The following is a 72089-nucleotide window of genomic DNA, read 5'->3' as shown; positions in this document are numbered from 1 at the left end:
AGTTACTCCATTAATTTAAGGCTAATTATTTCTTTTCTTTTTTTCTTTCTTTCTTCTTCTTTTTTTTGGTTTTTTGAGGAATTATTTCTTTCATCAAGATCAAAATAAGAGAAATTCTTCTAAAATACAGACTTTTTTTTAAAGTACCTTTTTGCAACCTTCAGAATTGTGTTGTTAGTATTGCTGACTTACAGCTCTAGTGAGCTTAGTCTAGGGGACAGTTGGAAGTGATGTGTGGTGTGCCTATGGGCATAGATTTGGGAAAGCTAGTTTGGAGGTCTGCCTTGAGTTCAAGGCTCACCTGATCTATCTAGCAGTACTCTAATGAGGCTAACTCACACACTATAAAACATCTAGTATCTTCCCTGTTCTTTTATTATATATTTGTTAATTAATTATTTTGTGGCCTCACTAGGTAGCCCTGTCTGTCCTAAAACTCATTAGGTAGACCAGGCTGGCTTTAAATTCAGAGAGCTACCAGGCTTTCCCCTCCCGGTGGTAAGATTAAAGGCACCTACCACCATGCTTGGTGTCTTCCCCACTCTTTATGCCAATGGTAAATGGTGTTACCAACCAAAACCCATACCTGCCAACTTCCAAAATGTGGCCTCTGGGCCACCACAGCTCTTGTATGACCACATCCTACCCATGACCAACCACATTGTCAGTCTTTTGGGGACACAGATTGAGGTCGTCATGCAGGCTGAGGTTTGGAGCATAGCAGAGGGATTCTAGTACCTCAACTGCTACTCTTCTATGTCTGACCTTTCTGTGCAATTCTGGTTTAGCAAAATTTAGTGACCTCATCAGAGTGCAGTACTGACAGCTAGCTATTGAGTTCCCAGTGTGTCAGCCCTGGGGGAATAGGACTATTATTTCCCTCAGACTTCACGGTTACTCTGTGAGGCAGAAACTAGTATTAGACCCACATATATATGAGCAAACTGGGCTGCATCTGGGGATGTTGCCTAGAAAAGTTGCTTAGCATCAGGATGGCCTAGGGTTCCAACCCCAGCACTTGCCTAACATGTACAAGGCTGCTAGGCAAGTGATCTAACACTTAAGATACTCAGCCCCTAACATTCTCACATTCTCTCTCTCTCTCTCTCTCTCTCTCTCTCTCTCTCTCTCTCTCTCACACACACACACACACACACACACACACACACACACACACACACACACGGAGGAGGGAGGGGAGGGAGGGAGAGCAAGGGAGAGACAGAGACAGAGACACAGACAGGCAGAGGCGAGGGGCACGTTTTATAATATGTTAGGGGCTGAGTAGCTTATCTTCGTGTTAGTACACTAACACGCACAAGGCTCTCTGTTCAATCTCCAGCACTGCAGATGTTACTTAGATCAGAGTCCATCCAGATAGTCCTTGCACATCTGCCCCTCAGCCCGGAGTATTTGGAGCAAATAAACGGTTGTTTAGAAATTTGTTTTAAAGGCTGTGAAACACCCAACTATGAAAGAAAGATTGGGGTAAACTTGCCGTGCACAGACCAGCAAACAGGTCTCATCTAGTGTTACCTTCAGCTGACTGGCAGTGACTGCCTCAGGTAAAGACTTTTAAAGCAAATCCATGACAATCGGGGGCTCACTGATGAATCATTTTTGCCCTTTCTGGAAAGAGAACATGAGATGGTCCCATGTTATAAATTTATTGTCCCTAGACCTTAAATGAAAGTTGTACACTTAAAAAGAAGATTTCAAAAAATGGAAATAAAAGCAGAAAGAAATTCTCAGTGGTGCTAATATACAGCTAGTACATGCCCGTGATCCTCGAACTGGGACGACTGAGATACAAGAATCTGGAGTTCAAGGTCACCCTCAGCTACACAGTGAGGTGAGAGGCTGCCTGGGCTAGACAAAAACATACAGCAGGGATGGCTCAGCAGTTAAGAGCACTGACTGCTCTTCCAGAGGTCCTGAGTTCAATTCCAAGCAACCACATGCTGGCTCACAACCAACTGTAATGGGATCTGATGCCCTCTTCTGGTGTGTCTGAAAACAGCTACAGTGTACTCATATACGTAAAATGAATCTTAAAAACAACAAAAAACAGCAATGTAACCAGTCTGTGAGTCCTAAATTTACAGAAAACTCACCTCCTCAGAACACCCTTCTCATGTGACCATAGAAAGTCTGAGGTGGGAAGGACTCTGGAAATGATTTGTATGTTCACTTTAGAAAAAAACGGGAACAGAAACAAAAAGGAATTTCTGGCGGTGAATTCTAAGTTCACCAAAAAAGCTAATTCTTCAGAATATTCCATCCTCAGACTCATAGGAGCCCAGAAGGACATTTAAATTATTCGGGCTGTGGCTTTCACATTTGGCTTGCAGAAGAATCATCTGGGGAACTTTAGAAAATTCCGAATGTCACTATCTGGGTTATGATTCAAGTGATCTGGGGTAGGCCCAGAAAATGTGGTATTGTACCCCTCTCCAATTACCCTACGGATTCTGATACATAGATTAAATTGAGAGCTACAGATTTGGTCAAAGCGTGTCATTTAACAGATTTCAAAAAATGAAGGCTTAGAGCAGACAGATGTTTTCCCAGAGACATAGTTCCTTGGCACACTCTGTCTCACACCAGGCGATGCCAAACCCCTGTATCCATGGGAGTGGCAGCACTGGAGTCCTGGCCCCACTTCAGTAGTCTGTTTCTGTCCCTGTGGCCTCATCTTGATGAGACTACCTTTCTGCTTCACCCCTGGCATTTCCAAAGGGCCCTGACTGACATCTTTGGGACCACTAGTACATTATACGGTTTTTGTACCCCATGTCATGAGTTCTATGATCTGCTTGTCTGCGCTGGCCCTCCACGGCACTGCAAGCGACAGTGGGAGATTAACAACCGTGTCTTCAACATCAGCTATAAAGCAACCTGACAGAGGAGGAGACTGTGACACTCTCTCACTTGGGGAATGCCATGCACTGTCCTCTCAGCAAGTGAAAGCCCAACTTATTCACAGATGAGGACAGATGCCCTGAGAGGTTGGTAGCTTGCGTGAGGCCCTCAGCTAGGTAACGGCTACGTGAGGAATGTTCAAGCCAGTTCCTGTCCCCGTCCTCTGCAGCAACTCCATTAAGATGTGATGCTCAGTCTCTTAAAGAACAAGTCAGCCCCAGAGATGGCTGGCTAGTGGCCAGAAAAAAGCAGCGGTCACGCAGCAGGGACACCTGAGCCCACCTTGAACATTACCAGATGCCTGTCCAGATCTCTGGTGTGGTCTTCCGGTCAGGGGTGCTGACTCAAGTCTACTCGCCGAGAAACCTGAGGCATCCAAACAGAAGACAGTGCCTTGTTCTCCAATTCTTCAGTATGACACAAGACATAGAAAGAAGCAGTGATGTCACTTTGGGGAGTGCACGTGTCACTGGTCACCATGCTTGAGGCATGTGCTCTATGCCCAGTGCAAAACAGCTGTAGCACTTGTGTGTACAGGAAATGCACATACGTGAAGATAATGATTTTGTTGTTTGGTTTTTGAGTCGGGGTTTCTCTGTGTAATAGCCCTGGCCTCAAACCACCTGCCCTTGCCTCCTGAGTGCTGGGATTAAAGGCTTGCGCCGCCCTGCCCAGCTGTTTTGGTTTTATGGACTGGGTCACACTATGTAGAGTTGCCTGATACTCACTATGCAGACAGAGATCCACCTGCCTCTGGCCCCCAAGTGCTGGGATTAAAGGTGTGTGACTCTGACCAGCCGCTCCTAGTCCTAGAATTAACCTTTAAAAACGTGTGTGTAGTTTTTCAAGGCACCCTGGTCTTCAAAGCCAGTTCTAGGCTGGTCAGGACTACACAGTGAGATCCTGAATGGGAGCTTTGGGGGGGGGTAGAGTGAATGGTAAAAGTGGCAACTGTTGTAAGCATTGGCAAACCTATTGATCCAGAAGAAGAAAGCTCAGGAATGTGGGTCAATGCCATAGCTAGAATGTGGGTCAATGCCATAGCTAGAATGTGGGTCAATGGCTGTGGATGCCATTTCCCAGCAGGTGCTCTTCGTAGCAGTGGTGGCAGAGCAGGAGGAATGGGCACACAGTGGGGAGATCTCCTTCCTTCTCATTTTTAGAAGTCTAGGCTGCAGTTCCCATATGTGGGCCACAGAGCACACCAGGACATGGCATCTTGCTGAGACTCATGGGAAATCCTGTGCAGTCAAAGCTGCCTAATGCCCTCAGACCCCAGCAGGGCACTTCTCCACACCTAGTAACTTGTGTGTAAAAGCAGATTTTAAGTGTCCCTGGCTGAGAGCTCTGCTGAGGGAAGAAGGCAGAGAATTCAGGGAATTCAGGCTCTGAGAATGAGGTCTTACATCTCTACCACTGCATCTACCTCAGGAAGTGCAGCCCAGAGCTTTACACAACCTGGCTTTCAGGCAAGCTTAGAAAACTACCACAGGGCAAGATAAAGTATCTAGAAGGAAAACAAACAAACAAACAAACAAACAAACAAAAAATAAATGACGCCTTTTCTTCCTAAGTCTATTTAACTAAGATACAGGAAATTTCAAATGGGTTTACTTTGTACGAAATGAAACTAACATTACCAGGAACTGATTCTTTCTTTCTTTCTTTCTTTTTGCTACTATCACACTCAGTTTGATATATCAAATTTAAAATGTACAAATGTAACCACTTGAGCCCCTCACCGGGCAGCTGCACCAAAGCAAACACTTCCAACAACAGCATGTGAGCCATCTCAGTTTGTGACTCTTTGCCTGTCTGACTTGAGGTTTGCAGACTATTGAAATGTCTCTATCCTACTTTTGTTTCGTCTTTTTTTTTTTTTTTTTTTAAATTGGAACAGGGTTTCTCTATGTAGCTTTGGCTATCCTGGAACTCATTCATATCCTGGCCCAAACTCACAGAGACCACCTGTTTTGGCTTCCCAAGTGGGAAACTAAAGGTGTGCACCAACACCGTCCACCCTGCTCCATCACTCCTGCTTTTAAAGATGTGTGTTTCAGTCACCCAAATGATGTCACCTATGGTCAAAAACATCTTAGGGTATGGTGGCGCATGCCTGCAATCTCAGCACTTGGGAGGTAGAGGCATAGAGGCATAGAGGCAGGAAGATCAGGAGTTCAACATCTGTCTGAGCTAATAAGCCATGCCTCAAACGAACAAATATAGGGGTGGTGATACAGCTCAGCAAGGTAAAGCATCTGTCACACAAGCTTGAGGACCCAAGTTCAATTCACAGTCTCACCCAAAAGTGAAAAGACCGACTTCACAAAACTGTCCTGTAACCTCCATATGCACATAGTGACACAAGTGTATCACCACCCTGTATCACAGATGCTCAAAATAATGCTTTTAGATGTCGGAAAGGTTCATCTTCTTAAAATTTGGTTTTTATTTATTGAAACAAGGTCTCATTATGTAGCCATAGCTGGCCTCAGTGTTAGAGTGATCTACCTGCCTCTGCCTGAGTGCTGTGAAGCACCTATCTTTTGAGTTTGGCAATCCAAGCCCTAGTGAATGTCATATTACAAAAGCAGATGCCAAATATGGTTTCACAAACATGTGATACCCATACCCATATCCAGGGGCCAAGAAATGGGAGAGAGAGAGGGTGGAAGGCTATAGCTCAAATAGTACAGAGCCCTGAGTTCAATTCCCAGAAACACAAAAATAAATACTAGGGCAAAGGTGATAGCTCAGTGGGAAAAGGCACCTGTTGCCTAACCTAAGGACCAGAGTTTGATCCCAGGGACCAACATGGTGGGAGAAGAGAAGCACCCTTTGTCAGGTGCATGACGGAGTCTAAACATATTCAAAATGAATAAATAAGTGTACCAAATGTTTAAAAAAAAAAACGTGTTGAGGGCTGGGGAGAGATGGCTCAGTGGTTAAGAGCAGTGACTGCTCTTCCAAAGGTCCTGAGTTCAACTCCCAGCAACCACATGCTGGTTCACAACCATCTGCAATGGGGTCTGATGCCCTCTTCTGGTGTGTCTGAAGACAGTGACAGTGTACTCACATAAAATAATCTTTAAAAAAAAAAAAAACCACAACAGCAACAACAAAAACGTGTTGAAATGAGAAAGTCACTGTGTGGTAACTAGTCCAGTTATTCTAAACTAGCGCCTTGCTCAAGAGATCGCACCTTTGCACTTCTCAAAAATCAGTCCGTTCAGGACAGCCAGGGCTACAAGAAAAACCCTGTCTCGAAAAACCTAAAAAAAAAAAAATAATAAGTTAGTTCACTGGTTTAGACCTGACAGTTCGTGTTAGCACACGCGTTGGAGCTGGCATTTTACAGATGAGAGAGGATGGAAAGGCTCCGAGCCAGGGCTCTCCTACTCCACCCAGTTAGTCTTTGGAGCTCTCCTCTTACCAAGTCTGCGTCCGTCCGTCCTGGAGCCAATCTTGAGCCTGCCTCTCATCAGGGGCCCCAGGAACAGCTCTTTTCTTCTGTGTCCCTTAACTTGACTCAGTGTTTACTGAGCTCAGGCCTGAAGTCATTAGTGCCTCTAAGGCCAGCTGAAGGGCACTTTTCTGTGAAGAGCCCCACAAGAGCTTGCTCTTCCATTTTTAGTAAGCCCAGCCCATGGAGAACTCGAAGTGGAGTCCCTGAAAACAAGCAGGCGGCCTCCTGGCTATAGGCATGGAGAGAGAGCCAGGATGCCACATTCAGAGTCCTTAGAATTCATGGGCTCGTCTTGTGAATTTTCATCCTGTCTGAGGCCCTGGATTTGTATGAGAACATGACATGAGTCCCAGGTTTCTGTAAACTCTCCACTCACAACAGAAAGGTAAGTTAGAGAAAGCATAGTGTCTAAGTAAGCAGTGGTCACTGGAATCCTGATGGTCCCTGAGAAGAACATTTGAGGAGAAACATTTGAAGTGCCTGAACCAAGAACTTGCCTGTGTTTGTGGAACTCACTGAGGTTGGTGTCTTAGTTAAGGATACTGTTCCTGTGATCAAAGATCATGATCAAAAGCAATTAGGGAAGGAAAGGGTTTCTTTCACTCACAGTTCCACTTCAAAAGCAGTGAGGGCAGGAACCTGGAGGCAGGGGCTGACGAAGAAGCTGCAGAAGTCGCGCGGAGGGATACTGCTTCATGGCTTGCTCAGCCTGCTTGCTGGCTTTCTCTTTTTGTTGTTGGTTTTGTTGTTTTGAGTCAGGGTTTCTTTATGTAACAGAGCCCTGGCTGTTCTAGACTCATTTTATAACCAGGCTGTCCTCGAACTCACAGATATGCTTGTGTCTGCCTCCTGAGTGCTGGGATTAAAGACATGCACCATCACATCTGGCTTCAGTTTGCTTTCTATAGAACCCAGAACTACCTGCCCAGGGATGGCTCCACCCAGAATGGGCTGGACCCTCCTCCACTGATGAGTAATTAAGAAAATGCCTTAAGCTGGATCTAATGGAGGCATTTCCTTAACTGAGGCTCCCTCCTCTCTGATGACTAGCTTGTGCCAAGTTGACATAAAACTAACCAGTACAGTTAGCCTAGCAGTAAGAAAGCTCTCTGTGATGCCTTCAGTGGGAACATCCCATTAGAAGGCATCTACAGAGGCCTAATCGTGCGAGAGAACACTGCCCCGTGGGAAACGGTAACTGCTTCCATGCAGAGTGGCTGTGTTACTTACTGCACAGCTGATTTCAAGCTCCAGGACATTTCCCCTCATCTCTATGCTGTGAAGAGAGATGCTGTTTTAAATAGTTGTGTTACTTACAGGAGCCCAGACCTGGGTCTGCTGTCCCTGCAGCAGAAGGACATGATTAGTGGTTGGCCTATCTCTAAAAGCCCTGAGGAGCAGAGGGCAGGAAGGAAGGATGTGTAGAATAAACAGAATAAAGCAAAACCAAAAATAAGCAGTGAGAGAGCTCTTCAGATGTACAAGAGTCTGTACGGCCTCAGCTCCTGGGAGAGCTGGGGGTTACTACCTGGATTAAATGTTTTCTTTTTTTTTTTTTTTTTTTTGGTTTTTTGAGACATGGTTTCCCTGTGTATTGCTGGGAATTGAACTTAGGACCTCTGGAAGAGAAGTCGGTGCTCTTAACTGCTGAACCATCTCTCTAGCCACACCCTCTGCCCCCCACCCCCCATTTTTTTATAAAGCTCCCAATTAAGCAAAACCATTGGCTGGCTACAATAAACCAAAATGCTATCACGGAGGCAGCAGCTAAATTCTTACAAAGTCGCCCTCATTTCTGATCCATGGTCTTCTAACTACAAAGCCCCCTTCTGAGGCTGCTGCCTGTTTCTGAAAGTGAAGACAGTTGCTTGTGTTGTAATGAACACCCCAAGAGATTCTCAGGCACCTCCGAATGAGGAGTGCGCTGGCCTGAATCCCACTGGAAGTGTGAGAGAGGATGGCGTCTGGGGGAGATCTTTGTCTACGTGGAAATTCTTTATGGCAACACCGTCAGAAACCCAAGATAGCTGGGGTAGACGGTTTCCTCATTTCTCCTCCATAGATGAGTGGATCTTCTTGGCAGGCTCTGCTCCTCTGCAGGAGCAGGGGGTGCAGCTGTGAGTCCTGGGGAGTCAGTCAGTCTCTCTCTCTCTCTCTCTCTCTCTCTCTCTCTCTCTCTCTCTCTCTCTCTCTCTCTCTCTCTGTCTCTCTCTCTCTCTCTCTCTCTCTCTCTCTCTCTCTCTCTCTCTCTCTCTCTCTCTCTCTCTCTCTCCCCCTTCTCTCATACTGCCTGCTTTCCTGCCTTGCACAGATGTAGCTCATCCCTGTCGGCCTCACAGCTAATTCTTTTACCAGATGGCTCCTGATCTGAAGGAATCGGTGTATCCTGGAGAATAGTAATAATGGAAAGTGGTAGGGAAAATCCCACCTCCTGATGTAAAGGCACGCCGTGCGGTAAACTGAGCGTTTGAGATGCCGCTTAGTGCTGCATTTTAACCAGTCCAGGGACTGGAGAACGGTTGAGGTTTTGCCATCTGGGCCACATTTAACTTTTTCAGTCACTGACTTGGTGGTGGAAGTGACCAGGAAAGCACATGAATTCAAACCTCTCTGGACTCTTCAATCATGGTGACTTCACTGAATGAACCATTCCTTTCAGTTATTCCAAAGCCACAATGAAAGGAGGCAAAGAAAACTTCCATTCCCAAGGCTCACACTACAACCCTGATGTTTGTGTGAGTGGTATAAACAAATAAAAATATTGAAGGCATAAGAAAATGCTATATTAAACAAAAGAGAAGGATTTAAAAAAAAAATCAACTCCTCTAAGACAGTAGTAGTAAACCTAAAGAAACATGGTATTGTCACACCCTTTGATGAAATAGTAACAGCCAGACATGTGACCATCTGTAATCCCAGGATTCAGGAGCTGAGGCAGGAGGGTCACCATGAGTCAGAGGCCAACCAAGGCTAAATAGAGACATGCTGTCTCAACAGAAAAAAAGAAAGGGTTGGCGAGATGGCTCAGTGGTAAACGGAGTTCTTTAAGGACTCAAGTTCAGTTTCCAGCACTCATAATGGGCAGCTCACAACTGTCAGACAAGTTTTCCTTTACACCAGTACCTTATATATTTCAGTTATGAGTGAATGCTGTCACCCAAATGTGCACTATGACCCATGTTATTTCCTTGACTTTGTAGCTGTCACTAAATGCATAAGACCTTAGGTTTGATCTCTAGTATAATTACTTAAACAAAATCAACACTTGGATTATTGTTAGGAACAAATAAACACTCACTTTGGACAGATTTCAGGACATAGGAACTTTTTTGTTTCATTTACTTATTATGTATATAGTGCTCAGCCTGCATGTACACCTGCATGCCAGAAGAGGGCACAGATTCCAGTAGAGATGGTTGTGAGCCACCATGTGGTTGGTGGGAATTGAACTCAGGACCTCTGAGCCATCAGCCCTCCAGTCCCACATATGAACTTCGGAAGAGCAGATAAGCACATCAGGCAAACGTGTTTAAGAGGCTCGATGGTGTTTGTGTGCTCTAGAATAAAATGTGGTATTTACGAGCAGCTCTCATGAGGGCAGCAGCAGATAGTGACTGAGTAAGAGCAGAAGTGGTGGCACATTCCTGTAACTAGCACTCTGGAAAGCAAGGCAGAAGATCATACACTGGAGAGCAGCCTGGGCTAACAGTGAGACCCAATACTACAGACCAACAAAACCCCCTAAGAAAATATATCCAATATGAAATGCACACTATCTACACAGACTCAGTTCATTTGTGTGGGCCATATGAATAGGTTCAGAAGAGGAAAAGTGCTTCTTACCCAGAGAAGCCATTAACTGTTCTTCAGAGGAGTCCCATATTGCAAACAGACACCTTGTCCATGTGTGTAGCTGCAGCTGGTTACTCTTCATATACATTTAATACTAGTATATACAAAATACAGTAAATACATGTTTTTCACTGTGGTGGTTTGAAAATGCTTGACCCAGGGGGCATGGCACCTATATTAGGAGGTGTAGCCTTTTTGGAGGAACTGTCACGGGTTGTGGGGCTTTGAGACCCTCCTCCTAGCTGCTGGAAGTCAGTCTTGTCCTGTTTGCCTTCTGAACAAGATGTAGAACTTTCAGCTCTTCCAGCACCATGCCTGTGTGCATGCTGCCATGCTTCCTGCCTTCAAGCCTCTGAACTGTAAGCCAGCCCAGATTAAATGTTGTCCTTTATAATGTTTCCTTGGTCATGGTGTCTCTTCACAGCAATGGAAACCCTATGACAGGACCCAGCAGTTATTTATACTACAATATAGCAGTATCTGAGAGTTCTACAGCTGAGGAGTCAACCAGACTCCAAAAAATGTGAACTGATAGAGAGGTTTTTTGTTTCTTTAAAAAAAAATATTTATTTACTTGTGTATATGAGTGTTCTATCTGCATGTACAACTGCATGCCAGAAGAGAACATCAGAACTCATTATAGACGGCTGCTTTATAAGTCACTATGTGGTTGCTGGGAATTGAACTCAGGACCTCTGGAAGAACAGTTGGTACTCTTAATCACTGAGCCATTGATCCAGTTCCACAAAGAGGTCTTTCTTATTATTCCCTAAACAATGCACTATTCGCAAAGGATTTTCAGTGCATTAGATCTGTGCAGTTATGTGTGTGCAGATACTGCAACATTTATGAAACAGATTGAGCATCTGCAGGTATGAAGTTAACCACTGACACATGGGCAACCCACCAGTGACTAGGGGGAACATCCCTAAAGAAAACTGACCCTCCCTCTTCCAGCAGCCATCAATTTTGACAGTTCTTCAGTTAGGGGTGGGGCCTTGTGAGCCCATCCCCCCTCTATGCTGAAATTCAGGCCGTGCATGTAATAAACGTTCTCCCAGCACTGCACTCCCTGCACCACTCTGATTTCATCTTAGAATACTAAGCTGTTTGGGAAGCATTAGGAGGTGTGGCCTTAGTAGAGAGAGGTACTGTGTCACTTGGGGTGGGCTTTGAAGTTTCAAAAACCCAGACCAGGCCATTTTTTCCCACCTGCCTGTGGATCTGAATATAAGCTCTCAGCCCCATGCCTGCCTGCTGCCATGCTTCCTGCCATGATGTTTATGGACTAATCCCCTGAAACTAGGCAGACTCACAATTAAATGCTTTGTTTCATAAGAGTTGTTTTAGTTTCTTTACAGCAACAGAACACTAAAACCTTGTCTTAACAATAAATTAATTAAAATTAAAAAGATTTAATGAACTCAATTGTACAGCAAAGTTTATAGGTGGAGAAAATAAGAGAGTAGAGCAACACTATAAAACAGCAGGAATATGCTATCACCTAGGGACAACACACACCACCCAGGATCCTGGCAACTGAAGACTAGACAGTGCACCAGATGCAACCCTCAGGATATCCTGAGGCACTCTGGCCATGGAAGGACAACGAAGCTTGAGCATACAATTTATAAAGAAAGACAAACCCATTCTCTAGCTCTCATTCTCAAGACCAATGGAAACACAAGAAAAGGCTACCTAACTTTCCTCTTGCTTTGATTACTTTGTCAAAAAAAAAAAACAAAACAAACAAAAAACCCAAACACAAAAACAACAACAAAGAAAACACCATGTACCTAAGCAAGAGACAATTTATGAGCTAAGAGCACTGACTGCTCTTACAGAGGACCAGGGCTCGATTCCCAGCACCCATGTGGTGACTCACAACCATCTGGAACTCCAGTCTCAGGTAGATCTAATACCCTCTTCTGGTCTCCAAGTGCACAGCACACACATAGTACATAGACATACATGCAGCCATGATTCCCATACATATAAAATGAAAATAAAGAAAGAAAACTAAAAACCAAAACAATATGCCTAAAAATCTTTGTGCAGAACACCCACAATGACCATAAAGAGTCATGCTACATATAAGTCTATCTAGACTTTGATTTTTTTATCTAGACACATGGATTTTGGAAAAGGTACCCTTCTTCTTCTCAGAAAATAATAAAGTACCCTTCTTCTTTCTTCTTAGAAAACAATCTCTTAGAAGAAAACAAAGCACATTGTAATGTAGCTCTAATTCACTTTCTTAAATCTAAAAACTGTACTAGAAGGGATGGTATGGTGGTGCACACCTTCAGAGGCAGAGAGGCAGAGAGGCAGGGAGAGGGGAAGAGGGAGGGGGAGGGGAGGGGAAGAGGGAGGGGAGGGGAAGGGGGGGAAGGGAGAGAGACACGGAGGGAGAGGGAGAGAGACAAGGAGGGAGAGGGAGAGACAGAGAGAAACAGAGAGAGGGGGGCGGGGGGGGGCAAAGGGACAGAGAGAGGGAGAGAGAGACAGAGAGAGGCAGAGGGGCAGAGGCAGATGGATCTCTGTTTGAAGCTAGCCAAGACTACAAGAGAGATCTTGTCTCACAAAAATACCAAAAATAAGTGGATAGATCACAACAGTAAACACAACCTCAGTAGAAATGGAGTTTGTCACAACAGAGTTGAGCACCCGTGCACACCTTATCATCCCAGCACTTTGGAAGGTAGAGGCAGGAGAATCAGGAGTTCAAGTCCTCCTTGGCTACATAGCTATAGTTCCAGATCAACCTGGCCAGGACGCCCTGCTTCTTCTGTCTGCTCCACACAAGGTAAACAACAGCAACAGAACCTTGAACTAACTGGTTTAAAGTTAAAACCCATCTTGCAGAACAACACTGAAAGTACAAATAAAAATATCAAAATTAAAGAGAAAAACTACTAAAAGAAAAAACAGACAAAATTCAAATTACTTTGAAAAATCTGATTTATTTTCTTAATCAAAAAGAAGTATATTTGTGTTAAATTTAGAATATTTAGCTTTCCATTGATCTTTCCAACACTTGCCAGATAGACACTAACAGTGCTCAGAACTGTGAAGGTTAATACCCAATACCGCATTTTCTAAGAAGTCCCTCAAGGCATTGGTGACTTTAATTTAAAAATAAAAGAATTTTAATTAGCATTGGAAATCTAAGTGATGATGGGTTTCAAGAGCTAAAAATCAGATCTTTTAAAAAAACAGGGTTTTTTTATTTTTGAAGGACTCAAACCTGACACCTCCAATAGAATACAGTATGTCCCAACTCCCAAATTATTAAGTTCATTATTTCACCTTAGAATAGGAAAACTATAAAATGGAATTTCTAAATTATTACATATATAAATACATCATTTTAACAGTCATGTTTGCTAGCAGAATTATGAAATAAAAACAAATTCTACATTCAAGGTACAAAGAATAATGCTCTTTCACTGCTTTATTCAAGATTCCATCCTATTCTTTCTTGTTTTCCACCCCTTTATTTAAAGCCATGGTCAAAGCTAAGAGTCGATCGCTTTTCTGCACTCAAAAGTCCTTGGTACCAGTCCCTATATACAGCAGGTGTCCTGCACTGGGCCCAGGACTCCTGAGACTGGAGAATTTGACAACATGATTTAGGAACGCTTAGGAATTCCAACGTGACTCTGAGTCACGCACCAACACTGACCAGCCAGCACCGGCGGGCTGTTGTGTGTACTGAGCATGTCCAGCATGCACACAGACTTCTCCTATTTGTTCAAACTGAGGTAAAACAGGCAAAAATACTTAGTATCACAGAAGCTGCATTATTAAGAAAAACTTCCTTTTGCTGCTGATTTCATATAAACTAATTTTAAAGTTACCTTAAAAAAAAACATTAAAAATTCTGATTTTAAGCATCCAAAAAGAAAGAAAAAAAGGAAAAAAGCCATTCTTTCAAAATTCATCATTAGTAAAGAATATTTTGAAATGTAGGAAAATATTTCTCTCAGAATCATCATTTTGTATTTTCTGTGATACAGCTTCTCATTTCATTTTTCAATGTTAGAAAGACTTCACGCTGGGATGTGAGGTCTGATTCTTTCTGAGTTGACACACAATACCAATAGGACTCATAAGTAGGATCTCCTGACAGGTCTGCAAACATTCTTCCTGCAAGAACCGAAGCGGGCTGGGAAGTGGCCTCCAGGGCTGTACAAACAGCTGACTACTGGTAAGTTTTCTATTGTGGTTGTGGTTGCAAAACTTTTAGTCCCAGGTCTCATGAAAAAACAAAACAAAACAACTGGCACCAAGTCCCAATGTTAATACAACAATTATAATTAGCCTACAGTCATGAATTACTTCTCTGTACAGTTGCTTTTGTCAAGAAGCACCGATGAGGAACATAAAAGTACAACTTTCGAGAATGGAACTTGGTATCATTACCTCAGTGCTTCCAGAAAAAACAGCAGCATTTAGAAAATGCTGGCCCCTTGAGCAATTTTCTATCTGTAATTTGACCTAGCAAAAGCATTTCCTTTAAAATGTTACTTTTTCACTGACAGTGTAGGAAATATACTCCCAGCTGATAGGTTGATGTAAGGAACAAACAATCCCTAGGCTTGCTTTTTTTGTCATACGGAAATAGTTCCAGGCAGACCGATAGAAGAAAACCCTACCAAGTCAAAGGACTCTAAATGAGGTTCATTTATCTTTTGTATCCAGAAGCAGAAAACCCCAAAAATCACAATAGAAAGACCACCCATTTGTTCCATCACATAAAAACCTACCCCAAACATCTTAGTTCTGAGCTTAATATTTCCCTAAAATGTTAATAGGAGACGCTTCAGGGTACTCAAAAAGTAGCAGCAGTTAACTGCTGAAAGCTAACACTACAGAGGAAATGCCCTCAAGGGCTCAGGGCTGCCCACCCATCCCTTACCAACCCCACCCAGAATATTTAGAAGCTCCTGTGAAAGTTTTTTCTTATGCTAATAAAGACATACCACCTATAGTGCTAAAACTAAAACTAGCAGCAATAGAGCAATAAAGCAAAAATTGGAAGCCTACAAAAATGATCTAAATGCTTACAAAGAAAGAAAAACAAAGCAGCAGCAACCCCTTTGTCCTCGGTTATGTCTGCTGAGAATTGGTTGCCTTAAACAACCAGATTTACCCATATTAACAAGAATTTAGCAATGCTTCCCCAAGACAGAGAAAAAACCTGACCTTTCTGTCAAAAGGGACAGAGAGGCCTCTTTCAGTCCTGGAGTTGAATAAGTTCAAAGATTGGCAATAAAGAATTTTTTTTTTAAAAAAAAAAAAAGGAAAAAGAAAAAGCATTAGAGGCGTGATGGGGACAAGCTTGCCATTTTATCGAACAGTCACACCGAGTTTCTCCAGCACACGGACACCCTTTTCTTGGTACTCTTGTCTGGTCATCCAAAAGTTGTCTTTGTCTTTCATGATGTCTGCTAGGACTGCACCACCCAAGAACACCATGTGCTTCCTGCGGGGTGGGTCTTCAATTCGGATCTTAAATTTCTAAAGAGGAAAGAGATCAATGAGATCATATGTGTACAATGCTCAGTTAATTTCGGGAAGACTTCTGCATACGTATTGTCGAATCTCTCCACATTCTGCAATCTACACAGGATGTCCACAGGCGATTCCGCTGGCCTCCCTCAGGCACCCAGCAACTACTCATGTCCTAACCTGAGACAGGTGTGAGCTGTGTATGTATGCCAAACCAGCCCTCTCTGTTCTCGGCATCCCTCTATCTGTTCTCTGGCCTCCTTCCCTATCTCTTCTCCCTGACCTCACAGCTCTGCTCCCATCTGTCAGCCTGTCTACAAGTCCACTTGCCTGCCTCCTCTATTCCTGCCTCTATTCCTTCCCAGGTCCTCACTCCGCTCTTCTACACCAAGTGTGTTGAATGGTGTAATTCCCAGGGGCACATCTTGGCACAGGACTACCAAACATACCCCTCTCACTACATTATACTTCATAACATCTGGTACCTCAGAAACAGAAACATTCAGTAATTCCTCTCAAGTTCATGATCAAGAGACAAGAACCTTATTTCATACCTGTTAATCCAGATTTGAAAAAACCTGCACAACCAATCACTGTGCTAATAGCTCAAGAACAGAGCAAGGTTTTCTGTAGTCCCTGAGCAGTGTTCTTCAAGGTCTAATACCACCATGACTCTAGTGTAACACAGTAAAAACTGAGATGATTTTTCTGGTACCTGGTATTGGCGATTGTCTTGGTTGGATAACTTGACACAAGCTAAAGTTATAGGGGGGTGGGGATCAAATGAGAAAATGCCTTCATAACCTGAGTGTAGGCAAGCCTATAGGCCAGTTTCTTAATTAATGATTGATCAAGCTGGGGTAGTCTATTAAGTGTGTGTGGGTGCCCCCGGGCTACTGGTCCTGTGTTCTATAAGAAAAAAAAAAACGTAAAGAGCAAGCCAGTAAGCAGCACTCCTCCACAGCCTCTGTCTCTGCATCAGCTCCCACCTCCACGCATCTGATCCATTTGAATGCCTGCCTTGGTTTTATGAGAGCTAAAGTTAGGTTTTAAGTTTTAATTACTGTGCCTAAGAGAGCCATAAAACAAAAGTGCTCCTAACCTGTAAGCCCCTTGCTTGAGGGCAGATACTTTCTGAAATGCTCTGTCTGTAGGATAACAAGCCCCTTGTTCTTACTACCCTAAACAAGTTTGTTTGACTCAACTGCATTAGGTGACTGGGTGTGTTTGATTGCATGTGGGGTGGGGGGAGGTACACAAGCAACAAATACAACAGGATGTATTCCTGCTCCTGATTAGATGTAGGCAGGAGGCACACAGGCAGGAAGTACATCATATATGGTATATATAATATAGTATTAATATGTATATATACACACATATAATATTAACAATACATATATACATATAATATCAATATTATAATATAAATACATAAAATATATAATATATGTGAGATATATAGCATACAAGATATAATATGCTTGCCTGATTAGACCTGGTGAGAAATACTTGGCTTTATGGTTTGCCTTTATAAGTCTCTGCAAAATATGATTCATTGCCATTTTCTGGACCTGGCCAGAGTCCATCCATCATCCTGGCCAGTATTTATTTAACGTTTGTTTCAAATATAGCTCAAAGTTGTGGTAGTGGTCATATTCTTACCTGGTAGAATTAACAGCTTCCTCAGTAGACTGATTCAGGGCATGTTAACCAAATACTCTTCTCTCTCCAAGTGCTTTTGGTCATGTTTTTACTGTAGCAATAGTAATCCTGAGACACGACTGAACTCAAGACTTCACTCCTATCTATTCATGTGGCTTACAACTGAGCTCTACCTGGACCTCCAGTTCCTTTCTTATATGCAAAACTCAAGTTCTATGGTCTTAAACTGGCCTGGAATTCATTATGTAGACCAGGTTGGCCTTGAACTCAGAGATCCACCTAACTCTACGTCCTGAGTGCTGAGACTGAAGGAGTGAACCACTAAACCCACCCACCTGCTGTGGTTCATTTTCAATATGAGGCATATTTAAAGCTTGAATGAAAAAAGAAAGAAAGGAAGAAAGAAAGAAAGAAAGAAAGAAAGAAAGAAAGAAAGAAAGAAAGAAAGGAAGAAAGAAAAAAAGAAAGAAAGAGGGAGGGAGGGAGGGAGGGAGGGAGGGAGGGAGGGAGGGAGGGAGGGAAAAAAGGATATGACTGCTCCCAGGCTTCAGCACCAGATTTAAAAAAGAAGTAAAAAAGGAAGTATATGACCGCTCCTAGGTAAGGTGGTCCTGGAGGTTTATTGTAGATAAAAGGGAGAGCAGAGCCAGAGGCAGGGACATCCGGGAGGGTCCAGAGTGGTCATGATCCTGAGCCAGGAATTGTGAGGCAAGGGGAGAGGGGAGTGAGGAGAACAAAACCAAGAGGCCAGGAAGGTAAAGGATAGACTAAGAGGATGGAGTGGGGATGCTGGGTAGGACTGATGTAAAAGGGTACTCGACCCTCGGAAAAAAGCTTTGTGCTGTAACTGTATCATTCTACATTAGCCAATCAAAATCCAGATATTGTCTTTATTACTTGGCACCACCAAGGAGTTGCAGCTTACTAGTCTTTGATAAACATGGGATGATTTATAAGACAAGACAATAGGACAAAAACCAATCTCTCCCTGGAGAGAAAACTCTTGCCACTTCTGTTCTTCATTTATTATTAATTAATTAACTCATTGTGTACTGATAATCATGACTGGCATGCCTTTTAAAAATAAGTGTCTGACTGGGTTTAGGACCATTTGGACATGAGGACAACTGCTTCTGTCTCTGTTTTCTTACAACTAAAATCTAAGAAATTCAGAAAATTTAAATTTAAGAAAAAAAAGAACTAGTTTTTGTATTTTACCTCAGGCAGGGTTATTTAAAATATCAATTGAAATGTTAATTTTAAGCTTACTCCTTAAAATGATTTGGGTCTCAGGGAGTAGAGATGGTTCAGTTGTTAAGACCACTTGCTAAGGAACTGAGTTCCCAGCAACTCATGACTACTCAAAATGGTAACTCCAGTTCCAGAGGGTATGATGCCTCTTCTGGCCTCTATGTGCTCCTACATAGATGTAGTGCACAAATGTATACCCAGGTACACATACATAAAAATAAAATAAATATTAACAAATGACTTGGCTCTGGTATTTTCAAATGCTAATTATGGAAACTCAGATTGAGAGAAAATTTGATTGCAAAATTTAGGGAAGATAACCTACGGATAAAATATCCTTTTTTTATTAAGTGCTTGAAAAGTATGTCAAGAGCTTTTGCTAAACAAACTTCAATGTAATATTAAGAGATGAATCTTAGAACTGACCTCTACATACATACACTTCTGCCCTAGTCCATTCAGAATGTATCCAGTCAACAGTGTTACGGTGCTCACTTCTGCTTTGGAGCCACTGCTTTCCAGCCTCCTCAAGGAAACGTCGAAGGGCTTGGGGGAGCTCAATGCTGTTGTTGGGAGACTGCTTCCCCAGTAGTGCTCTCAGTAGGCTGCTGCTCTCACACTCCCCTTCTCCTAACCCTGCACAGTTCACAGCTGCTCTAAAGCCGTTCTCTCTACCCACCTGCTCCTCCTACAGCCATCTCTCGATCCCCTGACATCTACAGCTGTTTCTTCCCATACCTATTCTTCACTAACGTATGCATATGTTCTCTTTTTCTCTTGTATCTCTCACTATGTATTATTTGTCTGTATGGTATGTGCATGTGCACAGCTTTTGGGAGTCAGTTCTCTGTTACCATGGGGTTGGTTCTAACTCAGGTGATCAGATTGCAAGCACTGAAGTGCCTCATCAGCTAGCCTCCTTTTTCTTCTTTTTTGTTTGTTTGGTTTTTGTTTTCTTGTTGTTTTTTGAGACAAGGTTTTCTCTGTGTAGCCCTGGCTGTCCTGCAACTCACTGGACCAGCCTGGCCTCAAACTAAGAGATCTACCTGCTCTGTCTCTCAAATGCTGGGATTAAAGGAATGTGCCACCACCACCCAGCACCTCCATTAAGAAGAAAAAGAAAGAGGGGGGGAGGGAATAAGGGAGGAAGGGAGGGAAGGAGGGAAGAAAGGAAGGAAGGAAGGTAGGTAGGTTGGTTATGAGTTTTGGCTGTATGTACTTCTGTGTATCATGTATGTACCTGGTGCTCAAGGCAATCAGAAGGTCACTGGATTACCTGGAACCTGAGCTACAGATGGTCGTGACCTGAACCTGGCTTTTCTACAGAGCAGCAAGTGCTCTTAATCACCGAGCCATCTCTCCTGACCTCTCCCTTCCATTTCTTTACATCATCTTTGGGGACTTTTTTCTCTCCTTACATTCATTCACCTGGCAAGACATCAACTCAGGTAATCGAGTCTGAACCTGCTTTCAAGCAACTCAGCACACAGTCCAGAAGTTCGATGTTTAGCTTTAAATGTGTCATCGGGGTCCTTCACACAGTCTGGCTGTCCTGGAACTCTTTCTGTAGACCAGGCTGGCCTCAAACTCAGAAATCTGTCTGCCTCTGCCTCCCAAGTGCTGAGATTAAAGGCGTGCAGTGCCACCATTGCCCGGCCAACAACCAGTTTCTATCTTGTGGCCTTCCTTTCTGTTTCCCACACCATTTTATTATTACTACTGGTAAACTACTTAAACTCACAGCACGGCCTAAATCAGTTTTGGCACAGGGCTGGAGTTTCAAGAAATGTTTCCAGGGCATAGGGTGTGCCTCAGTGCTTGCCTAGGTCCTGTGTCCAAACCCTAGCATTGCAAAACTGAAAAGGAAGGGAAGACTGGAGTGTAAGAATCACAGTTTTAGTGGAGTTTATCAGAATATAGTGCTACGGCGCCTACTCCCCTCAAAAAAGTCTACAGGGTAAAGAAATGATCACCAGAGATGGATTTTAAATTCCCCACATAACTCAATGAAATGAGAACTGTGAGTGAGCTAAGAAAGCACTGTAACATTGGTGTCTCTACACAGAATCCTCTGAAACATGGAATGAAAGCATCTAAAGCATATAGCAAATCCAGAGAATAAAGAGCCATGATTAAAGGACTCTTGGTTGAGGCTGGGCTTGGTGGTGCACATCTTTAATCCCAGAGGCAGGCAAGTTTGAGGTCAGCCTGATCTATGGAGGTAGTTACAGAACAGCTAGGGCTACAACCCAGACTGCTTCACACAGTCCACAGCTGGGAAGACAGGGTATGCCAAAGAACCAGCAGCAATTATATTCTAGTGCATGGTGACAATTACCAAAAAAAGTCCCACTTTGAAAGCTATGAGAATTCTGAGAACACAAACATGACTGAGGAGATAAGACATACAACAAATAAGACAGAAAAATAACCTAAAACCAGAAGTCTGACAAGCTAAGAGCAAAGGCTGGTTACATACTCACAAAGTTTTAAACCAAGACAGCTGTGATGGTGTATATTTATAATCCTATCACCTGCGAGGCAGAGGCAGGCGGATCTCTTTATGTTCAAGGCCTGTGTGGTTAACATAGTAAGTTCCAAAGTAGCCAGGACTACATAGGAAGACTGTGTTTCCAGAAAGAAAGAAAAAAAGAAAGCCACCCAAAGCAGGACATTTCCTCTCCCTTCTCTCCACAGCACAAGCAGGTTCTTCTCAAGTACTTGCATACTGTTTACTAATCCAGGCTGAGGGAGGGAGTGGGGGCTGGAGGGAGGGCTCAGAGGTTAAGAGCACTGCCTGCTCTTCTAGAGGTCCTCAGTTCAATTCCCAGTATCCACATGATAGCTCACAATCATCTGTAATGGAACCCAATGTCCTCTTCTGGTGTGTCTGAAGACAGCTACAGTGTACTCATAAACATAAAATAAATAAATCTTTTTTTTTTTTTAAAGAGTTCAGGCTATTCACTACAGACTACCAAGAACAGTGGTATGCAGTCACCTGTATTCTTTCAACAGAGTGGTAACCTAGTAGATAGGACTACTACCCCAGAGACAGGTGGATTTCTGAGTTCGAGGCCAGCCTGGTCTACAGAGTGAGTTCCAGGACAGCCAGGGGCTACACAGAGAAACCCCGTCTCGAAAAACCAAAAAAAAAAAAAAAGATGCTAGGGAGTACTACCCCAGGACAATTTCCAATGAGCCCTGCACATTTTCAAGCGGCTAACAGCACAGAAATCTGTTATAAGACTTCTTGCTCCCTCTAGTGGTCCATAAGATCCACAAGCTACTTTACAGGGTTTTAAAACAATGGTAACAGTTGGTATAGATACTTACTGAAAGTTTTTCCACATCTCCTTTCAGAACTCGTTCTAGGTAAAGCTGTTTAAGCTCTCGTTCCAACCTCGATGGCAGCCCAGGATACATGGTAGAACCTCCAGAAAGCACAATATGCTTGTAAAATTCAGACCTAGGAAGACACAGTGGATATTTACAGTTTCAGATTATGAAAATGGTACTTTTTTTTTTTAAATTAAATTGTGGGCTTTGGATGAGGCTCAGCAAAGCACTTGCCTAGCATGCACGAAGCCCCGAGCTCCATACAAGCACCACATATGCCAGGTGACTATGAAATGGAGGAAGGAGGATCAGAAGCTCAAGTCCCTGCTAGATTAGGACTGTAACACGACAGAAACAAGATGTATCATGACATGGAAGAAGGAAAAACAGCTCCACACCACCTATCACTAAGAAATATAAATTAAGTGGCAAGGAGCTATCGAGGATAACAGATTACAAGTATAACAAACCACAGCCTCTAAACTGAGCTGCAGCACATAACTGAATGTGGGGGTTGTGAAAGACTTGGTAACAGTAAAAGGTTCTATAATTTGCAATAGTGAAAACTTAATTCAAAAGCAAACATGCAGTGAATCTGGGTGTTCGTTGATGGCATGCCAGCCCATGTCTCCTCGTGCAACTTCCTGTGGCTGCGTTCTGAACCTGTCTACTGTGCAGTGCCCAGGTAGCCATGGCACGGAGCATCTGGGCTCATCCAAGACTGTGGTATGTTAGAAAGATGTATGTTCTTACAAAAACATTAGAGTAAACAAAGACATTATTTTTCTACCATCAACTCTTGGCACCTTAAATATGAAATCAGTATATTTTTAACCAGCACTTAGGAGAGAGACAGAGGCAGGTGGACTACATACAAGGCCAGCCTGGTCTTTATAGTGAGTTTCAGAATAGCCAAGACTACACAGAGAAAGCCTGTCTCAAAAAAAAAAAAACAAAAATAAAAACCAGTATTTGAATTTTTAACTTTTGGGTTTCATTTAAAACAAAAATCGTTAAATGAATTTTGACTTGAGATTAGCCCGGAATCTCCAATAATTTCTGAAATGGCCTTAAACATATTTGTGTCATTTTGTTCTGTTGTTTTGTGCAGTACTGAGGTCTGAAGCTACTGGCTCATACATTCTAAGTATTCTTCCTGAGATATAACCTCATCTCTATTGTGTTTTTATGAGACAGGAAAGATGGCTCAGCAGTTAAGAGCACTGACTGCTCTTCCAGAGGTCCTGAGTTCAATTCCCAGCAACCACATGGTGGCTCACAACCATCTATAATGGGGTCTGGTGCCTTCTTCTGGCACAAGTATACATGCAGATAGAGCACTCATATATATAATAAAAATTTAAAAACAAACAAACAATATCTTACTATATAGCCTTGGCCTGACACTTGCAATGTAGGCTGTGCTGGCCTCAGACTCAGACCTTTCTCCCAAGTGCTAGGATTAGAGACATTTGCCACCATGCCCGGCTGATGATTAGCACTGATGATGAGAAAATCAAAGCACTGACCAACTAAAAACACTGGCAGTGTTCTTCATCTTATACTAGCAAATATTCAGCCAGGATTTCTTCTTTTGGTGTGTGTGGACAATGCTTATACACAGAAGGCAAGTGTTCTACCACTAAGCCACATCCCAACCCAAGATTTTTTCCGTTTTTCCAATACAGGGTCTCAGGCAGTCCAGGATGGACTTATATATAGCTATGGCTGGTCTTAAACAGGTATGAACCACCACACTCAGTTCTTTTAAAAAAATTTATTTTTATTTAATGTATGTTTTTCCTGCATTATTGTATGTGTATTTCATGTGTGCCTGGTGCCTGATGAGGTCAGAAGAATGTTCGAGATACTCCAGTACTAGAGTTACAGACTGTGGTGAGCCACCATGTGGGTATAGGAATCAAATCTGGGTCCTCTGCAAGAGCAACAAACACTCTTAACTCTTAAGTCATCTCTCTATCCCCAGATTTAATTCTTTATGTAAAACCAAATAAACCACTCACTTCATTAGTATGGAATTTGTCTTCATTTTTGATACAAGATAAAATTTATATATATAAAAACTTCAAAATTCATTATCAGTAAATATTTGCCTATAACTATCTTATATACCTACATACTGAGAATTATGCAAAAATTTCTCAGCCAAAAAAGGGGTCAAAGCCAGGTAAAGTGGTATATGCCTTTAATCTCAGCACTTGGAAGACAAAGGCAAGTGGATCTCTTAAGAGTTTGAGTCCAAGGCCAGCCTAGTCTCCAGAGTGAGTTTCACGCCATCCAAGGCTGGCATCGACTCCTTCCTTCAAAAGGTATATGTGATAGCTATTCTTGGCTGTCAACTTGACTACATCTGGAATTAACTAAAACCCCAAAACAGTGGGATACATCTGTGAGGGATCTTTTCTTAATTTGAAATTGGGAGACCAGCCAGGCAGTGGTAGTGCACGCCTGCCAGAGCAGGCAGATTTCTGAGTTTGAGGCCAGCCTGGTCTACAGAGTGAGCTCCAGGACAGCCCAGGCTATACAGAGAAACCTTGTCTTGGGGAAGCCCCCCCCCCAAAAAAAAACAGAAAAAGAAATTGGGAGACCTATTTCCAATCCAGATCTTTTAGATGGGAAGATCCACCTTTAGTTAGGGCCACACCCTGTCTGCTGGAAGCCTATATAAGAGCATGGGAAGAAGGAGGCTTCCCTCTTTGCCTGCCTGCTCTCCCCTCACTAACAAGTCCATTCCTTTACTGGCATTGGAGCCTATGTCTTTGAGATTCCAACTTATACTGAAGACCAGCCAAGAAATTCAACCTCATGGCCTGGATTCTTGAACTGGAAGGCAGCCATTGTTAGATTAGCTGGACCACAGCTTGTAAGTCACTCTAATAAAGCATGTGTGTGTGTGTGAATATATATACAAATACATATTTATTCTGTAGGTCTGTTACTCTAGAAAACCCTGACGAACATAGGGGGTATCATAAGCGAAAAGTTTAAGAAGCCCTGACATAAATTGTGATCACCAATACAGAAAACAGTATAGAAACACCCCCAAAAACTAAAAATGGAACTATCAAACGATTCAGCAATCCACCACTAAATACATATCTCAAAGAATAAAAAAGAAATTTGTATGCACAATAGAATGTAATACATTCCCTTAAAAAAGGGAAACCTTTTAATTTGTAGCAATGAAGATGGGCCTGGAAGAAATTATATTAAATGAAGCCAGGCAGAGAAAGGCAAATACTGCATGGTCCTATTTACATGAAATGTGACACTGAATTCAGTAGCAGAGAAGAGAATGATGGTCACCAAGGACAGTGAGTTGGTGACCGAATCGAGGAGACGCTAATCAAAAGCTATACAACTTCAGTTAGATAGGAGGGAGGCCTATCGCACAACACAGATTCTGTTTCAATACACTGTATATCTGAAAAGCACTGGGATTTTAAGTGTGCTCATCAAAAAAGTTGTATGTACAGTAATATATATTCAATTAAAATTCAAAACATGCTATATATCATAAACATAACTTTTGTCAATTAAAAAAAATAAACTTAAGCTGGGCTTGGTGGCATGTGCCTTTAATTCCAGCAGAGGCAGGAAGATCTGAGTTCAAGGCCAGCCTATTCTCAGGGATACACAGTGAGACCCTATCAAAAAAGAAAAAACTAATAATGAACTAAATTTAAATGTCTGGAGAGATGGTTCAGTGGGGAAAGATAACTCTTGCCAATCCTGATGGCCTCAAGTTGGTCCCTCGAATCCAAATGGTGGAAGGAAAAAAAGTCAACTCCTAACTTTCACAAGTGTGCTATGGTGCCCACCATCACAATCAAAACACACACACCAAATAACTAACTAGCGAGCTAGCTAACTGAAACAGAATTAAAACATATGCAGTGCTGTAGATCAAATCCAGTGTTTCATGTTTGATAGTGAAATAAATACTCTTAACTGAATTTTGTTAGCATTCTTTCTAGGCTCTGCCCAATAGTTACCTAGCAACAACCAGGTAGGCCTGGCTTGCTACAAAAGGGACTGTTTGGCTTCCCTTCTTTCTCAGATCCTTTTCTCTCTCTCTGACCACCCCTCCACCCTCTCCATGTTCCTGGCCGGCCTCTTCTCTTCTCTTTCTCTCTCCTTCTCTTTTTCCTCTGCCTCTACTCCCTTCCTATGTCCCCAAATAAACTGGCTGCTACCTCAGTGGGGATTCCTCCCACCACACCATACCACGCTCTATAAAACATATCCTTGGCTTTACAAAACATCAAATTACACCTCTATCCAAAATGGAGATATATATTAAGGGGAAAATAACACACACCTTTAATCCCAGCACTTGGAGGCAGAGGCAGACACAGACAGATCTCTTGAGTTTGAGACCAGCCTGGTCTACAGAGTAAGTTCCAGGACAGCTAGGGCTATATACAGAGAAACCCTGCCCTAAAACACAAACAAACCAAAAGCAAAACCAAAATAATTTTTTCTTAGTATTCTAAACCACGTCTAGATGTGTGTGTCTGCACATCAATACTGTGTGAATGAAAGCAGGTTCCCACAGAGACCAGTGCAGTGAGTTACAGACTCAGAGTTGTGAGCTGTCTGACATGGATGCTAGGAATTGAACTCAGATCCTCTAGACAAATAGCAAACGCTCTTAACTGCTGAGCCATCTCTGTGGCCCATCCATGTTTTATAAATGACTTGGAAATGCTATCTACTGTACCTGGTATCAATGTCGGCTGCCTGGATTGTGTTAAAAAGCAATTCAGCAACACCAACCCCCTCAACATTGATCAAATGAGGCTGAAATAAAGCTTCTGGTGCTTCAAACCTTTCTCCTCCAACCTTAATAATACGTCCATCTGGAAGCTAGAAACAAAATAACCAGGTGTTAGTCAGCAAAACCACAACTTCTCAGCATTCTCTACACAGTGAGTGTTTTAAACACATCTGTTCTGTAATCAAAATTATTATTAAAATTTCCTAAAGTTTTCTTAGGTGAAACAAAATAACTCAGATGATGTCAACATCATACTCTACTGATTTTTTTTTAGTAGCTAGCAACTAAAAAAACAAAAGATAGCATCTCAACAAGGCACAAAACAAAAATTGACCCCCAAAAGTTATCCTTTGATCTACACACATGCATACACTCATTTTCTTAAAAACCAACCAACCACTCACCCAGGAGCTGCAGCTGGGCATGATGTATAACCCACAATGCCAACTCTGAGGCAAGGGGATCATGAATTCAAGGTCAGCTGGGGCTGTTACAGATTGAGACATTACCTCAAACAAAATAAAACATTTAAGGAACACTGACTTAGAAATTTTTTTATGCTATTACATCTTAACTTTATCTAAGTGGTAAGTATAACTTTAACTTAAGTCAATAAGATCTGGAAAGTTCAACATTTTAATATGACTGAGTATTAAATGTAATAGTCATATTAAAATGTATATGTATATGTTACACATGTAATATATATAACCTATATACACAGGTGGGCCTCAAATTCTGTAATGCTTCAGCCTCATATCAAATTTTCTGGTTACAGGTAGGCATCACCAGGTCTGGCTTTTTGTTTTTTGGGAGATGTTGGAGAAGTGAAAGGGGGGTTAAGATAGCCTGTCTACTAGTCCAGGCTGAGCTTGAACTAATTCAATGACTCTCCTGTCTTAACCAGTGTCCAACACAAATCAAGTCTCACATTGTTAGTTCTCTCATGGTTTGCTTTATTCCACTTCCTTCAAAACAATTTGCTTTTTGTTTGTTTGTTTTTTGTGAGACAGGGTTTCTCTGTGTTGCCCTGGCTGTCCTGGAACTCACTCTGTAGACCAGGCTGGCCCCAAACTCAGAAATCTGCCCGCCTCTGCCTCCCAAGTGCTGGGATTAAAGGAATGCACCACCACTGCCTGGCCCTTCAAAACAATTAAGATTGAAAATTAGCATCATAGCCGGGCAGTGGTGGTACACGCCTTTAATCCCAGCACTTGAGAGGCAGAGACAGTCGGATTTCTGAGTTCAAGGCCAGCCTGGTCTACAAAGTAAGTTCCAGGACAGCCAAGGCTACACAGAGAAACCGTCTCGAAAAATCAAAAAAAAAAAAAAAAAAAGAAATAGCATCATAAACCACCAGGACAAACCTGGAGGTTACTAGACATTATAAAGTACATTTTTATTGTATCCTTAAAATGGGCATCTTTTTATTTTTGGAGAGCGGGAGTTGAGACAGGGGTCTCTTTATCTATGGCTGGCTTGGGACTTGCTATATAGAGTAGGCTGCCCTCAAGCTCAGGGATCCTCCTGCTTCTGCCTCCACGTACTGGAATTAAAGGCATGTTCTACCACAACTGGTTCTATCACAACTTTCTCCCTTTTTTTGACTTTTGAGATAGGTCTCACTATGTACACCCGGCTGGCCTAGAACTCGTGGAGATCACCATACCAAGCTATTTTGGTTTATTTTGGAGGCCTTATAAGGTTGGTCTCATTACTTATGTGGTGCTCTTGGTCCAGTATTCCGAGTGCTGCTATTCCAGCATTGCTACTACGCCCAGCACGAGTGCTCCTAAACCCTGTGAGCCAAGTCGGCACCATTCACAAACGTGCACAACATGATGGATTTTAACATAAACCTGAAACCAGCCTAGGTTCTAACCCGGCTTGGGCTACAGTGAGACTCTGAGGGAAAAAAAAATTAAAGCATGACTATTTCCCAAAATACATTCCTTAGATAATTAGCTCCATGACACACTACAAAAATTTGAGCTCCATGTGGAAACACATGATTGCAATCCCACCATTCGGGAGGCAGAGGCAGGAGGAGCCTGTACTAATGGTGAGACTCTGTCTCAGGATAGTCCAACAGGATGAGAAACAGGTACACAACATTATCACAATCAAAGAGCTTGGAAGTCATGAAACAAAGAAATATTAATTATCTCCATAATGTATGACAATTATAATTGTGTTCTATTTTTTATAACTCTTAAGCAACATCCCAAAGAAATAACACTGTACAAAACATGTTGAGATATATTCTGAAGATGCTAGAATCTCAACTATGACCTCCATTTTTAATTATATTCCAATTTAATTCTTGTTTTAATTGGCAATACATGGCATCCCTAATAACTAAATCACAGAAACTTAACATAACAGGAGATACTAAAAAATCGTATGTAAACATATTACAAAAACTCAAACCAAAAACACCCATGTTAAGGCCTAAACTGCTGAGCACACATAAGACCCTAGGTGTGATATTCAGCACATTTTAAAAAAAAAAAAAAAGGTGTGTCTGTGACCAAACAAACCAAAACTCTGGAGCTGGAGTCTAGGTGATGCTAATAAACACAGATGCCCTTTTTCAACCCACAATGTATTTTACATAGGATACTTACTGTATATGACTCAACTAACACTGTGGTCTCTAAGGCCAGCTTCTGCTCTTGCTCAATATTGTAACCCACATAACAAAGTTTTTCTTTAATCATGCGAACTGTCTCAAAATCAGCAGAATGGTTGAAGGCATATCCTCGCAACAGCAGCAGCTGGTATAAAAAAAAAAAATGGCAGTAAATAAATAATCTATGAGAATGAGTGAGTTCCACTGACCAAAAGTCAATCCCCTGGAGGATAAAATGGCAAGTTATTTTATTATTTTAAATTATGTGTATTGTGTGTCTATGTGTGGATGTGTACCTGAGAAGTCCAGAGGAAGGCATTAGATTCCATGGGAACTTGAGTTACAGGTGATGGTTAGCTGGCCAAGATAGGAACCAAGATGTTTCTCTGCAAGGGCAGTATGTGTGCTTGATCACTGAGCCAGCTCTCTAGCCCCTGAATTTTTTACACAGTTTTTGCCTAAGTAAGTAAACAAACTAAAAAACACTAGCTTTTATGATATTTTCCTCTCACTTACCTTGATAAGATATCGGGTAATATCCCTCCCAGCAATATCCAGCCTCCTTGTAAGGTGAGGGAGAGAAAAGCCTTCATATACTGGGCAAATGTGAGTGACACCATCTCCAGAGTCCACCACTACACCAGTCAGTAAACCTGCACAAGAACCAGAAGGTTTTGAGTTAATTCAGAAAAATCAAAGTGTGTTTCTTTTCTTTTCTTTTTTTTTTGGTTTTTCGAGACAGGGTTTCTCTGTGTAGCCCTGGCTGTCCTGGAACTCACTCTGTAGACCAGGCTGGCCTCGAACTCAGAAATCCGCCTGCCTCTGCCTCCCAAGTGCTGGGATTAAAGGAGTGTGCCACCTTCGCCCGGCTTGTTTTGTGTTTCGCAAGACAGGATCTCTTTATGTATACTCCTGGCTGTCCTGGAACTGCTATGTAGACCAGATTGGCCTCATACTCACAGAGATCCTCCTGCTTCTGCCTCTGAGCACTGGGACTAAAGATGTGCACCACTAGGCCCATCTTCAGCCCTAATTTTTAATCACAGATGACAACCTTTGCTCCCTGATGGTTTCCTTTCTTTATATTCTAATAACACGTGGAGTCAAGGGGAACATGCATGCCATACGGTGCATGTGAAGTCAGAGGACAACACTGGGGGAGTAGAGGGGTTGGTTTTCTCCTACCACAAAGTGTGGCCAAGGGATGGAACTCAGGTTTCAGCCTTGGTGCTAAAGTGGCATTACCCAAACTCATCTTGCCCTGGTGTTTTTCTTGTAAGGTTTTTAGTTCAATCATGTGCTTCTTTAAGAACTTGGGAAGAAAGACCTGCTATAACTTCCTTTCCAATCTAATCACTGAAAGCCCTTAAGTGGGAATTTCTGAAGTATCATGATTAATTTACGGAACTGTAGAAAGACTTTAATCCAGCAACATGGCTACTCTGGTTGGAATACAGACACGCCCTTAGCACACACCTTTTAATGAAACAATAAAGGTAAAGTTAGTTTGTAAAAGGAAGCATCCAAGTTTGAAAGTGATGCCTAATTGAGTGGCAAAGTGACGAATCAGAAAAAAATTTGGCAGAATAGGGTATGCCCAACTCTCACAAGAAGAGAAGCCAGATTAGAACAGATTGTCAAAGTTAGTATGAGGCCAAGCAGAATGACTCAGTCAGAGGCAGAGAGAGAAGCCAGTTTAAATCAGTCAGCTTGGCTAGGAGTTTGAGCCAAGTTGAACCCGCCAGCCAGAGCTCAGAAAGAACTAGAAAGGGTGAGCTTATTCGGCAGTAAGCCTCAGAGGCTGAAAACCTTCCAGGCCTAGATTAGATTGTATGAAGGCTAGAGACTTCCAGGACTAGGCTTTGGTCAGCAGTCAGAGGCAGTAAGCCTCAGTGCCAACAATTACTAGAGGAGAATAAAAGTTACATTTACAGGAAACAACTGTGAAAAGTGACTATTGACACAGTTACAAGATGGTAAGTCAATCAGCTAAAATCATCTGGGTCAGGGCTGGTGCTCATACCTGAACCTAGCTCTCAGAAGGCTTGTGACTGAAGAACCAAAAACTCTAGGTCACCTGTCTAAAAAGACAAAAACAAGAGAACTCTGTCCCTCACTCTTCCATTTATAGGATGGCTAGAGTTCCTGGACGGCCAGAGCTATGCCATCAGATACCATCTCAAAACAAAAGAAAAATACCATCATCAACAACAAGAGCCTGTGATCCTGAGGTAGTGTGTTAGCTTATCCTGTGGACGGCCTGGGTGGGATCCCCAGCTAACACCCTATAAGCAACAGCAGTGACAATAAAAAAGAGCAAGGGACTGCTGTACTTCCTGTTTGCCACTGAAAACATTTATTTACTTTTGTTGTTATTAAGGCAGAGTCTCAGCCTAGCCAAGAAATGGTAACCATACTGCCTCAGCAGCCTAAGCAATGGGGCTACAGACCGGAATCACAGGCGTGCAGTGTCTGGCTTGTGCTTCTGAAAATAAGAAACAGGGGTTGGTGAAGTGGCTCTGAGAGTAAAGGCACTTTACACAGCAAGCCTGGTGAACTGTGTTCAAGCTCTGGAACTCATGTAAATGTGGGAGGAGAGAACCAACTCCACAAAGCTGTCCTGACCTCTAAATGTATACATGGCATTAATATCACTCCACACCCGGAAATATTGCTACTATTAATAATTTTTATATATATGTAGTTATCTTAAGTATATATCATTTATGTGTGTGTGTGTTTGTGTATGTGTGTGTACACCTGCCATAGCCACAAAAAGACATGCAGTTACAGGCAATTGTGAGCCACCCAACACGGGTGCTGAGAGCTGAACTCAGGATCTCTGGAAGAGTAGCAAGTGCTCTTAAGCACTGAGTCATCTCTCCAACCTACAGCAATAATAATAATAATGACAGTAATATTGTTTTGGTTTTTGGAGAAAGGGTTTCTCTGTATATCCCTGGTTCTGCCTCCTAAGTGCTGGAATTAAAGGTGTGTGTCATCATGGCTTAACATTTAAAAAAAAGTTTGAAAAAAGCAAAAAGAGTCAATTCTAAGGGAAAACACCCTTTCTAGCTAGCATACTGGAAAAAAGCCTCTAATCCCAGCACGTGGAAGACAAAAATGAAGGTTCTAGGTCAGGATGGCACACACCTCTAATATAGCACTTTGGAAACAGGCAAGCAGGACTATCCTGGTTTAGCAAGGTCCAGGACAGCCATGGCTACACACAGTGAGACCCTGACTAAAAATAATGTAGTAGTTGTAAGTTATCCTGAGTTATACTGGGAATTGAAGATCAGCCAGGGCTACATAAAACACTATTCCTTTTTTTTTTTTTTTTTGGTTTTTCGAGGCAGGGTTTCTCTGTGTAGCCCTGGCTGTCCTGGAACTCACTCTGTAGACCAGGCTAGCCTCGAACTCTCAAACTCAGAAATCCGCCTGCCTCTGCTTCCCAAGTGCTGGGATTAAAGGTGCGTGCCACCACCGCCCGGTGAAACACTATTTCAAAAATGGGAAAAACAGAACTTCTAAGAACTAACAGTAAAACAATTTACATGTGTACATACCACAGCACACATGTAGATAGCAGAGGACAATTTTGTGGTCAGATCTCTTTCAACCCTTATGTAGAGACCAGAGAATCAAACTTCTTTAGCCATCTGGCAAGCCCGTTATAACTCACATTTTTTAAATCATAATATATATTTTTATTTTCTCATCTCTAGAAAGTCTCCCTTTCATTTTCTTATTACATAAATTTGCCTATGGACATATTACCATAAACATGCTTAATCTCATTTTCTTAAAAAATTTGTATGTTTATCTTTGACAAACATAAATTCATAAACATTCCCATTTTAAGTTGATACAATTTGGTTTTCCCGATTAATGGTATATCCTCATGAAACTATTATACTGCTATGTTTCAATCCTGATCTTCCAAGGAAGAGACTGTCTGGTTATGTGTGTGTCCTCAGGTACCTGTAGAGGACTGAGGGTCGATATTAGCTGTCTTCCTCAATTGCTCTCCTCCTTTCTATGTTTCTGAAAGATTTATTTGCTTATTTATTTCTCTGTGTGTGTCTGTGTATCTGTAAGCATCAGGTAGGTATCCTCTTGTATCTCTCTGTACCTACTCCTTTGAGGAAGGTTTTCTTCCTGAACTGATTGGTGTTTTTTTTTCTAGTCATTTGGAAGCCAGAAAGCCCCAACAATCCTCCTGACTTCACATCTATCAGAGCTGTGGTTAGAAGGATACATGGCTTTTACATGGGTGCTGGTATCTGACGTCCTGTTCTTGTGACTACACAGCTTTAACCACTGAGCTAACTCTGCAGCACTCACATTTTCTTACTGAACCTGAAGCTCACCAATCAGGACAGACTATCTGGCCAGCAAGCCCTCAACATAACCTCCCCTGGGATTACCGGCATGCATGGCTGTGCGTGGCTTTTATGTGAGTGCTGGTGATCTCAACTAACGCCCTCAAGCTTTAGAGGCTGACATATACCTACTGCGCTATCTCCCCAGCCTCAAAGACTTCCTATTGGAAAAAGAGAAACAGGACTCTTTAGTCATCATTTCTAGTGCCATACCCTTTTATCATCGGGTTGTCTGTCTTGTAAATTCCTGCCCTTTCATCTGTGTCTTCTCTGACCATGCAAACTTCTACCAGCAATTTCCCAACTTCAATTAATCTCTTCTATTCACCCAGACTAGACCATGCAGATAGACATCTCTTCCTAAAACACCAGGTCACTTCTTATTCAAAAAAATTTCTACAGGCTGGAATAGTAACAATGGTTGTTGTTCTTGTTAAAATTTCTTTATCATGTATTTGTGTCTGTTTGTGTGAGCATGTGTGTGCACATGAGTACAGTGCCTATAGAGACCACAAGAGGGCACCCAGTCTCCTGGAGCTACAGTTGTACATACTTGTAATCTGTCTGAGCAGCTTTCAATAATCTAGAATTCTAGTTCCAGAGGATCTGATACCTCTTCTGCCATTTGTAGACTCCTGAATGTTGACATAGCACACACACACACACACACACACACAAAACCAAGTAAACATTAAAAATTTTCTTCAAGTGCCTTCTAAATCCCTATACTTAATACTATGATTTAAAACAAAAGTCAGAAAGAGTTCATCTAGGCATGATGATGCACACACTTATGAGGCTGAGGCAGGATATCATCTATGAGTTTAAGACTAGCCTGTCTACACAGTGAGGTCCAGATAGCCAAGGGTATATAAGAAGACTCTGTGTCTCAAAAAATAAAGTATGCATTTTTACTAACCTACATGTAGAATTGTGGAGCTCATAATGAAATTCATCTCTTAAAGTTATAAAAGAACCGCCGGGCGGAGGTGGTGCATGCCTTTAATCCCAGCACTTGGGAGGCAGAGGCAGGCGGATTTCTGAGTTCGAGGCCAGCCTGGTCTACAGAGTGAGTTCTAGGACAGCCAGGGCTACACAGAGAAACCCTGTCTCAAAAAAACATGGATCTGAGAAACAAAAGGGTATACATGGAAAGGATTAGAGGAGGAAAGGGAAGGGGAAATGATATAACTATTTCAAAAAGTAAAGAAATGAGATGGGGAGGGGGAACACAACAGTTTCTTTCATTAAAACTCATTAGGAATGTGTTCCAAAATGTTTTCTTGCCAACTTACTGTGCACCTGACTAGTCCATGTGCTTTTGCTTTTAGACACAGGGTTTCAAGTAACAAGAGAAGCTATCTTTAAAAGGAAGTGGAGAATGAGAAAAACACCTGGTATTGACCTCTGGCTTCCCTGAGTACACATCCCTGTGCACACATGCAATGCCACACAGTGACAGACACATAGAACTGTAAAGTTTTGACGTGGGACCATATGAAGTAGAAGTAATGGGCTTTTCAGGTTTTTGTTTGTTTGTTTGATTAAATTTTATTTACTTTAACCTTATCTGCAACAGTGTTTACCTGAATGTGTGTCTGTGCACCAGGTGCATGAAGTGCCCTTGGAGGCCAGAAAAAGGCACTGGAACCTCTGGAACCAGAGTCACAGGTGGCTGGGAGCCTCCATGTATCCACACAGAGGAACCTAAGTCCTCCACAAGAACATCTCTTAACCACTAAGTCAACTCTCCAGCTCCCTCGTAATGAACTCTGGTGACAAATTAAATTTCTGTGGCATATAGTATTTGCTGAATTAATTTTCCTAACAGTTAAGCCTTACTTACCTTGAGCATACAAAGTCAGAACTGCCTGGATGGCTACATACACACCAGAAAACTGGTAAGTTTCAAACATTACCTGAAAATGGAAAGAGAAGAAAAAGAAGGAGGTGGTTTATAGAGAAAACTCTATACACATTTATATATTTCTTTTATGCTCGAAATGTAGATCAGTTGATGAAGGTGCCACCAAGGACTCTGAGCATCCATTCTAACCAGTCCTCCTTGCCCTTATAAAGCCTACCTCTACCTCCAGTTAGTGGGGCAGAGTTTTGGATAGGCACATGCCTACATGCAAGCACACAAACATCTAAGTTGAGTCTCGGCTCATTCGTAAATGCTACAAAGCAAAGACTTCTGAATATATTATAGTCAGTGGCTAATCAGTATGAAACCATCATACAAAATTTAGTAAATTGACACTACTTAAAAAAACAAAACCAAAAACCCAAACAACAACAAAACAAAACAAAACAAAACACCCCCCCAACAAAAACCAAAACCAAAACCAAACAAACAAAAAACCCCAAACACCTGCCTGGGACCAGCAAGACTGCTCAGCCAGTACAGTGCTTAGGACCCACATGGTGGAAAGAGAAAGCTGATTCTCACAGATGTTCTTTCACCTACACATACAGGGTGGCGCTCATTCGTGCCTGTGCACTCTCACATATACACAGAGATAAAAGCATCAATGTAAAAATAAAAATGTAAGAAATAAAAAGACATCTCTTAGGACCAGAGAAATGGCTCAGCAGCTAAAGTGCAATCTCCAGAACTCACATGGTAGAAAGAGAAAAGCTTACTCCTCACAAACTGACCATGCGTGGATACTCAAGTGTGCACATGCACATACACAAATACACACACACACCAAATAAATAATGAAGAAAAAGAGAAAAGGAAAAAGTATCTGCTTATTTCTCCTAAGCAGGGTCAAAACTGGCTCTACGCCACCCCCCACCCCCTGGCAATTAAAAACAAATAATAAAAGAAATAGGACTGGGGGTATAAATCAGTAGAACTCTTGCTAGCTTGACTGAGACTCTGAGTGCGATTCCCTAGCAGAGGGATGGCTGGCTGACCGGATGGATGGTAAAATGAGGTGAAGACAAACATTAAAATACTAAGTTGTCAGATGCAGAGGTGGCTCAGCTGCCCAGCCTACTGCCTCTGGGCCCTCTCTGGTCACAGCTGTGCTCACTTTCTGTATCTAGGTCAACTGAGAAAACCTTGAATGATGCCTTTTGATCTTCCACTGTAAGCAGTCCTTGAGTGGTAAGGTAATCACTGAATATCTAGATATCGATAACTGACTGCAATGAGAACCATTCAGAACTTCAATTTTACAACTTTGGAATACATCTTCATCAATTAACTTGACCTTCTAACATTCTATTCCAGCATCTACTTAAAAAGGAAGTTACTGCTGCTGTGTAGGCATATATCAACAAAATGGAAAGTCCTCCAAAGTCCGTTATTAAATGAGAACTGCAGCTCCCCTGTCTGCTCTCACTGTGATAGCCTTCAAACTCTCTGCAGGCCCTGCCCTCTCTGCCTGCCTTTACCACTGTCTCCTCTCACTGCTTTGGTGAAAAGGACCCTCGAGATTCCAAAGACTGAAGTTTTTATCTTGAATTCCACATTATTCTCTTGAACTCTTTGCAGGCATGTGCCAGCTCTCTACAGAAACTGGTAAGGAGGTGGTACTACTACTACTACTTACCCTAGCTTACTTCCTCAGCCACCCCTGCCCCATACCCACCAGCCACAGCAGGGCTTGCCTGCTCTCAAGTATGCAGATGTCACGCTGGCTGTTCTGGCTGTTCTGTGCGCCTTGGAATGTTCTTTCCCCTGCTACCCAGCAGCTTCCTTGGCCTGTCACTATCACAACTTCTCGCTCTCCTAACCTCACTCTTTTCCCACTAGATCTTCTGCTTTCTAATAAACTATTTAACTCAATCACCTAATTTTGGGAGATGAAAATATTCTCATCTACCAGCACATACATGTTCACTGTCCCTTATCCAAAATGCTGGGGACCAGAAAGATTCCTGATTTTAGATTTAGTAATGTTTGCCTATTTACCAGATGAGTTCCCTTATTCAAAACTCCAAAATCTACAAGACTCCAAAATTCAAAGATTTATGCACATCATTAACATGATCAAAACATTTCAGATTTCAGATGAGTAACCCTTAACCTATAGTAAATGCTACAGTAAATGCAAAATAATGAGGGTCTAGGGCAAAATAATTGCTTTATTTATCCTTTGCAGCAGAAGCAGCAAGCAGAAAAAAAAATTGATTTACCATTCTATCACATGGAGATACACATGGACATCATCCTAGCCAATCAAAACCTACCTCTACAATCTTCTCTCTGTTTTTGGTTGGATTCATGGGAGGCTCTGTAAGTAGAATTTTGCAGTTTCTGGTGTCTATATTGAGCTTCTCTGGTCCAAACGTGTAGTCCCACAGGTGCTTCATGTCATCCCAATTCCGCACAATGCCATTCTCCATAGGGTAGTTCACCTCCAACATAGAGCGCAGCTCACTTGCCTCGTCACCAACCATAAGATCCTACAAGATGAGATGTCAAAGCTTTAAAATGGCCAAAGTTTTACATAAAGAAGCTTTAGAAAATGATATTACCGCATTTCAGAAAACTCAGGAATGACTAAATTTTAAAAACTTGCAGATCAAGTTTTTTTAATTCCAAACTTAAAAATCTTTTCTTTTGAGACCAACTTACAAAGTTTAATCAGTATTTTATGTACTATGTGTTTAAATCAATAAATTGACCTTACCTTTAATACATGTTTCCAAAAGAAGAGCATTAGCACAAATAAAACCCATATTTTCATATTTTGAAGGGTTTGTATGAGTTTTCATCTGTTTCTTTTGCTCAAATGTTCAAAAAATAAGTCCTGTGACATGTGAAATAGCACATCAGGGGGAAACCTGAAAAATGCTCAATGCACACAAGCACACTGCTTTTCTATCAAAATGATTTACATAATGTAGATGCAAAAATCATGATTCTTCATTCCTCTATAAAAATGCATCATACACATACATACACACCCAATTAACAGGCTTCACAAATGTCTATGTGTATGAATTAAAACAGCTCCTTTAAAGTTATCTCATAGGCAACATTTTTAATCTTGAAGTATAATATTGAAAATGAATGCTACCTTTCATGAAGTACAATACTCAGAACTTGCCTCAATGAGAGCATAAAATGACCCACATTTTAAAAAAAATCAAACTTTGTATGCATAACAAGACAAGCAATATTCTATTATTTAAATATTTTACAAACAGACCTATATTGATGAATCCAATTAGAAATTAGTACTAGAAATAGCTACTATTTGGTGTATAATAACAAGTTCAAATTATGGGGAAATAAAGAAAAGAAACCATAAAACCAACATGAGAAAATATAAATGAATCTTTAAAAAATTATGAACTTCAAGAGTGGGGCTATAGCTCTAGTGGCAGGAGTGCTTGTTTAGCATATGTAAGGCGCTGGGTTCAATCAATAACACTGGGAAAAGGGAAAAATCAGAACTAAAAATGTCCCAGAAAAGTAATTTTAATCTTGAAAACCAGGATGGGGAGCCTATTAAAAGCCAGATTTCTGGAAAATACACTAACAGCAAAAGGAAAGCAGAGTGCACTACAATTTTCTGTTGTAACTAATTCCTTATAAAGTCAATTCCCCCAAACCAAGACTCAAGTTTCTTGACCTTAGCTGTTCAGACTCTTTGAGAAGAAAAGACAAAGCTGGAAAGATCTATACTGTGAACTCTGCGTAAAGGCATGCATGGTGAAGTTTATTAGTATCTGTAACTTATGAAACATCAAAACAAATAAAACCAAGGCATTTTGATGGAAGAATAGATATATGTAATTACTCAGAATAATAAATGTTTTGTTTTTGAGACAGGGTCCATCTATGTCGCCCTGGCTGTCCTGAAACTCTCCATGTAGACTAGGCTAGCCTCAAACACACAGAGATCTGCCTGCCTCTGCCTCCCAAGTGTTAGGATTAAAGTAGGATTAAAGGTGTGCCTTTCTAAGCCACTACACTGGCTTAGAATAATAAATATTAATACTGAAATCTAGGTGACAGGTATACGGAGGAGGTCTGTAAAACCTATTTAACTTAACATAAACTGTATTGCTAAACATTTCTTAATAAAAAAAATAGAGAAGAAATCTATATGCTACTTTGGCTAGTAACAAGTATAATTTCATACAGATTTTTTTGTTATTTGCTCATATGATAATATATTTTTCATTGTATTATACAAGACAATTGACTTGGATAATTGATTAGTAATCACCACTATTTCAATCAATTTAGAGTAAGTATGATCCAATGTCAACAGAATACTTAGTTTTTAATTCCCCTTAAGAACAGGGGTTATAGATTCTTGACCTTATAGCAAATCAAAATTAAAGCCTCATGAACCTTTTCTAGGACCACACACATTATGAAATATTAACTGCAAGGGATACCAGATCCTGAGTACCCTTAGTTCCCTCTAAACAAAAAGGATATTCAAAAATGGAAGAGTGTAAGTTCAAGGGACTTTATAAAAATCTGCTGCTAAAATTATTTTTAAACCCATGGTTCTCAACCTGTGGATCGAGACCCCTTTGAGGATCCACATGTCAGAAAATCTACTTATCAGTTATTTACATTATGATTCATAACAGTATCAACATTATAGTTATGAAGTAGCAAAATAATTTTATGGTTGGGGGGTCACTAAAAATGAGGAACTGTATTAAAGGGACATGGTGTAAGGAAGGTTGAGAACCACTATTTTAAACCCTCCAACAGGCCAGAGGTGTTGCACAGTCGGCATAGTGCTTGTTTAGTATGCATGAAAGTCCTGGGTTTCATTCTCAGTACGGCCTAAAATCAGGCATGATGGCACATTGTCTGTAATCTTAGTACTTGGGAGGTAGAGGCAAGAGGATCAAAAGTAGAAGACCAGCTTGAGATATATGAAATCTTGTCAAAAGCAAAAAGAAACAAAAGAACAAGCAGTGACTAACAGGTATTGTGTGGCAGGCACACAAAAGCCTAGGGTAGGAAAATGAAGACTGCCTGAGAGTTCAAGCTCACCCTAGGTTACAAAGGGAGACCACGGATCAAAACACTAAACAGCCAGGAGCACAAGCTTGCAATCCCAACACTCAAAAGGCACGAAGATCAGAAGCTCAACACTATCACTATCCTAGGCTCTACGAGAAGAATGACACCAGCCTAGGCCATATAAAACCCTGTCTGCAGAAAAGAAAGAAAAAAAAACCACCAAACAAACAAACAAAACCTAGAAAATCTAAACTCTTCCCTAGAACCTTTCAACTTTTAAATGTCCCTCTTCTCAGAACCAAGCAGGACATGTTCAGAGGCCCCTTGAGTCTTCACTGTTTCCCACCACTGGAGGTCTGGACTAAACCTCACCCGCTGCTTGAAAACTCAGTGACCGAGAGACACTGCTTTAAAGCCACTTATACAGTTAGATTATATTTGCCAAGAATGATTTAGAACAATGTCACTCTCAACTAGAAAACAGGAAAAAAACAATGAAGTTTTAAACTACAATTCCATCCCTAAAAGGAAACTATGAAATCAGGGAAAAGCAGGCAGCAGTGCAAGTTACAGAGTGAAATTGTCCCAAAAGATATTCTTTCTCTCCTCCCAGCATATTGAGAATTTTATTTTTATATTGAAAGAACAAATACATTTATAATACCAATTAGACATTCTACTTCTGATAAAAAAAAACTTTAAAATTATGCCTATACTATTCTTTACAACTACACCCTTTCTGAAAAACTCTTTAGTATCTAAGACTAATGCATGCTCTTTTATTCAGAAGAAAATTAAGAATTTTAAAGACTACCACAGAAAAATGTAATAACACATTATGTCTGGGATAGACTCAGCAAGCTTCTAGTTTGTTTGTTTATTTATTTATTTGTTTGTTTGTTTTTAAAAGGGGAGAGTCTACACAACGGGGTGTGTGTGTGTTGTGTGTGTATGTATGTGAATGTGTGTGTATGTGTGTGTGTCCGTCCTTTTATTTGTAGGAAAGTCTGATAGGTATGTCTTTTTTTTTTCTCAGATAATATCAAATCTATTTATCAGTAAGGATGACATGGAAACAGATTTTCTTTTGTTACTTTTTTCATTTATGATTCATTTGCACATTAAATTTTTACTCAGTTTACCAAATACATATATGGTATTGTACTGGCTGCAAATATATGCACTCAGTGTGATAGGCAATATATAACATCAATCAATAAACTGAGTCTCCAAATATAACAAATAACCCCCATTTTCTGTCTATATCACATAGCTACTTCATGTCTGAATTATGCACACCACATTCCATTTTATTTATAACATTCATCTACACACACACAAAAAAAGGAAAACAATTCAAAACTATGTTAGTAATTAGTTCTTGTTTGGTTCATTGTATGCAATCAGGAAAGTATAAGACTTTATTAGTTGCTACCAAACTGAAGAAATGAAAAGGGTTAGAAATTAAAGCACTAAAACAAAAATAAGAAATTCCCCCCTCCCCATACTAAAGGGACACAAATCAACAACTACTGTCCCACCAAGCAAAGTGGAAAACAAACAGAGAGCATGTGTGTAACCTCACTTACCATCTTTTTGTTATTCTACTTCAACAGGTCAAGAAAGGTGAAGAAAGAGAAGGTAGAAGCAAGAGTCAGAAAAGGCCTACATAAAATCCTCACTGAAATGTTTAAACACACAAGCAACAGAGACAAATTAGGCTGAGGTCAGATGCAGTACCACTATAACTTATGGTGTTAATTATCAGGGCCAAATGAACATGGACAGTAATTACTCCTAACTGAAAATTAACTAAATGATTTAAATTTCCATAGTCTTAGTCTACTATTACATTTTAGCTAACAAGACATACAAATATAAGTCAATTTTCTATGCACAAGAATTCCAAAATGTCAAACTTTAGTTCATTATTGAGTTTAAGAACTTCAATTAAGGAAAATACATGGTAACAGTAAAGGCCTAGGTCTGTAAGAGTTAGTTCAGGAGTGTTTATCTAAACCCTAGTATTCATGTAAAAGGAAAGCCATTTAACTTGAAAGGCTTAAAAGAGCAGAGTGACAAGAACTAAAGTAACAAAACACAGACTGAGACACTATATCAGCAACGCTACTGGGTAGTCCCTGGGAAATGTCTCCCAAGAAAACTTTATTTCTATTACTTGGCCTTAAAAAGCAAGAAAGCAGGTGTGAAGAAATGTGTTGTTTCTCTCGTGCTGGACAATAAAAATAGCTATATGTTATATTTCTCTGAACCTCAAAAAATGTTATCATCCATAAAAATGTTTAAAAGCCAGATACTAAATTACAAAATGTGATGTATTGCTGCCACTCAGTTTCCTTCATCATATTACTAGCTAAGTTTCAAGATGAAGTTCTTTCAAGACAGAATGTGACAGGTGTCCTAATACACACCTTTAATCCTACACTTGGAGGCAGAGGCAGGCTCTCTGAGAGTTCAAGGTCAGCCTAGGCTACATAGTCAGACCTTGTCTCCAAGGAAAGAAAAGATAAAATTCTAGCAGAATAAAAATTTATGAAAAAGAGAAAGTGGAACCCAGCAAAATTTCCCTCAAGGTTTTTTCTTAAATATCTTTTTTTCTTTTTCTTAAATATCTTATACTGAGCAAACCACTTAGTTTTGAAACCTACCAAAGGGGAGAATTCACTTTTAGGTTTTTTAAAACACAAAACCTAAGTTTCTATGTTTAGTTTTATTCATCGTGTAACTCATTCTCTAACTCCCTAGTAGAGACCTAGAACACAGAAAATCTCTATCAGAAATTACCACCAACTATCACCTTTCTCAGCCCCTCAAACAAATGTCCCAAAGATGTACAACCTACTAAGTCTTGCCAAAGGCTGTCCCAACAGGACCAACAATGTTAACTACCCACAAAACAAATGAAACAAAACAAAAAATCCCATTTAAAAAAAAGTCCCTAACCTCTAAAGTGTATTTTATAATTTGAACCCTGGCCATCTTCAGAATTTAAAGTCAATTGGTGATCTCTCAATTTGTCTATTTCTTAGAAAATAATATGATTTTTGCTTGAATTCTAGATCTGTGGGAGAAAAATGTGTTGAGTTTCTCATGTAAAGTACTTTGGCTAATGACAACTTGCCCTTGTTTTTCATACGATAAGACTTACAGTTTCAGACCAAATAAAGTTTGGCTTCTCCAGCACGTTATGAAAAGTCAACTGTAAGGGTGAGAAGAGGAGCCACAGTCTAGAGCTCTGTGTTTTCCTGTCTCTATAGAAAGAAGAGGAGGGCCGGCCTATGACAACACAGAGAGAAAGCCTCAAGTTTCAGAGACACTAAGACACTAACAACTGCAAAACATAAAACTGCCAGGCTGACTGTTCTTCAAATTAAACTATGCAAGAAGACTTTATGGCACTAATATGTATCAATTTTGTACCTAATTTTAAAAACTTACATTTTATACTCCATAAAATAATGGTTATCATGCTATACATAAATGAAAAAGATAAAAATAACCTCAGGGATCTTTTTTGCCTTTGTTGAGAATTACTATACATTAAACTATGACAAGTTCTGATCCCCCTTTGCTTTTCCTGACATTGTACTTTACATTACTTAATTCAAGGATCACTTCGCACATCCTCATGGATATTTAGCAATGAATAAAACATTACCTTTATTTCAATGTTTCCCACTTTGGTGGTTGATCTGATAATAGGTCTTCCAACCAAAGCTGGGAAGATGTGTTCTGGAAAATTAGAGCCTGCATATCCACACTTCACAAACTGGAAGGAAACAGAAAAAAGCAGGTTAGTATCCAAGCATTTACTACAGTTATTTACAAACAGTATTAGAAAACATCACTATGCTTTCAAACCATACAAAGTAGTCACCCATTCTATTCCTAGTATCATCTCTGAGTTTTCCCAGGTACCAAGTACTTTCAGAACTTATGTTAGTTGGGGCTTCTATTGCTAAGATGGAACATCATGACCAAAGCAACTTTGGGAGGAAAGGGTTTATTTGGCTTACACTTCTACATCATAGTTCATCGCTGAAGGAAGTCAGGACAGAAACTCAAACAGGACCGGATCCTGGGGGCATGAGCTGATACAGAGGCCATGAAGTGTGCTGCTTACGGGCGTGCTCCTCACAGTTTGCTCAGCCTGCTTTCTTATAGAACCCAGGGCCATCAGCCTAGGGATGGCACCACCCACAATGGACTGGACCCTCCACCTTCAATCACTAATTAAGAAAATACCCTACAGCCTTGCCTACAACCTCATCTTTCTTACAGAGTCATTTTCCCAATTGAGGTTCTCTCATCTCAAATGAGCCAAAATAAGCCCTTCCCCTTCTAAGCTTGTGTCAAGTTGACATAAAACTGGCCAGCACAGAGTTCAGGTTTAGTTTCAGGGTAACTGCTTCCTTCATGCCTAAGTGTTCCCAGAGGGAAAGCTGTTTGAGCAGGGAGCTAAGCTGAGTGGTTCATGGACTTCCTCTTCTAAGTTACTTCGATGAGGAACTGATCCAATGACCAGAAAAATAGCTAATACACAGGAAGATCCTGTATCAAGAAAGAAAATCCTGTCAATGTCTACACATTAATAAGGTCTTTGTCCAATGCATGCTAAATTATGATTTTTCTGTTGCCTAAATCAGAGTTTGACATATAAGAGGAGCATATTAAATAACTGGTTGGTAGTATTAAAAAGAATTGTTAATTTACAAGCATGAGATTACGATAATTTAAAAATACAAATAGAGCTAGTAGGTTCCCTATCCATGGACCCAACTAATCATGGATCAAAATACTTGAAGCAGGGCCAGTGTGGTATCTTAGGTGGTTAAGGTATTCGTTGCCCAACCTGATAATCTGAGTTCAATCTTAAGACTCACACCCTGGAAGCAGAGAAGCAACTCCCACAAAATTGTCCCTTGTCTTATACACATATACTGTGGCATATGCATGCCTACCCATTCACAAATAAGTGAAGTAAAAAATATTTAAATCATATCTGAAAATACCTTTCACCTTACCATTATTCCTTAAACACTAGAAAATAACTATTTACATGACAATTACACTGTTTTAGGACTGTGCATGATGGTACACTCCCATAACCCTAGCACTTTGGAGATGGTTGGTAGAATAGGAGTTCAAGGCCAGCCATAGTCGCCCAAACTTAACATATGGGAGTTTGAGGACAGCCTGGACTACATGAGACCCTATCTCAAAATCAGAAATAACTATAGCAGTATTGAGTTAGGTAATAGACTAAGGTAATATACAGATATTATGATACTTTACGAACAGCTACAAGCATACATGTGCATGTGTGCTCTCGCGCGCACACACACATACACACACACAGAGGAATAGAATGAATCAATTCCCTACAGAAAACATCTATTGCTCTGTGGCACCAGGGACTATGCATACACTTTTAGAAGAACTAAAGTAAAGAACAGTACTTGGAGATATACACATTGGTAATAATGCAAAGGGACAGAAAGCCAAGCTGGTGACATACACTTCAATCTGGAAAGCTGAGGCAAGAGAATTGTTTACAAGTCCAAGGACAGTCTAGACTCAAGCAAACCAAACAAACTCTAAACAGAAAGAGAAAATATTATATTGGAATTTATTCGATGTATATAATATTGAGTTCACAAAGACATCATCATGTAAGTACACTGTGTACTTCAACCACACTCTCCTTCCATACCTTCCCCCTTTCCTTTCCTCCTGCTAAGTGCCTTCTGTTTCACTTCTCCTTTCATGACATGTAAAACAATTTTGTATATCTATAAAAACCTTATGACATACAAATGAAAACATGGCATTTGTCTTGAGTCTGACCTTTTCACATAATATGATCTCTAGCTGCATCTATCTTCCTGCAAATGACATAATTTCATTCTTTTTTATGACTGAAATTCTACTATGACTATACAGAATATTTTTGTCAATTCATCTGTTGGCTATTAAGAACAGTGCAGCAGTAATCTGTTACTTATCTGAAGGATGCTGACTTACTGCCTTTTGGGTAAATACTCAGGGCAATATAACTGTGTCATGTGATCATTTATTTCTATTTTTTTCTTTTGAAAATAAGTGTGTGCAAGTGTCCATGTGCATACACGCAGACACCATAGGGTAGACTTCTGGTGTCATCCTCAGATCTCCTTTGAGATAGGCTGTGGCTTACCAACTAGACTGGACTGAACTGGCTGGCCAGGGGATGCCCTGTCTCTATCTCTGCAGTACTGAAATTACAATCACAAGTCATCATTTCAGCACAGGTTCTAGGGATTGAACTCAGGTCCTCAGACTTTTAGGAAATGTACTTTCCCAATAAATCTATCTCTTCAGCTATAATGTATTTGTAGCCTTCTAAGGAATCTCATCAATTTCCACAGTGACTCAACAAGTTTATATTCCCACCAGCAGAATATAAGGGTTCTCTTCCTCAAATGTGGATATTAATTATTAATGTCCTGGTCAGTAAAAGGCTCAGAGGGTGAGGGCATTTGCTAATAACCTGCCTGAGTTCATATAATTCCTGGGACCCACACGGTGGAAGGAGAGAACCAAGTCTTGCATGTTGTCCTCTGACCTCCACACACCTATGGAATGTGAGCTTATATCAACCCTGCCAAAATACAAACATCTTCACTGTCTCTACAGCAACCCTTTTGGAAATCATACTGAATCACTTTTAATTATAAATAGCCTCCCTAGAACATTCTGCTATCCAGAATTCTGTCTTTTTAAACAGAACTTCAAAACTGTTAAAATTGTATTTAAAAGTAATTATGAAAAATTTCTGAAACTCAAAATCTTGAAATGCTTTGTTCCAAACTCACAAAGCTTAATCCTAGTTAGTTCACTGTCCACTACCAAAGCTGGGGCATTTTTAAATATAGCTACACATTTCTAAAAGCATATTATACAAGTTGATATGATGAAACATATTTACAATCCCAGCACTTAAAAAGGACCAGCCTGAGCTATACACAAGTGCCATGCCAACGAAAACTTCATGCACAGTTGAAACTTTTGTCTTAAATAAAAGTGCAATATAATCTTTCTTGGGTTACCTCTGAAGGCACAAGTCTGTGTGGTCTAAGGGCATACGTAATCAGATACCCTACTTGTTCAGTTGATAGTGTTTCAGAAGTGAAATCAAGAGTATATGCACCATCCCAAAGAAGTATTTAACAGAATTCAGGAACACTAGTTCATATTACCACAATGTCTTCATTTCTTTTCTTTTTTTTTTTTTTTGTTTGTTTGTTTGTTTTTCAAGACAGGGTTTCTCTGTGTAGACCTGGCTGTCCTGGAACTCACTCTGTAGACCAGGCTGGCCTCGAACTCAGAAATCCGCTTGCCTCTGCCTCCCAAGTGCTGGGATTAAAGGCGTACGCTACCACTGCCCGGCCCACAATGTCTTCTTAAATAACTGATTAATGTGACCTAAGAAGACTTGGGAAAACAATTATCACAGAAAAAAGGAATAGCATCTTGCTGGGTATGGCAGCTCATGACTATAGTTCTCCCACTCTAGAGGAGGCCGAGGCAGAAAGACAGCAGGTTCAAGGCCAACTCAGGCTATCAAAACCCAAAACAAAACAAATATATAAAATTGCTCACCTTTAGATCCTAACATTTGCTTCTCACCCCAGCTTATATGATAATAATCTGAGTTGAAACAATACAAAAATAGAGGAAATATTCCCATCATCTTTCTACCATAGATACCAAAGACACATTTTAGTACAAAATCTGCAGTATACTAGCCTGTCATAACTTTCACATACATTCTGAATACATAAAACTAAAATATTATTTAATATTTAAATAAAGAAATCTTATGGTTAACCTTAAAGAAGGCCAGACAAGACCGCAAGCCTTTAAAGCCAGCACTGGGGAAGCAAAATCTTAGTTCAGGCCAACGTGGGCTAATCAAAACAACTGCAAAAAAAAAAAAAAAAAACCCTCAGAAATGAACATTAGGCAAGTCAAAAGTATCCATTCATCAGGATGAAATGCTCACTTATATAGATATAGTCTCAAAGAAAATTAGAAGTGGTTTAGCTCAGTGGTACAGTGCTTGTTCACCATACACAGGGCAGTGGGCTGGAAGGACAGCACTTACAAAACCAAACCAAACCAAACCAAGCCAAGCCAAACCAAAAATCCCAGCAGAGAATGAATGATAGGCTACTCTACACGTTCATAACATTTTCTGTGTAACAAATGTAAATGAATAACTTTTTTACATGAGAAATCAGAAGAGGGGAAGGGGCGTTGCTAAGAAGTAACCCTAGTGAAGAGAGGAGACAGCTAGGATCTAGAGGTCTGTCATTTACACATATACAAAATAGCAAAGGGTCATTCATATCAATGTCTTTTTGATTACAATTGTGCAGATGGGTAGTTCCTATCTTAAAATTCTTTTTAGTGGCTGGAGTTAAGAGCACTGGCTGCTTTTCCAGAGGACCTGAGTTCAATTCTCAGCACATACATGGCAGCTCAAACCTCCCAGTAACTCTAGTTCTAGATCTGATGCCCTCTTCTGCCCTCCACGGCACCAGGCATGCAGGAGACACCCATAAACATAATTTTTAAATATATATATTTTGAATTTAATCTACATTTTTAGAAACTGTGTGTTTGCAGGCACACACACTTGAGCTCCCCAGCACATTGTGCCCCCCCACCCCGCCCCCTCGCTACACGAGTCTCAGTAATCAAACTCAAGTTATCAGGAATTGGTGACAAGCACCTTCACCTGCTGATCAGCTCAAGGGCCCTTAAAGTTCTTGAGCATATTTTAAGTGGAAAAAATGTTTTCCAAGTAGCTCAGAAGACAAAAATTGAGGTCACTGAAACCGCAGGAATGAACAATTATAAACCGCTATCAGTGCTTTACTGAAAACAGGAGGGGGGTTAGACTTTTCAAATGAAAGCTACTATAAATAGAAAAAGGAAGTGATACTTAATAAACTACTCCCAGGGCCGGGAATGTAGCTCAAGAAGCAGAGTGCTCACCTATCATGCACTAAGCCTTGGGTTTGTTCTCCAATACCCATAAACTGAGTATGGTGGCACACAAAGAGGTGGAGGCTGGAGGATCAGAAGAAGTTCAAGGCTATCCTTGGCTATTGGCAAATTGGAGGCTAGCCCAGACTCCAGACCCTAGTTTCAAAAGCCAACATCAAAAACACCTATTTACTCTTACTCTGCCTAAACAGCAGTTTGGTAGAAGCAGATGCTGTCTTAGAATCCAACACCAGCATTTCTGTCAGAAATCAGACATTCTACCAGAACAGTATAAGCTATGCTATCTCACATGAATTAGGATCCAATGACATTAAAATAATCCAATTCTACAATGTCAAACTAATAGATAAGCTAGTCCTTCAAAAAAAACCTCAAAAAATTTTTTTAAAGAGCCATAACAAAATAGAAAGAAGATATTCCTTTCTAGGCTACTCTTTTGGTATCATTTTAATCACTGAAATTCCTCCTGCATGTCAATCATTTTAAGACTGGTGACTTAGTTCCCTCACTGTGTGTAACAGGCTGTGTTAAAACAGATTTTACCATATATAGCCTCTTCCTTGTAGCACTGCGGTTTGAGCAGGCTCTCTACTTCCTACTGAGTCACCAAATGGAAGAAGAGGTACAATGTTCCTTAAGACAAAAAGGAACAAAAGGTCGGTCTATATTCAATATCAAAGCAACTTTTTCCTTAAATAAGACTCAAAAACTTTCATTTTATTTTTAAAATATTTTGCTCTTTGAGAATTTCATACGTTTCAATCATATTCACCCTCCTGCCCCCAACTCTTCCCCAGATCCACCCCGTTCCCTTCTCACTCAACTCTTTTTTTCTTCCCATCAAGGCTAGTATGTCCAAAAATTCTTAAGTATGCAGCCTTCCATGGGAGTGTGGGAAGTTGACTTATCAGGGGCTGGCTATATTAGTAGAGAAAATGGTCTGTCTGTATCTCTTCCTCCACTCCCAGCAGCTAAGAATTCCCCATAGCTCTTTGCCTGGGGTGGAACTTCTTGCCTAACTCCCTCCATGCCGGAACCTGCTCTGACTTGGTTTTACATGTCGTCACACTGTTGCTGGCCTGTGCATTTGTCCGGCAGCTCTGTTTCCTTGAGGTAACCTACTGCCTTGGACTCTACCATTCTTTCCACTACCTCTTGTAAATGATCCCTGAACTTCTGGAGACAGAATGTCACCACAAAGACCATGCTACCCTTGAATTTGTGGCGATCCTCATACTTTAGTCTCCCATGTGCTGGAAGTAGCACCAAGCAGGATTTTCTTCTTTTGCGACAAGGCCTCACACAGCCTAGGCTGGTCTTAAATTCCAGATGCTTCTGCCTCTCCGCCCAAACATTGGAATGACAGGCATGCTCCACCACACTCACTGAGATTTTTTTAAATTTTAATAAAGATTTACTTATTTTATGCATATGAGTGCTCTATCTGCATGTACACCTTCATGTCAGAAGAGGGCATCAGATCCCATTATAGATGGTTGTTAGCCACCATGCAGTTGCCGGGGATTGAATTCATGACCTCTGGAAAATCAGACAGTGCTCTTAACTGCTATCTCTCCAGTCCCTTGCTGAGATTTTTAAACTCCCACTTGAGCTTATTTGCTTTATATTCTTTCCCTTAATAATTGTTGGTGCTTGTATTTCAACTTCATAGTGACCGTTCTTATTTGAAGTCAATGGTTGTTCCACATGACCAATGTCTTCCACGTGGTGAAACTCAAGTTGTTTTGTTTTTACTTAAAATACTCCTAAATTCAGCATATCAGTTAGCAGAAGCATGTTAAAACAGACTATAATCAACTACAAATGTGAATTTTAACTGAAACATTCTTTTAGCATTATAAATGTCTATACACGGGGGCTGGAGAGATGGCTCAGCGGTTAAGAGCACTGACTGCTCTTCCAGAGGTCCTGAGTTCAAATCCCAGCAACCACATGGTGGCTCACAACCATCCGTAATGAGATTGGATGCCCTCTTCTGGTGTGTCTGAAGACAGCTACAGTGTATTCATATATAATAAATAAATAAATCTTTAAAAAAAAAAAATAAATGTCTATACACAGCCGGGCGGTGGTGGCGCATGCCTTTAATCCCAGCACTTGGGAGGCAGAGGCAGGCGGATTTCTGAGTTCGAGGCCAGTCTGGTCTACAGAGTGAGTTCCACGACAGCCAGAACTACACAGAGAAACTCTGTCTCGAAAAACAAAAAAAAAAAAACAAAAAAAAAAATAAAAATTAAAAAAATAAAATAAATGTCTATACACAATCATTAAACTTTATTAAATATGTCAACAACATGGCAGTCACTTGAGAAATTTGCATTTTGTTGGTCAATGAAGTCACTGTTGGTGAGTTCATACTGAAGTTTCGTAGTTCTAGATATTAACACCAGGAACCCAGACTCAATTTGAAAGGAATCAAAATTCACAGTTAATAGGTATTTCTGGCTAAATGGCCACTTTCAGAAGCCCTAGTCTAGAAAGCAGGTTTCCTTCTCTGGGCTACTGAGACAAGGGTCTAGTTGTGGATAATAGGAAAAGAGACTAGAGGTCAAGCATCTAAGTGATCCAAAGAACATTTAAAAACTTAACTTCTTGGTGCTGGAGAGATGTGCTTAAGAGCATTTGCTTTTGCAAAGGATCCAGGTTCCAGTCCCAGTACCCACATGGTGCCTTAAAATTATCTGTAAGTCCAGTACCAGGGGACCAAATCCCTGTAGCCACCAGGCATACATACGGTATACATACACATATGCAGGCAAAACAACTATACATATAAAAATATAATAAATCTTTACTTTATTTTCTTTAATTTTAACTTCTCAGGGCTGGTGATACACTTCAGAAAGAACATTTATCTCCCAAATCCTTGGATTCAATTCCTAGCATCATAAAAAACCAACCTACCTACCTTCTTAAACAGCCCACATTTTAAAATCTAAAGTATACGAAAGGTAAATGAAACCACAATTTGATTAAGGATTTAAGATACTTCTGTATCCTCCTCTCATGTGCAAAAACTACCGAGATGTATGTTTGATAGTGTAGTACTGGACCCTCTAGCTCCTCAGACATCAGGCAAGCACTGTACTAAATGAGCTACACCTCCAGCCCAGGAGTGTGTGTGACTAGATGGTTTGTACATGAGGATTCATGTGTGAGAGTGTGGAGAATGCATGCTGTGGTGCACGTCAGAGGACAACTTCAAGTGCTGGTCCTCATCTTTCACCTTGTCTTCTGCTGCTCACCGATTCATACAGCTCCAGCTAGCCCAAAAGCTTTCTGAACTTCTTTCTGTCTCCCACCTTGTGGTGGAAGCACTGGTGTTACAGTCCTAACTCCACGTGGGTTCTGGGGATTCAAGGTCAGGTGCTTATCCACTGAGCCATTTCCCCAACCCCTTTTCTACTATTTTTTTAAAAATCGAATCTTAATGTCCTCTCTAATATTTATTGCAAAGTAGTCACTATACCTTCAGGTATCTAAAAAACTTAGAAGACTTCAGAAGAATAAGTAGTTAAGAAACAAAACAGAATCTAAGTAGCTTTTAGTCCTCAAGTTTTCTCAAGAGACACAATATTCCTAACTGTATTATGATTTAAATCAGAGCTATCTATGGATATATATGAAGATATGGCTATTTCATTCACACCCAACCATATCTAGGGAAAAAAAGTGAATAAAGCTTATAAGTAACTACAAGAATAACATCAAATACAAAACTTTCTGTTTGAATTATCTTTTTGTTTTGTTTTGTTTTTTTGGGTTTTTTTTTTTTTTTGAGACAGAGTTTCTCTGTGTAGCCCTGGCTGTCCTGGAACTCACTCTGTAGACCAGGCTGGCCTTGAACTCAGAAATCTACCTGATTAAAGGCATGCGAAACCACTGCCCTGCAAATTATCTCCTTTCACTTACGCCATAGTAGTTCATTTTTTGTCCTAACAGGACAAAAAAAAAAAAAAAAAAAAAAAAAAAAAAAAATGGAGTCTCACTAAGTAACCATGGGGATTTGCCTGTCTCTGCCTCTCAAATGTTGGCATAAAGGGAGTATGCCATCACTTCAGCCCTTTTTAAAACACTTTTAATACTTATTGCTATTTTAAGTGTTTTGTGTGTTTACTTGAATGTTTGTATATGCACCACATGTATGCCTAGTACCCACAGAGGCCAGAAGAGGGCACTGAATACCCTCGAATTAGAATTACAGATAGGCGTGACCTGCCATACTGACAGAAATCAAACTTGAGTTCTCAGCAAGAGCAACAAGTGCTCTTAACTACTGAGAAATCTCTTTGGTAGTAAGATAGTATTTTTTTTAAAATAAGCACTTTTGTAAGAATTTTAGAAAAGTTTAGCCGGGTGGTGATGGCGCACGCCTTTAATCCTAGAACTTGGGAGGCAGAGGCAGGCGGATTTCTGAGTTTGAGGCCAGCCTGGTCTACAGAGTGAGTTCCAGGACAGCCAGGGCTACACAGAGAAAACCTGTCTTGAAAAAACCAAAAAGAAAAAAGAAAAAAAAAAAGAAAAGTTTAGACGTTTAAAATTTAGTTTAGGGCCGGGCAGTGGTGGCGCATGCCTTTAATCCCAGCACTTGGGAGGCAGAGGCAGGCGGATTTCTGAGTTCGAGGCCAGCCTGGTCTACAGAGTGAGTTCCAGGACAGCCAGGGCTATACAGAGAAACCCTGTCTCGAAAAACCAAAAAAAAAAAAAAAATTTAGTTTAGGGCTGGAGAGATGGCTCAGCAGTTAAGAACACTGGCTACTCTTCCAGAGGTCCTGAGTTCAATTCCCAGCAACCACATGGTGGCTCACAATCATCTGTAATGGGACCTGATGCCCTCTTCTGGTGTGTCTGAAGACAGCTACAGTGTACTCATGCAATAAATAAATAAATAAATAAATAAATAAATCTTTTTTAAAAATTTAGTTTAAATAAAATGTAACAATAGATACTTTGCTTTAAAAATCTTTTTCCTGATAATTTAGAAGCTTTATAAAAGTCTACATAGTTTTCCTCACTGCTGTATCCTTTATTTCAAAAAATTATGAGATGCATTTTATTTATCCCTACGTGAAGTCTGCAAACATAAATATCTTTAATGAGCAAATAAATGGGGTTGCTTAAAACCTTGTAAGTTACTAAATCTTCGGCCTGTTACCACAGCAGTGGTACGGATGTCCCTTTGCATTGTCACCTATCCTATTCTAGCCCAGATTTAGCTTAAATGAAGCTAGTACAAGAACTGTCAAAGTTTATAATAAATTCAATCAAGGGCACTACAATGGCAGTGAATACCAGCTCCTTTCCCCTTTCCACAATCTGGCTTCAAGGAGGTAAGCCAAGTAAAATCCATTTTAATATGTGTGTTATCTTTGTGGCAAAGAGTAGAAAAGTCACAAAATGTTGCAACGCTAAAATAGAAATCACTAAAGAAGTCATTCAAAAGAAACAGTTGCATCTTCAAAACTGGAACTTTGGTGCTCCAAACTCACTTTTAATTAGGGATTGAAAGAAATCAGTTGCAAATAGTTTTCCGAGTCAGAGCTTTAGTCTGATTTTGACAATTTTAGCATCTTCAAGACTAACATCTCTATCCTGCCCTTAAATAGGAAAAAATATTAAGGCAGAGGCGGAACCAGAACTGATCCAACTTCCCACTAAAATTAATTTGAGAGGTCCTAGGTCTCCTAAGTCTTTCCACAGACGACGGTCTATAAAGGGCTGCAAGCAAACAAGAGGTGAAGAAGGAGTTGCCGACCATCCCCCTCTCTCAAAACCACAGACGACAACGACAACCCACACACTCTCCTGGGGCAGACTCAAAGCCGAGAGCTAGGGCTGTCGCCCAGGGCCTGACAGCACTTCCTCTTTTCTCTGCAGAACCCGTTTCCTGCCTCGCATTCGGCATCTTCTGCTACACAGGAAGAGGAAGGCCGCTAGGTCTTGTATGGACGGACACAGGCGAGGCTCGGAAATGGAGACCTCCTCGCCACTGAGGAACCGGGCCTCTCACCACCTAGACCCACATCTCGGGACGCGGGCGGATGCTCGGGAGCCCATGGGGACAGGTTTCCCCGCCTTCGGGTGCACTGAGGGTAGCCTAGCTCCGGCACACCGGCTCAGGGCCGGCCGGCCGGCGCCCCCAGAACGTCCTCCGGCGCCCCCGCGTCCCCCAAGAGCCCGCCCGCGCCCCCGCATCCCAGCCCTGCAGCCGAGGGCCCGCGCACACCCCGCACACACACGGGGCCGCCCCGCCGGGTCTTACCCCAGTGCCGTTGTCGCACACCACCACCTTCCTGCCCTGGCTGTCCATGGTTCGCCCTGGTGAGCCGCCGCCCGGCCTAGCCTGCTTCCTCCTCCACACGGCCCCGCCCTCGGCTCGCCGCTCCGCCCAAACCGGAAGTCCCCGCCCGGCAGCCGCTCCTAGAGGGCGGTGCAGACTAAAACGAGAGCCAGGACTGGCAGCCGAGAAAGCCAATGAGAGCTGACCGGCGCGGGCGCGCCCTCTTGCCTCGTTCTGCTTCCGGCGCTGCGCAAGGCTGGTAGGGCGGCGGCTCTAACCCAGGTGTCTCGGGACTTAGGGCGCGGCCGGGCCGGCTGTACTGGAGGTAGGCAGGTGAAGGCCGGCGGATGTGCGGTGGGGCGGCAGTGGAGAAGGGTGGAGCAGCCGGCTGGAAAGACCGAAAGCCACCTGGAGGTCCCGAGGCATGATGTGTCATTGCTCCTAGGCCTAGGTGGATACACCTACACCAATTTTCAAACCTCAGGTTTATTCCACACCTCAAGTTGCTGCCCCAGGAGCCCAGCGGGATGCTTTCATTTCTTTTCCCCATTTCCCTCTTTAATTTTCTCAAACAGGAACTCGCTAGGTTGCCAAATGCTGGCCTCAAAAATTGAGATCCTTCGTAGCCTACCTTGGAAACAGGGACAAGTTCTACACTCACCTCCTTAAAAAATAAAATATGCACACACTAACCTAGAGACTCGGCTTTGAAGTCAGACAACTCCAGGCTGGGCGTGATTGCTTTAATCCTAAGATTCAGGAAGACTATAGCAGTTGAGACCAGCCTGGTCTACATAGCGAGTTCCAGGTCAGCAAGAGCTATAAGTGAAACCTAGTCAAAAAAGAAAGATAAGGCATGCCGGGCAGTCGTGGCGCACGCCTTTGATCCCAGCACTTGGGAGGCAGAGGCAGGCCGATTTCTGAGTTCGAGGCCAGCCTGGTCTACAGAGTGAGTTCCTGGACAGCCAGGGCTACACAGAGAAACCCTGTCTCGAAAAACAAAAAGAAAAAAAAGACCAACAACAACAACAAAAAAAAGATAAGGCGTTCATTTAGCAGGCAGTGGTACACTCCCTTTCAATCCCAGCACACAAGTAGAGGCAGTTGGATTTCTGTGAATTCCAGGCCAGCCTGGTCTATTTACAGAGCTAGTTCTAGGACAGCAAGGCCAAAGAAACCCTGTCTTGAAAACCACAAACAAACAAACAAAACTCTTTAATTTTAGTTTAGTTTTGTTTTCTGAGACAGGGTCTCATTGTCTATCCCTGTGTTAGACAAACTGAGAATCGAAAAGTTAGGAAGACCAAATCCATGATTGTCGAATAAGAGCAATTTGGGGGTGCACTAGGACTGGCCAGCCAGCTGTCTCACTGCTGCTGGCCTCTTAAGGTCCGTTTTATAGGAGAGACCTGAGAGAGTTTTTAGAAAGAAACAATGAAACGGAAGGATCAAGGGTAAGTATATATGTCATATGAATCCCAAGTTTAGCTAGGTTGAAAACTTGTTTTGCAGTTTACATCAGACCTAAGAAACAGAAACTTATTCTTAATTACAAATAGAAACCTTAACTTGCAAAGACCGTACGTAACACAGGAGAAACAACATATCCTTAACTGTCTTACTGTAAACAGAAACTTTAAATTTCAAAGTATAGTGTTATAGGTTAACTTCCAAGTGTTCTCACACTTGGCTGACAGAGAGCTCAATATGTAGATCAGACTGTCCTCTGGCTCTGACCCGGCTTATTACATTGCTCTGATGATTTTGCACACAGCCAAGCAGGTAGTGGTGCTCTGTAGTAAATGAATTACAGGATGGTAGTATTTAATTAAATTTTAGGCCTAGCATTCCATTAGATTTCTAGGTAAAATATGAAAGATACCCTACCTAATCTAACTGGCAAAACTTTGCCAATTTTAATTTTGTTACATATGTTACTACTTAAAAACTCAGGTACTAGTTGTTGATGCTTAGTGTTTCCAAGTTTAATATTTTGTCATTGGGCCAGCAAGATGGCTCAGTAGGTAAAGGTGCCTACTTGATGACCTGAGGTCAATCCCTAGGACTCAAATAATATATAGTATATAATATATAACATAATATATATTATGTAATGTATAATATATAGTCTTTATATTGTTCTTGAAGCTTACTGATTCAAAAATGTGGTGTACACAGTGACTCTCTTGCTGCTGCTACAATGAAATATATATTACATAACATATAAAAATAACATCCACTGTAACAGATAATGGGATAAAACATGCCTATGGGATATAATTCACAGCACAGTTATTGCTTTTAGAATTTGACGTTTAGTAGATAGCTTTTCAGTGAGTGTCTTGTCCCCTAGATTGTTTTTAAATTAAGTAAACTTGAATTTTTTCATATGATTAAAGGGGGAATAGGTGTGTGTGACAACAATATCCAGTGTTAAAATATAAGCTTCTAATCACCAGAAGGAAGGCCATGACCAACAACAATGTTCAAATACAAGAATCCTTCCTCAAGTGTCACTCAGTACAACTGCTTACAGTCACAAGTATCTTTAGCCTAAATACAAAATGCTACAGCTCCAACTTTGGTGATTAGAATCTGGATACTAAGAATAATTTGCTGTTGAAAAGAGAAGTGAGCCAGGGTTGTGGTTCTGATGTAACTGGTTTGCCTGTCATGCACCAAGCCCTGGGTTCCATCCCCAGCCATAAAACCATTCAGATATCCCCGCAGGGAGGTGGAGGCAGAGGGAGAAGAGAACAAACACAGGGCCTGTAGGGGCAGAGATAAATTTAAATCTCTAATGGAAAATTAAAAAGAGACTTTCCATGGCCAAGCCTCCTACAGCAGTGTGTGGGACAGCGTTTTCACAAGCTGCTTCAGGCCTTCAAGTCTAGCAAACAATTCAATGTAAGGTGGGTTGATAAGTCTGGGCCCAGACCTACTACTCTTCTTCGGTGAGAGAGGTCTGAGGTCTTTTCTATCTACTTTCCCTTAAGAGTCCTCTTCTCTTCTTTACTTTTTTTTTTCTTTTCTTTTTTTTTTTTTTCCTGAGACAGCTCTCACTCATATCTCAGCCTGGCCTCAACATACAGCATAGGCTGAACTCTCAGCCTCACATTCTTTTTTTTTTTTTAAAGACTTATTTATTTTATGTACACGGTCACTCTTCAGACACATCAGAGGAGGGCAACAGATCCCATTACAGATGGTTGTGAGCCACCATGTGGTTGCTGGGAATTGAACTCAGGACCTCTGGAAGAACAGTCAGTGCTCTTAACCTCTGAGCCATCTCTCCAGCCCCTCAGCCTCACATTCTTAAATTTGAAGATTGCAGGCATAACACTAGGCCTCTCCATGGCCTTTTTTTTTCTTTAAGATTTATTTTGTTTTATTCGTATGTATGTCTCTGTATATTCGTGAAAGCGTGTGTATAGAGGTACCTATGGAGGTCAGAAGTGGGCATTGGATCCCTCAGAGCAGGAGTTACAGGTATTATTAAGCCACCTGATTTGGTTGTTGAGATTTAAACGCTGGTCCTCTGATAGACCAGTAAGTAAGTGCCCTTTGTGGCTAAACTTTCTCTCTCAGGCTCCCCTCTTGTAACTTATCTGTATTAATGGTTAAGGGTTAATATTGATGTGAATTTGATTATGTCTACAATCACCTAAGAGGCACTCCTTTAGGCACACTCGTGAGGGATTATCAGGTGAACCTCTGGTATTCCTGTGAGGATTATCTTGCTAAAGTTAACTGAGATGGGAAGGTCCATTCTAAAAATAGTTCTGAGAAGAATGTGGCACCATTCCCTAGGCTATGATTCTGGTAAAAAAAGAGGGAGCACTTCGTTTGCCCTGAGGTGGCTTGAGCGTGGGGGGTGATGTCCTCTGCCCCCTCACCACCTGCAGCAGTCAGGAGAGCTGGCCCTGCCCCTCACCAGCTGCAGCAGTCAGGAGAGCTGGCCCTGCCCCTTACCAGCTGCAGCACTGAGTGAGCCAGCAGGAGCAGTGCAGAGAGCTTGTTCTGGTGCTGCGGGAGCAGGAAATGAGCTACCACCCAGGCCCGGATCCAGGGCTTTGAGTTGGCCCACCTCGAAATCTACCTCATCTATTAACTGTTGGAGCTTGTGAAAGGGCCAGTCCTACAGATCCAAAGCTGTAGGATCTCCATGACACAGGCAACAACAGGATATCTGAGAGGATTCCTGGTGAGGATCCAGTATTGATGGGGCAACAGAAACCAGAGGCCTCAGACCACACCAATGACTCACGGCAATGAACGTTTGCAAATAAATATGTGTGGACAAAAGAGTGTACTGTGAGACACACTGCGATACACTACAGCTTCCAGGACAAGATATTTTCTATGCTTTATTCATTTTTGTTTCTTATTTTCTTTTGGGGGAAGGTTCTAGGGACAGAAGGCTGATGCAAAGGGGTGATGAGATGAGTGGGATTGGGGTGCATGATGTGAAACAAAGAATAAAGTTTAAAAAAATAAACACACCTAAAAATTTTTGGAAAAAAAAAAAAGGTATCACCAGCATTCTCTGCTTCCTGACTTGGGATGCAGCGTCCCCACTGTGATGCACTGGGCCCTTGGACTAAGAGCCAGCATGCACTTTGGCTGCAGTCCTCACAATATTCTATCACAGCAACAGCAGAAGTTTCCAAGACAATGGGTCACACGGGTCAGTGGAGATTCCTACCTATGACAACCCTCCAAAAGTATTTGTATTATGATCCATAAGAGGAGCAAACCTACAGTTATTAAGTGGCAACAAAAATAATTTTATGGTTGGGGAATCACCACAACATGGGGAACTGTATTAGAGTCACAGCATTAGGGAGGTTGAGAACCACTGCTATAAAGCAACATTTCCATTTAGCCCAGTGGCGACAGTAGTGCACTTTGCTACTGAAACTCCTGACAGGAAGAGCACACTCCCTGTGTGTTCACGTGGAGATGACAGTCTGATGTGTGCCTCCAGTACCTGAGTGACGGATGACACTGTCATAGGAATCTGACTGCCTTCCAGGCTGTTATTAACACAAACATTGGGACTTCCGGTCTGGGCCCGAGCATAGAGCAGGTCACAGGCGGCAGCTCTGTACCCAACGCCACAAAACTGAGAGAAAGAGGGACTCCAAGGAGCTTTAACTCAGGCAGCATCCCAGGTAAGGAAAAAGCAGCAGTTGCCCCAAACAGGGAGCAACCAGGACCCACTGGGACTCAGGAATTCACTCCTGGCCCGGAGCACTGACTCTATCCGGTCTGGGCCCGAGCACACGGCAGATCCCAGGAATCAGCTCTGCACTCAATCTCACAGAACCTAGAGGAAGCGGGGGCTCTCAGGAGGTCTATGCCAAGCAGTATCTTAGGCTAGGAGGTGGCAATACTTGCTCCCAATCAGGGAGCAACCGGGACCCACTGGGACCCAGGAATCCACTCCTGACCTGGAGCCCGGGCCCCTTCTGGTTTCCACCTGAGCACGGAGCACATCTTGGGCCTCAGCTCTAACCCCAGCAGTGAAACCCATCCCAAACAGTTCTGACACAACCTAGATAATAGGAAAGACAGGCCCCAGTCAAAGACAGCACAGAGAGCACAAAGGTGATCCAGATGGCAAAAGGCAAGTGCAAGAACACAAGCACCAGCAACCCAAGGTACTTGCCATCATCAGAACCTAGTTCTCCCACATTAGAAAGTCCTGAACTCCCCATATCACCTGGAAAACAAGAACCAGATCTAAAATCACTTCTAATGATGATGCTAGAGGACTATAAGAAGGAAATAAATAACACTATCAAAAAACTTGAGGAGAACACAGGAAAACAGGATGAAGTCCTTAAAGAAACACAAAAATCCTTTATTTTATTTTATTTTATTTTTTTGGTTTTTCAAGACAGGGTTTCTCTGTGTAGCCCTGGCTGTCCGGGAACTCACTCTGTAGTCCAGGCTGGCCTTGAACTCAGAAATCTGCTTGCCTCTGCCTCCCAAGTGCTGGGACTAAAGGCGTGCGCCACCACTGCCCGGCCACAAAAATCCTTTAAAGAATTACAAGAAAACACAAACAAACAGATGAAGGAATTGAACAAAACCATCCAGGACATAAAAATGGAAGTAGAAACAATAAAGAAATCACAAAGGGAGACTACCCTGGAGATAGAAAACCTAAGAAAGAAATCAGGAGTCATAGACACAAGCATCACCAACAGAATACAAGAGATAGAAGAAAGAATCTCAGGTGCAGAAGATACCTTAGAAAATATTGACACAACTGTCAAAGAAAACGCAAAATGCAAAAAGCTCTTAACACAAAATATCCAGGAAATCCAGGACGCAATGAGAAGACCAAACCTAAGGATAATAGGTACAGATGAGAGTGAAGATTCCCAACTTAAAGGGCCAGTAAATATCTTCAACAAAATTATTGAGGAAAACTTCCCTAACCTAAGGAATGAGATGCCCATAATCACACAAGAAGCCTACAGAACGCCAAACAGACTAGATCAAAAAAGAAATACCTCCCGTCACATAATAACACACAAAATGCACAAAACAAAGAAAGAATTTTAAAAGCAGTAAGGGAAAGAGGCCAAGTAACATATAAAGGCAAACCTATCAGAATTACACCTGACTTCTCACCAGATACTATAAAAGCCAGAAGATCCTGGACAAATATCATACAGACCCTAAGAGAACATAAATGCCAGCCCAAGCTACTTTACCCAGCAAAACTCTCAATTACATAGACGGAGAAACTAAGATATTCCATGACAAAACCGAATTTATACAGTATCTTCCCACAAATCCAGCTCTACAAAGGATAATAGCAGGAAAGCTCCAATACAAGGAGCAATCATACCCTAGAAAGAGCAAGAAAATAATCCTTTTCCATCAAACCCAAAAGAAGATAACCACACAAACGATGTCTCCACTATTAGCAAAAATGACAGGAAGCAACAACACCCTCTCCTTAATATCTCTTAACATCAATGGACTCAATTCCCCCAATAAAAAGGCATAGGCTAACAGACTGGATACGCAAACAGGACCCAGCTTTTTGCTGCTTACAGGAAACCCACCTCAGTGACAAAGACAGACACTACCTTAGAGTAAAAGGTTGGAAAACAATTTTTCAAGCAAATGGCCCTAAGAAACAAGCGGGAGTAGCCATTCTAATATCAAATAAAATTGACTTTCAACTTAAAGCTATCAAAAAGGATAAGGAAGGGCATTTCATACTTGTCAAAGGAAAAGCCAACCAACATGAACTCTCAATTCTGACTATCTATGTGCCAAATACAAGAGCATCGACTTTCATAAAAGAAACCTTACTAAAGCTCAAAACACACATTGCACCTCACACAATAATAGTGGGAGACTTCAACACCCCACTCTCAGCAATGGATAGATCATGGAAACAGAAACTAAATAGAGATACAGTGAAACTAACAGAAGTTATGAACCAAATGGACTTAACAGATATCTATAGAACATTTCACCCTAAAGCAAAAGAATATACCTTTTTCTTAGCACCTCATGGTACCTTCTCCAAAATAGACCATATAATTGGGCACAAGACAGGCCTCAACAGATATAAAAAAATTGAAATAATTCCCTGCATCCTATCAGATCACCATAGTCTAAGGCTGGTCTTCAAAAATGACAAAGACAATGGAAAGCCCACATTCACATGGAAACTGAACAACACCCTACTCCTTGATAATCAGGTAAGGGAAGAAATAAAGAAAGAAATTAAAAACTTTTTAGAATTTAATGAAAATGATGACACATCATACCAAAATCTATGGGATACAATGAAAGCAGTGCTAAGAGGAGAATTCATAGCTCTAAGTTCCTACAAAAAGAAACTGGAGGGAGCATACACCAGCAGCTTGACAATACACCTGAAAGACCTAGAACAAAAAGAAGCTAATACACCCAAGAGGAGTAGACGGCAGGAAATAATCAAACTCAGGGCTGAAATCAACCAAATAGAAACAAAAAGAACTATCCAAAGAATCAATAAAACCAGGACCTGGTTCTTTGAGAAAATCAACAAGATAGATAAACCCTTAGCTAGACTAATCAGAGGGCAGAGAGACAGTATCCAAATTAATAAAATCAGAACTGAAAAGGGTGACATAACAACAGAAACTGAGGAAATTAAAAGAATCATCAGATCCTACTACAAAAGCCTATACTCAACAAAATTGGAAAATTTGGATGAAATGGACAATTTTCTAGACAAATACCAGTTACCAATGTTAAATCCGGACCAGATAAACCATCTAAACAGTCCCATAACCCCAAAAGAAATAGAAGCAGTCATTAAAAGTCTCCCTACAAAGAAAAGTCCGGGACCAGACGGTTTTAGTGCAGAATTCTATCAGATCTTCAAGGAAGACCTAATTCCAATTCTTTTCAAACTATTCCACAAAATAGAAGCAGAAGGTACACTACCCAATTCATTCTATGAAGCCACAATTATGCTCATACCTAAACCACACAAAGACCCAACAAAGAAAGAGAACTTCAGGCCAATCTCCCTTATGAACATTGGTGCAAAATTACTCAATAAAATTCTAGCGAATCGAATCCAAGAACACATCAAAACAATTATCCATCACGATCAAGTAGGCTTTATCCCAGGAATGCAGGGTTGGTTCAATATTCATAAATCCATCAATGTAATCCATTATATAAACAAACTCAAAGAAAAAAAACCACATGATCATATCACGAGATGCTGAGAAAGCATTTGACAAAATTCAACACCCCTTCATGATAAAAAGTCTTGGAAAGGTCAGGAATTCAAGGTCCATACCTAAACATAGTAAAAGCAATATACAACAAACCAGTAGCCAGCATCAAACTAAATGGAGAGAAACTTGAAGCAATCCCACTAAAATCAGGGACTAGGCAAGGCTGCCCACTCTCCCCCTACTTATTTAATATAGTATTGGAAGTCCTAGCCAGAGCAATTAGGCAACACAAGGAGGTCAAAGGGATACAAATTGGAAAGGAAGAAGTCAAAATCTCACTATTTGCAGATGATATGAGAGTATACTTAAGTGACCCCAAAACTTCCACCAGAGAACTCCTAAACCTGATAACTTTAGCAAAGTGGCTGGATATAAAATTAACTCAAGCAAATCAGTAGCCTTCCTGTACTCAAAAGATAAACTGGCTGAGAAAGAAATTATGGAAATGACACCCTTCACAATAGTCACAGATAATATAAAATACCTTGGTGTGAACCTAACCAAGCAAGTAAAAGACCTGTATGACAAGAACTTCATGTCCCTGAAGAAAGAAATCGAAGCAGATCTCAGAAGATGGAAAGATCTCCCATGCTCATGGATTGGAAGGATTAATATAGTAAAAATGGCTATTTTGCCAAAAGCCATCTACAGATTTAATGCAATCCCCATCAAAATTCCCACTCAATTCTTCACAGAGATAGAAAGAGCAATCTTAAAATTCATTTGGAATAACAAAAAACCCAGGATTGTGAAAACTACTCTCAGCAATAAAAGAACTTCTGGAGGAATCACCATCCCCGACTTCAAGCTGTACTACAAAGCAATAGTGATAAAAACTGAATGGTATTGGAACAGAGACAGGCAGGAGTATCAATGGAATAGAATAGAAGACCCAGAAATGAACCCCCATACCTATGGTCACTTGATTTTTGACAAAGGGGCTAAAACCATCGAGTGGAAAAAAGATAGCATTTTCAACAAATGGTGCTGGTCCAACTGGTGGTCAGCATGTAGAAAAATGCAAATTGATCCATATTTATCTCTTTGTACAAAGCTCAATTCCAAGTGGATTAAGGACCTCCACCTAAAACCAGCCACACTGAAACTAATAGAAGAGAAACTGGGGAAAAGCCTGGAACACATAGGCACAGGAAAAAAGTTCCTGAACAAAACACCAATGGCCTGTGCTCTAAGACCAAGAATTGACAAATGGGACCTCATAAAGCTGCAAAGCTTCTGTAAAGCAAAGGACACAGTCAATAGGACACAGCGGCAACCAACAGATTAGGAAAAGTTCTTCACCAACCCTACATCTGATAAAGGGCTAATATCCAAGGTATACAAAGAACTGAAGAAATTAGACTCTAGACAATCAAAGAACCCTATTAAAAAATGGAGCACAGAGCTGAACAAAGAATTCTCAACTGAGGAAGCTCGAATGGTTGAGAAGCACCTAAAGAAGTGTTCAGCATCCCTAGTCATCACAGAAATGCAAATGAAAACAACACTGAGATTCCACCTCACACCAGTCAGAATGCAGGTGACATCACATGTTGGCGAGGATGTGGAGAAAGAGGAACACTCCTCCACTGTTGGTGGGATTGTAAACTGGTACAACCACTATGGAAGGCAGTCTGGAGGTATCTCAGAAAATTGAACATAGTGTTACCTGAGGACCCAGCTATACCACTCCTGGGCATATACCCAAAAGACGTTTCAACATACAACAGGGACACATGCTCCACCATGTTCATAGCAGCCTTATTTATAATAGCCAGAAGTTGGAAAGAACCCAGATGCCCTTCAACAGAAGAATGGATGCAGAAAATGTGGTACATTTATACAATGGAGTACTACTCAGCTATTAAAAACAATGAGTTCACAAAATTCCTAGGCAAATGGATGGAGCTGGAAAATATCATCTTGAGTGAGGTGACCCAATATCAAAAGAACATACATGGTATGCACTCACTGATAAGTGGATATTAGCCCAAAAGCTCACAATTTCTAAGAAACTATGTATAGACCACATAAAACTCACATAGAAGAAGGAAGACCAAAGTGTGGATGCTTTGGTCCTTTCTAGAAGGAGTATCAAAAGTTTCAACCAGAGCTCCCAAAGTCTAAACCGCCAGCCAGAGAGCACAAAGGGAGGGACTCATGCACCTGTATAGGGAATTGAGGGTGACCTTGTTAGACTTCAGTGAAAGTGGAGGGCCATGGTCCCCGAAAGTTTGGATCCCCTACTATGTGGGAATTTGAGAGCAGGGAGATGGGACTGGGAGGATGTTTGGAGCACACCCTCACAAAAATTAGGAGGAGGGGGTATGGGATAAGGGGTTTTGGGGGAGAATGGGAGAGGAGATAACATTGAAAGGTAAATACGTATAATATCCAATAAAAATAAAAAACCACACAGATAAAGGGTCTAAAAAAAAAGAGAGAGGGAGAGAGTTTACTTATTTTAAATTAATTTCAAAAGTTTCTAGGAGTTGCTAATTGGCTAAAATCCTATTTTAAGCTCTCCACAAAAGAATTTAAGTCTCTGTTCAATATTCTCAAGAGAGAGGTAAACCCTAATTTTCCTCAACAATTAATTGACAAAAGAGAGGTAATCTCACAAAAAGTAGAAGAAGCTATTACTAATCGATATATTATATAGTCTGATTAGTTGTCGGCGGTGCTATAACAGTCCTTTGACAAAAGATTATTAATATAGATTTATATATCCTTAAATAGGGTCTTCATGACTCTCTGAGTGTGGAAGGAGTGACTGTTGGTACTTCTGCCCTGATTTTACAAGAACTCTGAAAAATGGGCTTTAAAAACAAAAGAGGGGGAACGGTACCCCCTCAGAAGGAGTCCCCCTGAAATACTCTCCATCATGCCGTGTTCACTTTTATCTCTCCAAAGCTGAAAGCTCATGGCAAATCTGCTGCTGACTGCCTCTGGCACCACCAAGACCAACAAAACTTTGCCACAGATATGGGGAAAGACCCTCTGACCCTTAAAGGGAATGGCCCAGACCCAGTTCCCTTATGGGGCCCCGAGGACTGATATGCCTGTCCGATACCACAGAAGGCACAGCTAACCGGCTACCAAAAAGATTAATGAAAAAAATAGATACCCCCACAAAGCCAGGCCCAACCATAAATACGATGAATGACAATTTACATCCAGGGAAGAGAAATCTCCCTGAGAATCTCCTTCTTTTTCCTTTCCAGGTAAAAATGAATCACCCATGATGTCTGCTGTTAGAAGTTCTAATCCAGATGCTGGCCTCCGAACTTATACTACTCAGACCTTTGAAAGGCCACTGACAAGAACATCAAACAGCTAGAGATTGACATCACTAATCTGAAGAAATCCCTCGTTTCACTGTCTGAAGAGACCTCCTAAAATCGCAAAGATCCTTATTGGATTTGATTTACTCTACTACAATAGAAAAGGTTGTATACAGCTCTTGACTGTGTACAGCCCTTAAAGAAGAAGGTTGCCTTTACATAGACAAGACAAGGAGGGTTAAAGAGGGCATGAAATAGGTAGTGAAGGCCCTAAGAAAAATCAGAGAGAGAAAGAGACAGATGAATGCTGGTACAAGAATTGGTTTGGAGCCTCTCCAAGGTTGTCAACCCTATTTCCTTCCATCTTGGGACCATTATTTGGGTTCTTTTTGCTTTTTTCTGCTGGTCCCTGGCCCTCAAATAGGTGGACTAACTCTGTGATATAACAGATAAATAATTTGGTAGCAAAACCTACTCAGATACATTATCATAAGTTAGCTATGGAGGACCACGAGACTCAAGATGAGGTTGTTACTTTATACAGGGTGTTTCCAAAACTCATCTCCACCCAAACTAAAAGGGGAGACTTCTGCCCCTAGACCAAGCAGAGAGGGGCCACCCAGAACCCCCTCTGACAGGCGATCTGAATTCTTGCTTAGGCTGTGAGGCTAAGCACTGCAAGGGAATATAAATAAAAGATAAAAATATCTATCTGGGTTCCCTGAGGGACAAGCCTGACTGCATAGGGGTTGATGTCAAAAGTATCCCCTCTCCAGGAAAAAGACATCAGGACAGGTATGGCCCTCATGCCTCACTGGACAACAACAGGGGGACTGGAGCTATTACAAGGTCCCCTTCAAATACTGGAGGTCAGGCCTCTATCCCCGCCTTCGCAAGTTTAGAATTGCCACAGCCCTTCTATACTTAGAGAAGGGAGGAGATGTCAGGGGCAGCCCTGCTTACACACTGTAGGCCTAAAATCAGCCATAGGCCTAAAATCAGCAATAGGCCTGTCATACATGTATACTAACACCAAGTCTTGGGTCTCAGTGGAAAAACATTGAAACAGATGGCTATAAGCTAATGTCAACAGGCAGCTTTTGTGGAAATTTATAAGCCTGAGTAGTCATAGACCTTGTAAATAGGTAGCCTTGGCAGACAATACCAACTTAGATAAGGACAATCGAGTCATAGGCAGAGTCATAGTGAATTGTCCCCTGAACCTTCACCTAGCTGATACCCAGTTCTGAAGATATCTGTATTCCCCCTGGAGTGAACACCCACACTCCAGTGTCATTCCCTTCCCCACATCCTGCCTTTCTGTGTTTATAAACCCTGTGTGAATTAACTACGATTTGAGAAAAACAAAACAAAAAAACAAAAAAAACAAAAACAACAAAAAAAACACAAACATTTTTGCTTTTTGTGATGTTGGGGAACTAAACCAGGTAAGTCTCCACTACTGAGTCACACTGTCAGTCATCAACTTGCTCGTTTTATAGTCTAAGCCTATTTTATTTTTAATTCTGTGTGTGGTGAGGGAGCGCAAGGGTGAGTGGAATGCCCTTGGAGTCCAGAAGGAGGCATTGGAGAGTTGTAAGACATCCAACATCAGTGCCACGTGCGTGCTGCAGCTAGAAACGGCCAGCCAGAAACACAAGCCCTGCCACCCACAAGACATCAGCATGGGAGATGGCTCAATCTCCCACGATGTCCCCACAAGGCTGGACATTGCCCAGACCATCCTGCCATCCACGCAGGCCCAGTAGGAAAGTGAGACTCTAATGCTTAAATTGTCCAAAAGCTTATATATTTGGTAATGATCAGTAATAAGATACCCATACAATCAGAAATGTAACCCAATACGAAACCTAGATATACCAACTACCTTTGACTGCTACAGACACGTGAACATCTGCCTCCATGTTCCTCTCTCTCTCTCTCTCTCTCTCTTTCTCTCTCTCTCTTTCCTCTCCCCTAGCTCCTCCTCTTCCTTCTCCTATTCCTCTCCTTACTCCTCCTCTTCCTCTCCTTACTCCTCCTCTTCCTCTCCTTACTCCTCCCACCTTAGCTCCTCCTACATGTAAATGGGTCCACTTCCCCTGTACTCTTTCTTTTCCACTACCTCTGTTGGGTGGTGGGCTACAAGGGAGGTTAAAGCATTTAAGAACCATCATTAAAAGTAGGCTTTGAAAAAATTAAAGTTATATATAGTGACTTTTTTTTTTTCTGAGACAGGGTTTCTGTGTGTATGCCTGAGTGTTCTGGAACTCACTCTATAAACCAGTCTGGACTCAAACTCACAGAGATCTGCCCTACTCTGCCTCCCAAGTACTGGAATTAAAGGTGTGTGCCACCACCACTCAGCAGGACACGATGACTTTAAGTGACAGAATAATAAACATAGAGTTGAACAACTGTAGCAGAATATTTCCCTCATTACAGTTTACAAGAAACTTGGTAATTTGGGAGGAGCTAATGTGGGGGGAGTAAGGAGAGGAGAAGGAGGAGCTAGGAGGAGAAGCATAATGTAGGAGCCATGGAGAACCACAGGTCCAGGACTGTCCTGGGTAACAACTTATATCTAGGTTAGTTAATTGGGTAACACCTCTAATTGTGTGGGCATCTTGTTAATTGATCATTACCAAATATATAAAGCCGTTGGATAAGCTTTAAGCATTAGAGTCTCGTTTATACCGGGTACCAAGTGGATGGTGGGATGGTCTGGGCTCAGCCCAGCCTTGTGGAGACAGCGTGGTAGATTGGCAGAGCTGTCTCCTATGCTGCCATCTCATGCTGGCAGGGCCAATATGCTTTCAGGCCAGCATAATCTGCAATCAGAGTTGAGCAGCGATGGGAGCACACCACTGCTCATGGCCTCAGGCCTTGCCTAATCTGGTAGATGGCCACCACGTAACAAGAAGCCAGATCAGGTGCTTCTGGTTTTAATATTAACTTTAACAAACAACATGGAATTCATTGCAGGGGTCCATTTATACATGGAATTATCTTTTGAGGTTTACATTTGAAAAAAACTCAAAGATAATCCATGTAGCCTAGAACTGTCCCCCCCAAATAAAGACATGTTACATGTTATGAATGCATAAAGTATATGTAAATAGTCCATTTTGTCATTGTCTACTATAAACTATACAGAAATCCCTGATAACATGTAGTTAAAATTCAGATTGAACTGGCAGCTCAGCGGGTAAAAGTGCTGGCCACCAAGCCTGCTGACCTGAGCCAGAGACCTACATGGTCAAGGGTAAACACTGACTCCTGGGAATTGTCCTCACAAATGATGTGCCCTCGCTTACAGTGGTATGAATTTGTGTTTTCCTTGAACATGTTTGAAATGTTTCATCTTCTAACATACAGTTGTCACAGAGGCTGGGATTTAGCTCAGTGATGGACACTAACTTGCCTAGTATGCACAATAAGTAAGGACACAGGAATACTCACACACACACTCACCCCAAGTAAATAAGAGCCAGCAAGATGGCTCATCAAGGGGCTGAGAAATTATTCAGTAATTAAGAGCACTGGCTGCAGGCTAGAGAGATGGTTCAGCGGTTAAGAACACTGACTGCTCTTCCAGAGGACCTAAGTTCAAATCCTAGCACCCACAGGACTCACAACTGTAACTCCAGTCCCAGAGGATCTGCTGTCCTCTTCTGGCCACCCTGGTCATCAGGCCCACAAGTGATATACAGTTGTCCATGAGGTAGAACCCCCATACACATAAACTTGGAAGAAAAATAAAAAAGATGTCACAGTGAGTAACAGCACTGCTAGTCTTGTAAGCTTGGCAACCTGAGTTCAATCCCCAGAACCTCCATAAGAACAGAAGAGAACTGATTCCACACAGTTCACCTC

At 41.4% G+C, this 72089-nt stretch overlaps 1 protein-coding gene across 1 annotated transcript; it reads right to left on the bottom strand.

Annotated features, from left to right (window-relative positions):
- Nucleotides 1–13183: 13183 nt before the first annotated feature.
- On the bottom strand, nucleotides 13184–56284 carry Actr2 (actin related protein 2). The gene is made up of 9 exons (XM_028777781.1): nucleotides 56144–56284; nucleotides 44465–44575; nucleotides 38034–38249; nucleotides 35674–35746; nucleotides 29959–30095; nucleotides 29438–29587; nucleotides 26754–26899; nucleotides 22007–22139; nucleotides 13184–15763 (listed from the first exon to the last, which is right to left on the bottom strand). The coding sequence occupies exons 1-9, from the start codon at nucleotides 56189–56191 to the stop codon at nucleotides 15593–15595; spliced, it is 1185 nt and encodes a 394-aa protein (XP_028633614.1). The 5' UTR covers nucleotides 56192–56284; the 3' UTR covers nucleotides 13184–15592.
- Between the last annotated feature and the right edge of the window lie 15805 nt (nucleotides 56285–72089).

Source organism: Grammomys surdaster, unplaced genomic scaffold (assembly GCF_004785775.1).
Source record: "Grammomys surdaster isolate TR1022 unplaced genomic scaffold, NIH_TR_1.0 67, whole genome shotgun sequence".
NCBI lineage: Eukaryota > Metazoa > Chordata > Mammalia > Rodentia > Muridae > Grammomys > Grammomys surdaster.
The sequence above is the reverse complement of the archived record's forward strand: the minus strand, read 5'-3'. Positions and strand labels throughout refer to the sequence as shown.

What these genes read in the sequence shown, in the direction of transcription:
- Actr2 (XM_028777781.1), bottom strand. Translation starts at nt 56,191, where the DNA reads ATGGACAGCCAGGGCAGGAAGGTGGTGGTGTGCGACAACGGCACTGGG. An exon ending in GCAGCCGACATTGATACCAG is followed by an intron (nt 22,140 to 26,753) that starts GTACAGTAGATA and finishes GTGTCTTCCTAG; the next exon opens with GTCTGAATTTTACAAGCATA. An exon ending in GAGATGTGGAAAAACTTTCA is followed by an intron (nt 15,764 to 22,006) that starts GTAAGTATCTAT and finishes TTTCCTCTTTAG; the next exon opens with AAATTTAAGATCCGAATTGA.